General features: G+C 36.6%; 4 protein-coding genes and 2 long non-coding RNA genes across 6 annotated transcripts; 3 read left to right on the forward strand and 3 right to left on the reverse strand.

Annotated features, from left to right (window-relative positions):
* Positions 1 to 7,355: 7,355 nt before the first annotated feature.
* Positions 7,356 to 9,081, reverse strand: LOC109147525 (binding partner of ACD11 1-like). Its single transcript, XM_019295129.1, has 5 exons — positions 8,888 to 9,081; positions 8,457 to 8,595; positions 8,256 to 8,331; positions 7,947 to 8,057; positions 7,356 to 7,729 (listed from the first exon to the last, which is right to left on the reverse strand). The coding sequence occupies exons 2-5, from the start codon at positions 8,579 to 8,581 to the stop codon at positions 7,484 to 7,486; spliced, it is 558 nt and encodes a 185-aa protein (XP_019150674.1). The 5' UTR covers positions 8,582 to 8,595; positions 8,888 to 9,081; the 3' UTR covers positions 7,356 to 7,483.
* A 6,323-nt stretch (positions 9,082 to 15,404) lies between these two features.
* Positions 15,405 to 20,690, forward strand: LOC109147611 (GTP-binding protein ERG). The gene is made up of 8 exons (XM_019295224.1): positions 15,405 to 16,063; positions 17,077 to 17,166; positions 17,623 to 17,768; positions 18,679 to 18,837; positions 18,913 to 18,979; positions 19,380 to 19,487; positions 19,642 to 19,781; positions 20,121 to 20,690. The coding sequence occupies exons 1-8, from the start codon at positions 15,524 to 15,526 to the stop codon at positions 20,206 to 20,208; spliced, it is 1,338 nt and encodes a 445-aa protein (XP_019150769.1). The 5' UTR covers positions 15,405 to 15,523; the 3' UTR covers positions 20,209 to 20,690.
* Positions 20,691 to 22,315: 1,625 nt separating this feature from the next.
* Positions 22,316 to 22,831, reverse strand: LOC109147542 (zinc finger BED domain-containing protein RICESLEEPER 3-like). The gene is made up of 2 exons (XM_019295142.1): positions 22,486 to 22,831; positions 22,316 to 22,389 (listed from the first exon to the last, which is right to left on the reverse strand). Exons 1-2 carry the CDS (start codon positions 22,829 to 22,831, stop codon positions 22,316 to 22,318), a joined length of 420 nt encoding a protein of 139 aa, XP_019150687.1.
* A 2,198-nt stretch (positions 22,832 to 25,029) lies between these two features.
* Positions 25,030 to 26,508, forward strand: LOC109147612. The gene is made up of 3 exons (XR_002048694.1): positions 25,030 to 25,154; positions 26,205 to 26,269; positions 26,426 to 26,508. It is a non-coding gene; the product is annotated as an uncharacterized LOC109147612 (long non-coding RNA).
* Positions 26,509 to 31,842: 5,334 nt separating this feature from the next.
* LOC109147562 (transcription factor PRE6-like) lies at positions 31,843 to 33,415 on the reverse strand. The gene is made up of 2 exons (XM_019295158.1): positions 32,813 to 33,415; positions 31,843 to 32,144 (listed from the first exon to the last, which is right to left on the reverse strand). The coding sequence occupies exons 1-2, from the start codon at positions 32,948 to 32,950 to the stop codon at positions 31,992 to 31,994; spliced, it is 291 nt and encodes a 96-aa protein (XP_019150703.1). The 5' UTR covers positions 32,951 to 33,415; the 3' UTR covers positions 31,843 to 31,991.
* LOC109147563 lies at positions 32,026 to 51,405 on the forward strand. The gene is made up of 3 exons (XR_002048674.1): positions 32,026 to 32,036; positions 36,653 to 36,658; positions 51,332 to 51,405. It is a non-coding gene; the product is annotated as an uncharacterized LOC109147563 (long non-coding RNA).
* The last annotated feature ends 20,684 nt before the right edge of the window (positions 51,406 to 72,089 follow it).

Below are 72,089 nucleotides of genomic sequence, written 5' to 3' on the forward strand. Positions count from 1 at the left end.
GCACAAGAAGTAGAGAATGATCAGAATTTACCATAGGAAGGTGCTCAACAGAAGTCTTAGGAAATCTAAGTTTCCATTCAAGATTGCCAAGGGCACGGTCGAGGCGCGCTCATTTGAATGAAAATGTACCGAGACCTCTCATCCAAGTAAATGTAGCTCCTGTATAACCCATGTCCAACAAGCCTTCCATAAAAATCCACTGATTGAATTCTGTGCATCTAGACCAAGAGAAATGATCAGCATTGCTCACTTCCTGTTGGCATGTGACCGAGTTGAAATCTCCAGTGATCATCCATGGGATCTAATCATTGTAGTGAGAAATCTCTGCATAAAGCTGTCTGCGGAGATAATGGTTAGGACTATCATACACTATCATAAGCAACCAAGGCTCCGAGTAATTATTATTAACCTGCAAAGAAATAAACTAAGGATGATTACGGATTATATCTATAGACAAAGAAACCTTCCAGAACACCCAAATACCACCCGAGAAGCCCACTGCTTCCACTCTAATCCACTCATCAAATCTGAATTTGTGGCAAATAGAGTTGGCATGGGTGCTAGAGACTTTTGTCTCCAACAGACAAACAATACAAGGTTTATAAAGATTGCAAAATTGGTTAAGAGTGCGCCAAAATTATTTGGAGGTCGCACCCTGGCAATTCCAAATTAAGAAATCCATAAAAATAGAGAAATAAGAGAAAAATCGTTAAGAACGCAAGTGGCTAAACACCGGAGGCCCAATTGGGGCCGCGGGACGTTCATCATCGATCATGGCCTCATCCTGCTGAACAACTCCATCAACCATACTTGGTCCAGGGTCCGGGGGATTTTCCTTGAAGCCAAACATAACATCCGCCGTAGTTGGTGAGCTAGAATGGGTATATGCATGGTGTACAGTAGAAACAATAATGCCCCTCCCACGATTGGGGCCACGGACAACTGTGTGTTCATCCTCAGCTGCTGCACGATTAGGAGTGCCACCCCTCGCTCCCGACCTCTAGCTCTTCCTCTAAGGCCCCCTCGAGGTGCTGCCAAAGCTTGATTCTGTGGGATAGATTGCTCCATCACTCTCTCGACAGGACCGTTAATGATCTGCTCCGGTTGCCTCTGGGGATTGCGATAGTTTGTTCTGATTCTAGGTAGGGCCATCTCTGGTTGTTGAAATTCCAACCCTATGTCCTGAGGGTTCTGTTTTTGCGTGTTTTTGTCCAAACCATCTAGGGTGGCGAAACGCAACTGGTTCCCCAAACCTTCGATAGCCAAGGCGTTGTTAATTACTGCTTGGCCTCTATCTCCCAACTCGCGACCATTTGGTTGATTGTTATTCTTGGTTCGACCTCTTCTTTCCTTTCGAGTAACAAGCATCCAAGCCCCAAACTTCTCATGTGGTTTTGGCTTCTCCACCGGTGGAACTGTCGCCGCAGCGGTTCCCCCATTCTGTCCAGAATTAGTCGTTCCTTCACCTCCTTCCTTGCCGCATTGCTCTAGATGGTGTCCATAGATGCCACATTTGAAGCAAATTAGATGTATCCCCTCATACTCAATGGGCCAATCAAAGGCGTGTAAAACAAATTTAGACAGTAGCGGTTTTGTGATGTCGATCTCAACGCAGACTCTCGCGAACTTCCCGATTGATGCCAAGTTGGTCGTAGAGTCGATTTTGACCGGCCGACCTATTGTTTTCCCTATCTTCTTGAGAAAATCCTCGTCGAAATACTCAATAGGTAGCTACGGAAACCGAACCCATACGAGCAATTTCTTGGTCGTATTCTTATATGGGATGAAGTTAGGCTCCCATTCTTGAACCACAAGATAGTAACCCAGAATCATCCAGGATCCCCCAAACTTTGCTATTTCGTAGTCTGATAACAATTCGAACTTTGCTATGTAGTAATCCTGGGCGAGAGCTATTAAACTGAAAGTAGATTCTGGCTTCCACATGCGTTGAAGCCTCTGTAGAAGATACGAGAAGCCGACTGTCCTTCCAAGCACCTTAATAATGAGGGATCGACTCCATGGACGTCTAAGCCTTTCTTTCTCCTCTTTAGTAACCTGTATCACCGGAAACATCGATCTTGACCCGTCTTCCTCCATTAGGTCGTCATCAGAAACCACTTCTTTGTCCGGTAGGTTTCCGGCTTCTCTCCGCGTCCAAGCTTGATTAGGGGTCGCGTCTGGAGTTCTCCATTGAGTCGAATTAGGGGTAGAAGTTCCTACTACAACTGGCGTCTCTTGAATATTCTCCCCTGAAGGCAGAGGCAGGGGTGGTTCAATTTCTTCAAGGCCTCGTTTAGTTTTCTTAGTGCTTCTTTCCAACAAGTCCTGGTCCTCCGATGACCGATGGGTCGCTGACGGTGAGGACATAGCCGAGAGCGATTCCGCTTCCATTAATCCAGATACATTGGTGGACTTTTTTGAAAAATTGATAGAGTGGACGGATGCGGGACATTGGTGCCTAAGTTGCGGACGGATGTGGGACGTTGGTGCTTAAGTTGCGGACGGATGCGGCACGTTGGTGCCTAAGTTGCAGACGGATGCGGCACGATGGTGCCTAAGTTGCGGACGGATGCGGCACGATGGTGCCTAAGTTGCGGACGGATGCGGCACGATGGTGCCTAAGTTGCGGACGGATGCGGGACATTGATGCCTAAGTTTCGGACGGATGCGGCACGTTTGTGCCTAAGTTGCAGACGAATGCGGCACGGTGGTGCCTAAGTTGCGGACGGATGCGGCACGATGGTGCCTAAGTTGCGGACGGATGCGGGACATTGGTGCCTAAGTTGCGAACGGATGCGGGACATTGGTGCCTAAGTTCCGGACGGATGCGGCACGTTGGTGCCTAAGTTCCAGACGGATGCGGCACGATGGTGCCTATGTTGCGGACGGATGTGGCACGATGATGCCTAAGTTGCGGACGGATGCGGCACGTTGGTGCCTAAGTTCCAGACAGATGCGGCACGATGGTGCCTATGTTGCGGATGGATGCAGCATGATGATACCTAAGTTGCGAACGAATGCGGCACGTATGTGCCTAAGTTCCAGACGGATGCAGCACGATGGTGCCTATGTTGCGGATGGATGCGGCACGATGATGCCTAAGTTGCGGACGGATGCGGCACGTTGGTGTAAGTTGGACTAAAAATAGAAAAAGTCATGAGAAGGACTAAAAGTGTCCAAAAAATAATAATCTAGGGATGTTAAATGAAGAAAATGATAGTCTGAAACTAAATTTGAAATCGCCACTAAAGACAACGGACCTCAGGTGGAATTAACTCTAATTTTATCTTTAAAAATCTGGTAGGTCTAGATTAGATTTGTCAAAACAAGCCCAACTCGTCGAGTTGGGCTAATTTGCCCGCTTTTAAGTGGGTTGGGCTGGTAACTTTCTAGTTTAGCTAGCCTATATTAGGCCCAGCTCGTATAACCCGCCGATAACTTATTTAGCTTGAATTAATACTCATGCGCATATTGTATGATTATATATTTATATAAATCACTTTCAAACTTTATATGATTTTATAATTACATATGTTTTGTTTCATATATTTTTATGATTCATAATCATGTATGTAAGTGATTTATTTGTGGACACTTAATGAACTAACATTATATATATATATATATATATATATATATATATATATATATATATATATATATATATTATATCGAAATGGTCCATTGACTATAGTAAAATTATCAATTTGATCTTTGATTATTTGTTGTGACTAATTAAGTTTCTCAATTTTAAAAATCTTAATTAATTTGATCCTTTGTTTGGTTTGTCGTTAGACATCCGTTAATTCTGAACTAAATTGATAATTTCGATATAGTCAAAGAACCATTTTGATAAATAATTTTTCAGAGGAAATGATGCATGTGATGACCGAAATATCACACTATTCAGTTGGTAAATTATGAAAAAAAATAACACATTATTGAGTTATGTCAATAATAATATCTGAGTTACACTAAAAGGATTTCATTTAGTAAGAAATTCCCAAAGTCAGGGGAATGCAAATTTCTGCTTTGTTATTCCCATCATTCGGTAATTACGGGATGATCCACCGTGGAAGAGTTTAAAATGAGTAATGTTGACCATCAAATCGCACCATCTCTGTAATAGGTAAATGCCTCTTTTTCTCCTAAAGTTGTCTAAATTATTCATAATAAGCTAAAGATTCTAAAAAAAGTTGTGCGGAGAACTAGTAAGAATTGTGCCTACCATCCAATTCGTGCGAGTGGGACTGGCTGGATCAACTTGTGATCCATACTGAAACAGAAAAATAGAGTTTTCTCTTCATTTCGGGTTGAGCATTTTGTACCGATGAGGATGCCTGAGAATTGATAAAGGGAATAGAGATGATGATAGAGATTGATGTGAGTGGTTCAAATTGGTTGAATCTGTTTCAATCATCGCGGCCGAAACAAGCGGATGTGTTTGATAGTTAACTATGTTGATATAGCTTAGATAGGGAGGATTCTCTATAAACACTAGGCATTTATCATTTTACCTAAGAGCATCCTTATCAGTAGGAATATTAGAAGGGAGAATGTAAGAGTGATTAGGAAAGAGAACGTGGGAGGGGAGAGAAAAAAAAAAAGTAAAAACTGATTTTAAAATAATATATATGTATATATATATATATATATAGAGAGAGAGAGAGAGAGTTACACTCGAGTGCGAACGGCTCGCCCAGGCGCGAAATAGGAATGGATTCTGTTCGTCCACGTGTCCAGATCTAATGGATGAGAAACATTGATTTTTTTAAAAAACGCGATGGCATTTTCGTAAATAATTGAACATCGAAGTGCAAGTAAAATGTATTACAAGTGCATGTAAAATGTATTATAGGTGCAAGTAAAAATTTACACTGAGCATCAATACTTAGTTGCACTTATAGTTCTAAGTAGTTGCACCTATAGTTCTAAGTAGTTGCACCTATAGTTCTAAGTAGTTGCATCTAGGTGTATGAATATTTGCGAGTGGTTTTCAGGAGTATTACTACCCGCTGAACTCAGATCAATGAATGTTAACAAGGCAAAATTACATGCACTTATAGGTGAAAGTAGTTGCACCTATAGTTATAAGTAGTTGCACCTATAGTTATAAATAATTGCACATATAGTTATAAGCACACCCAGGTGCATGAATGGTTGCGGAAAGTGAATGCTAACAAGGCAAAATTACATGCACTTATAGGTGAAAATAGGTGCACTTATTTTACTTGCACTTCGATGTTCAATTATTTACGAAAATGCCACCGCATTTTTTTTTAAGTTATTAGATCTGGACACGTGTCACGCGCTGATTCGTTCGCATTTCCTTCCTGGGCACTTATTCGCACCTGAGTGCGTCCCTATATATATATATATATATATATATATATATATATATAATTAAAGTAAGTCATGATGGGTTGTTTATCCTACTGTCCTACAATGTTCTCATTCTCCCCATTCTTATTTATGCTTTCCAAATTTCTCTCTTCATTCTTTATCATTCATGTCAACATTAAATATATTAAGGGGGCGTTTGGTTCACGGAATCTTGGATTACCCCAAGTAATAGGATTACCTTCAGGAAGGTAATATGAGATTATCAGAATGTAAGATTACCATTATGTGTTTGGTTTAGATTGTAGAATATAATATTACCTTGTTTGGTTAAGGGTTATATTTTAGGCTATATGGATCAATTTACAATAATATCCTCAATATTTTTCAATAATATCCTCAATAATATATATATATATATATATATATATATATATATATATATATATATATATATATATATATATATATATATATATATATATATATATATATATATATATAATTAAGTTCTGGTGCACTCCACTCTTAAAGTGTGAACTGTGTGCACTTCTCATAGCCGTTCATCTTAGAAGATCAACGGCCGGGGTGAGGGTACGTGGGGCTAGTGTGCATCGCAGTGTTGGGTAGTGCATCTTCACTGTGCACAATTGTAGGGCCCCTTTTAGAACAAGTCTAATTCTAATTCGGTAGTGGAGACACAAGGGCTTCAGAATTCAAATTGGGAGTTATATATATTATGTGTGTGTATTTATTTTATTTATTTATATGTATGAATGTATATCAACGTTGAAATATTAGAAAACTAAAGATATAAATATACACATGTATATTTTATCGTAGGGAAAATTTTAATTTATGCCCTTCCATAATATGTCAATTATCAATATCACTCTTGAATTATTAGTGGTGTAAATGTTGCTCCTCAATTTTCAAAACGGTATATATAATGTCATCCCATAGTGTAAATGTTGCACCTCATTTTTCAAAACAATACATATATTGCCACTACCGTAGGGTACGAGAGGGGCAATATATGTACCGTTTTAAAAATTGATGGACAACATTTACACCATTAATAATTCAGGGGTGACATTAATAATTGACATATTATGGATCGGAGGGACATAAATTACAATTTTCCCTTTATTGTATAAAGATATTATTATTAGTATTATTATTATTATTATTATTATTATTATTATTATAATAATAATAATAATAATAATAATAATAATAATAATAATTAGTTAACAAGGATAAAGTTGAAATAATTCAGGGGGCGTTTGGTTCAGGTTATATAACATAACTCAGGGAATGTGACATTCCAAAGCTCACATTCCGGTGTTTGGTTCATATTATGATAGGGAATCTAACATTCCCAAGGAATGTCACATTCCCTCCACATAGGATTTTGAAGGGAATGTGATTCCCTTCAAAATCTTAGGTAATGTAAGATAACCTTGGTTATGTTAGTTTATTATATATATATATATATATATATATATATATATATATATATATATATATAATTATTTTTGTAATTATATATATTTTTTATTTTTATTATGTTATGCTAGCATATAAAATAATTTTGTTTCTCAAGTTCAAGATTTTAGTTAATATTTTAAAATCATGTAATTATATATGATACCGTTATCTTATTTATTTATTTTAATTTTTAAATATATTAAAATATATGAAAATATGTTAAGGATATTATAGTGTGTATAAAAGATAACCCTAAACCAAACAGGATTATATTACATACCCCAATTTTAACCAAACACAGGAATCTAACATTCCCAGCAATCTAACATTCCCTAAGGTAATCTGACATTCCGTGAACCAAACGACCCCTCAAGGTAATCTGAGATTACTTAAGAAATGGGTAATCACATTATCTTCAAATATTACTGCCACATCAGCTTTCAGATAATATAACATTATCAGGTAATCTTATAACTTGAACCAAACAAGGTAATATAACATTACCAGACTCATTACCTAAATAATCAAAGATGATCTGAACCAAACGTGCCTTAAAAGTAATCCATTTTCCCCACTTGCTTCTCTAGTGTGGATGCTCTAAGAGACCAATGAATCACCGCAATTTATAGCACGCAAGACAATTTAATTATTACTACGTATTTGTTATGCCTTGACTGCCGAAATCAACCGCAGCTTCTGCCGCTTCACTCAAAGCGTCGGACACCCACACAGCACCCTTTAAGATACTGGCCGATAATTGATGCGATTGGTCGAAAGCTGTAGCTCTTTCCAAAGCATCTTTTCCTAGTACATATCCTTTCGACAACATTGTTTTAACCACGTCTTGAGCCACGCTAATTACTTCCTCAGCAGAGGGAACATATCCATATCCATGTTGCTCACAAACTTCTGACGAGTCTTCCTAAGATCAGATATACAACGTTAGATACATATATATAGATCGATGCAGCAATATAATTTAACTAGCCAATAGCAGGAAATTAATTAAACTCGATCATCGTAGGTAATTCATTTAAGCTAGCAAGTAAAGCATACATACATATATACATTATTGTAGGAGGAAATTAAAGAATGAAACATACATACATACATACAATTGATGAAGAATGATCTTCAGGCTTCCAGGAAAAGTGGTTCCAGTTATCATCGTCTTTGTAGTGTTCCCAACGGGCTATGCATACAGGTTGATCCACAATTATGGCGCCCTGCCCGCCCCGCACCGCAGTATCAATATAATATAATGTTCAGATTTAGTCCATAAAACGTATCTCACCAAACAAAAAGCTAGCTAGGCATGAGAACTAGCAATTAAGGGAACTGGAATTGAAATATATATATATATATATATATATATATATATATATATATATATATATATATATATATATATATATAGCACTTACATTAAGCAATACAGCGATTTCCAATGCATGTGAAGATTTAAAGGTCACATAGGCTGTACTTGCAACTTCACTAGCTCTGTGTGTATTTTTTTTTTACAAAATTAAAACAAAAATTATTTGAACATTAATTAACACCTGACTATCCTACAAGGAATTGAATTGGAAGGAATTAATTTAATTAATAGAAGAAGTAGTACTTACCTGAGAATGTGGATATGATGAATGTTCCCACAGAGAGCAAAAAAATGATGAAGATCCTTCTCAGTAGCAATAGGGGAGAGATTTGTAACTTCAGCAGTAGTAGTGTCACCACCTGGATTATTCATGCTATGTTTATTGCCTGCATGCCACGTACACATCAATAGATAACAAAAGATAATTCCTAGCTAGCCAGCTATGAGAATATAATTATATTATTGATGACTACGTTAAAAAAAATTCACAAATTAAATATTTCTAAAACATTAATTCAGGCTATGAATTGCAAAAGCTAGGTAGCTAGCTATATAGAGAGAGAGAGAGAGAGATCTATGGAGGAGAGTCATGGATTTCATTCCGAAATTGAAGTGTTACTATACGAATGGAACGTTAATTAGTTGTTGGTTATATAGGAAGGAATGGAAGTTGGTTACCTGGATATGATGACTTGACTTGGGTACAACGTAAGTGGTACAAGAATTTAGAAGGGTGTAGGTGTACTTGAAGTAGAAATTTGTAGGAAGAGAGTGGAACTTTTTGTTAGTTGATACGATCGAGATCGAGGAGGTTTGGGGAAGGCCCAGTAGCTTCTGCTACTCATTACTCAAACACAGAATTGGCGGTGGCGGCCAATGTTTAAGAATAGGCAAAACATTTTGTGTGTGACTGTCTTATGAATTCACCAATCTTTTATTGTATGGGTCAATACGTGCATATCATGTGCATCTTTTATGTTTCTCTCTTTTTATGTTTCTCATCTTTAATTTCATATCTCATTCGACGCTGCTGTTTTTTTTTTTCTTTTTTTGTGTAAATCACGAGGTGGTCCGGGTCTTCCTCTGTCTGTTTAACGATTCAAGTCCACCTGACTAATTTTCGTTCGCTCCCGGAAGCACGGGAGCTGGCCCAAAGAGAACATCACTTGTGGAAATCGAACCTGAATTATCCCAAAATTCTTCCCCACAAAAAAAATTCATTGCTCATTTGCCACTTGATCTACCCTATTGAGTTTCGACGCTGCTCTCTGCATCTCGCCACTCACCAACTTTGTCTCCGCGGCCTCCCATCTCATCCGCTCTAGCTCTCCACCTCCTCCCATCTCCTCCGCCTCCATTCGAGTTTGTGTCCACTTAGTGATACTCTTGTTCTTCACCTGAATGTTAACATCACCTTGAAACATATCTCCTTTCTTTATTCCCAATGAGGTAATAGCCTGTTTAAACAAAAATGATGAAAGAGAGAACCCGCAAATACATTAGCAAATATAAATGACTGCAGGCAATCTAAAATAGCAATCCCAACTTCAAATATTTAGGAGCAATCACTGACAATCTCAGCAATTGATTTTGCAGTTGAAGAACAATAATGCCACGCATATGACAGTAGGGCTTTATCTACCTATGAATCACTGATCAATCACATTTCAGCCTTGAGAAGATGTACATATTTGATCAAAACAAGCAGAATCACTAAACCACTATAATCACCATCCACCTCATAAGACTACAAGAGTGCTCTTCAAGCATGTCAATATACTTTAATGAAGCAAATGGTCTCATGCTGCATGGAGTAGAGAATGATTCACAATTAAACTCTCAATAATTTGAGTCAGACAAATAAACTTCATAAACTCAGTAGTTAATATTATCTATTCAACTAGACAAAAAACAACAACCATTCCTATGTACTTAAAAACTAACATTAATATTTACTGCACATATTCAACTAAAATGAAAAACTCACAACTTCAGTGGGAGAATACGTAGTAAATCAATACTTTATAGCCAAAAATTAGTACTTTATAACACAAATGAATACTCAACACTTTAACCATTAAATATAATACTTTATAGTGAAAATATTCTACTTCATATCACAAATGAATAATCATGACTTTAATCATCAAACACAATACTTTATAATGCAAATATACTACTTCATATCACAAATGAATAATCAACACTTTAACCATCAAATACAATATTTAATAGCACAAATATACTACTTCATATCACAAATATATAATCAGCACTTTAACAATTAAATCTAATACTTTATAGTGCAAATATACTACTTCATATCACAAACAATTAAATCTAATACTTTATAGTGCAAATATACTACTTCATATCACAAATGAATATTCAACACTTTAACCATCAAACACAATACTTAATAGCACAAGTATACTACTTCATAGCACAAATATATAACCAACACTTTAACCATTAATTCTAATACTTTAAAATCAACACTTTAACCAAATCTAATACTACTCAGTCTGCAGGTTGATATACCTGTGTACAACCGTATGTGATTTAACAAAAATTGCAGAGTTATCGGCGGCGATTAATGAAGAGTATTAGGCAGAGTTCCTGCAAACACAAAACTCCTTGTTATAATGGCGAACATCACAAGAAATTAAACGAAAGAAGCGAAGACTTACTACAAACGCAAAACTCCTTGTTATAATGGCGATTGTCGCGAGAAACGGAAGAATCAGAGAGTAATAGCGAAACCCGATCATATTTTACACATTAAAAGTATCAGAAACTAAAAATCACCTGAGAATTGAATGAGAAGAAAATGCACTTTTGTGAAGAGAAAATTTGAAAATTAGATGAAAAATTGAGGGGAACTGCGCTGCTCGAACCGTTTCTCCGTGAAGAACTCAGGAAAAGCGAAAAAATGGAGCGAACAAACGATAAAAATGAATTAATACAGACCTTATGCCATGGAACCGTGTTCACCATTCGTGGTGAACACGGTTCCAACGGTGTTAGTGCACCGTTATCTTTTTTTTTTTTTTTTTTTTTTTTTTTTAATTAATTACGTGAGTACCTACACATTCACTTTGGAACCATGCCTACACATTCACTTTGGAACCATGAGATTATGAATTTTCTGTTATGAGATTATGAATTTTCAGTTATGAGATTATGAATTTTCTGTTATGCGATTATAAATTTTCTGTTATGAGATTATGAATTTTCATTACATTCATAATTTCGGAGTTTCGGACATTCATAAATTATGAATTCATGCATGCACATTCACTTTGGAACCATGCCTACATATTCCCATCCGAAATCACGGACATTCATAAATTATGAATCTATGCCTGCACATTCACTTTGGAACCATGCCTAAAAATTCACTTTGGAACCATGAGATTATGAATTTTCTGTTATAAGATTATGAATTTTCTGTTATGAGATTATGAATTTTCTGTTGTGAGATTATGAATTTTCTGTTATGCGATTATGAATTTTCTGTTATGCGATTATGAATTTTCTGTTATGCGATTATGAATTTTCATAAAATTCATAATCTCATAACAGAAAATTCATAATTTGATCAGTAACGCGCCGTTAACTCCACATCCGCGATTTTTTTTTTTTGGCCTAAAAATGACGTCGTTTTGACTTGTGTTCACCATTCTCGGTGAACACGATTCCACAGCATAATTTGCGGAATTAATAAAGCTGGGCTAAATAAAGCCCATATCTCATTGTTGAAAAAAAAAAAAAAGGCCCAAACAGGCCAACTCCAATAGTTATCGCAAATTATGCAGTGGACATTGTGGACACGAGTCTAAAACGACGTCGTTTTCAGGGAAAACGCGTCATTTCAGTTTTAAAAAAAAAATGATTTTGTCTCACATCGTTTGTGCCATTATGAATGTACAGTTATGAGATTATGAATGTACAGTTATGAAATTATGAATGTAAGTTATAAAATTATGAACACAGAGCTCTGACATTATGAACTTACAATTATGAACATATAGTGATAAAATTATGAACATAGAGCTCTAAAATTGTGAACATCGAGCTTTGAAAATTATGATTTTACAGTTATTGCATTATGAATGTACAATTACGGAATTATGAATGTACAGTTATACAATTATGAATGTACAGTTATGCAATTATGAATGTACATTTATGAAATTATGAACACAGAGCTCTGACATTATGAACTTACAATATGAACATATAGTGATAAAATTATGAACATAGAGCTCTAAAATTGCGAACATAGAGCTTTCGAAAATTATGAAGTTACAGTTATTGAATTATGAATGTACAGTTACGGAATTATGAATGTACAGTTATGGAAGTATGAATATACATTTAAGGAATTATGAACATAGAACTCTGAAATTACGAACTTACAATTATGAACATATAGTAATAAAATTATGAACATATACTCCTATAACGAAGCGGTCTGAATTTAAAATAAAAAAAATTAAAAAAAAAAAGAAGAAGAAGAAGAAGACAACAGTGCCTAACGGCACTGTTACCCGTGTCCAGCATGCATGCTGGACACGGGTCTATAGCATAACGATTGAATAGTTATGCTATGCAACCGTGTGCACCACGCATGGTGCACACGGTTGCAAAACGACGTCGTTTTGACTAAAAGCGCGCGTCTCATTTAAAAAAAAAAATCAATTTCGATTCCCCTCAACAACATTATTGTGGATATATAGTTATGAATTTGTGGATATATAGTTATGAATTTATGGATATTTAGTTCATTCATTGTGGATTTTGTGTTATTCATTCACTGTGGATATATAGTTATGAATTTGTGGATATATAATTCAAATTATACAAAAAAAAAAAAATGCTATTGCTTGAAATCGAACCTGATTTTTTTTAAGTAGGACGCGCATTTTTAGTCAAAACGACGTTGTTTTTGCAACTGTATGGTACACACAGTTGCACATCATAATTTGCGGGCCAACTCACAGTTGTTATACTGTGCACCCCGGTGCGTCAAAACAGCGCCATTTCTTTAAGTAAAGAAAAGACGCGCTGTTATTGTTAACGGAGCGCGCATGCATTTTTTGGTGTGTTAATTACCAACTGAAACTACAGTGTATCTAACCTGACACTACAGTGTATCGAAACCGACACTGTCTCACGTATTATTTTATATATTATCAAATGAAATTACAGTTATATCAAAATGGTACTATAGTTGTGGTGAAATGAAACTGCAGTGTATATAGAATGAAATTGAATAACATTTCACATATTTGAGTGTATATTGTGCAATGAAGTTGTAGTTATATCGAAATGATCATGTAACTGTGTTTTAATAAAACTATAGTGTATATAAAATAAAATTAAATAACATTTTCACATATTTGAGTGTATAAATATCGAATGAAACCGTAGTTATATCGAATTGAAACTGTAGTTGTGTTGAACTGAAACTGTTGTGTATACAAAATGAAACTGAATAACAGAGATACTTTTTGTGGAATGGTGCGAAACGGGTGCCATTTCTTTTCATTAAACAAAACGACGTCGTTTTGAAGCTCGGTGCATAATTGATTATGCACCTCGGTGCACGATATAATTTGCCGGCTAACTCATAATACTATATGTGCCGTTTATTTTCATTAAACAAAACAACGTCGTTTTGAAGCTCGGTGCATAATCAATTATGCACCGCGATGCACGATATAATTTGCCGACTAACTCATAATACTATAGGTGCCGTTTCTTTTCATTATACAAAACGACATCATTTTGAAGCTCGGTGCACGATATAATTTGCCGACTAACTAATAATACTATAGGTGTGTGCCGTTTCTTTTCATTAAACAAAACGACATCATTTTGAAGCTCGGTGCACTATATAATTTGCCGGCCAACTCATATCAGCAATCATTATTGCATGGACCATAAATAAAAAGTACATTTTTAATATACTAAGGGTACATTATTTATGTACGTAAGATACATTTTTGGAAGTACATTTTTAATATACTAAGGGTACATTATTTTATATAATGTACCTTCAGTGCAAAAGTAATGTACCATCAATACAAAAATAATGTACTTTTAATATATTAAAATGTACCTAATATTCATGGTCCACACAATAATTTGCCTAATATTAGGGGAGCGTTATGCTGTGGAATCGTGCTCACCTTGCAAGGTGGGCACGGGGTAGATTCATAATTTCTATACTGTAGATTCATAATTTTTAAACTGTAGATTCATAATTTCTATACCGTAGATTCATAATTTCTATACCGTAGATTCATAATATAGTTATGTGATTTGTGAATACAGAGTTCAACAATTAGGAATATGAACATAAAAAATTATGAACATATAGCTCTATAATTATGAACATATATTTATAAAATTTTGAACATATAGCTTTATCACATGTTCACAAACCTAATACCGTAGATTCATAATTTATATACTATAGATTCATAATTTCTATACTATAGATTCATAATTTCTGTACTGTTGATTCATAGTATCTGTATTGCGAAGACGAAATAATGTGATTGCGAAGAGAGAAACGCCATTAACAAGTGAAAAACAATTAAAAAAAAAATTAAAACGGCATCGTTTTCGTTGAAAACGATGCCGTTGTGGAATTGTGTCAACCTTGCAAGGTGGGCACGATTCCACAGCGTAATTTGCCTAATACTAGGCAACCCATAAATTAAATATGACCCAAATTGTGTTAACCCGACCTGTTTCACGAATTGAGATCCGTGTGACGGTCTCACATAAGTGTGTCTCTGAGGTAACACTTGTGTGAGACTATCTCATAGGTCTCAATCTGTGAGAAGATGGGTTGGATATTTGATTACTGAATTGAAATTTTTAACCTTAGTAATCAAATATTTGACTCGTGATTAAGACTCATAAAACGGTCTCACACAAATTTTATTTTATTTTAATTGTGCAAGATGAATTAACTCAGCGAATTAAACCTATTTTGACAACTCTAAGCCTCTGGAATGCAACCATAAATCCATAATACGGAGTACAATTTTCGGTTTGTCGTACCAAACGGCAGTTTATTCCCCTAAATCTCTTCCCGTTGATTGATTGCATAGTGCCAACGTGGCAGAATCTTAAAGGTTTCCAGGAAAACGTATACACACGATATTACACTGCCCCCTCCCCCCTAAACCCTGAAAACCCCTTTTCTGTTCTTCTCCTTTCAAGTCTGCAGTGTGCAGTGCAAACTAACCCTCGCCTTCTCGCTTACATGTTTGCAGATTCAGATTGAGTTTTGCAATGAGAGCCTTCAAAGCCCTGAGAGTATTGAGCGTATCAGCATCAACCCAACCCCACGTACCCCGTTTCAATTTATCCGTTTTCTATCGATTTTACTCTGCCCAACCTCAACAAGCCGACCACTCCTCAGCCTCCGCGCTCCCTTCTTCATCGTCTTCCAAAGAAGAAGATTTTTCATCTCCAGATGTTTTCGACAGCTCGGAATACGCATTAGCTTCGGATCTAACAGGTAATTCAGAGACCAATACCAGCGGTCTGCCCACTTGGGATGACAAGTACAGGGATGAAGTTAGGAGGAGGGTGTTTGGGGAAGATATTCCCCAGGCCAGTAGCTCGAGAGTTTTCGTGAAGGAAGAGGAGAAAAGGAGGAGAGCTGCTGCCCTCGCCAAGAGCCTTCTTGAGGTTGCTATTGGGAGGAGTGAGAATGAAGGTCTGGTGCAGAAGGATGGGAAGTTGGTGAAGGAGGAGGATCAGAAATCTCTGTCTATTGGGATTATCGGAGCTCCGAATGCTGGAAAATCTTCTCTCACCAATTCCATGGTGAGCCTTCCCCTTCTAATTCAGACTAGCTTTCTTTTCTTGCAGGAATACCAACTTCTTAATGAATTATATTTCACAAAGTAGGTGCTTTTTCTTTGATCAACCTAACAAATTATATGGGCTATATATGTATTACTGGAGCAGGGCTAAAAAAACAATTTTTTTTTTTCACATATATGTTGAAGATTGCAATAAAACCAGTTATTAATTGCTTAGAATTGTCATTGTTCATTTCCCTGACTATGATTGGAATCACGTGTTCACTTTCTTTTTTGCTCTGGTTTGGGTGTGAAGGTGTTGCAATAGTGCTACTGAGTGTGAATGTATGATTCTATATTATGAAGACACTTTCTTCCCTCATCTATGTTATTTATCAAAATGGTAGGATGGTTTTTTAAGGACACCTCTAAGTATTGCCTGTGACTTTGTGAGATATGGTGGGCATAGTATAGAACCATGGAATGTCTCATTTAGAATTTAGAAACAGACACAAGAGTAAAGTAGTGGCTTCCTAAAATTCTGTTCTTTGAACATTAAATCTGCATGATTTGCAGTAAATAGATTATTGTACTTCCAGTCTACAAAGATAAAAATCTTGTTAGTAGATTGAGGTTTTAGCCAACCATTTATGATATTTTTTTGTCATTCTAAATCTCCTTGGGGATGGAGAAAGTCATCTCTTTTGGTGGCCTTGTGGGTACTTTGTCTTGATTCTGATGCCACAATCAGCACACCGCCAATTTATTAACGAGCTATGATATGACTTAGAAGACTTCTGCTAGGTCATTTTGCAATTATTTTATTTTTATTTTATTCTGGAAGATGCCTAAGATACAATCATCAATCTGCTTACATGATTTTCATGTATGTTTTTCTTCAGGCATTGTTGTGTGCCCTGTACATTATAACTGTTTTCAGGATTTATGTTTTATTAACCATGATAGTAAACAATTGGTCCTTTTGTTTAACTATATATTCTTCTGAGTTGGTTGTCCTCACTATTCTCTGTGTAGGTTGGGACCAAAGTTGCTGCTGTCTCACGCAAGATGAATACTACGACAGATGAAGTGTTAGGAGTGCTGACTAAAGGAAACACACAAATTGTAAGTCTGTTCTTTGATCTCTACTCTAATGCATTGCAACCTTATAGATGCATCAGCTAACAAAACTGAACTGGTGATAGTCCTTAACACATTACTCACCTTATCAACTCCCCCACTCAGAAGAAAAGGCAAGGAAAAAAATTGTGGCATGTTTGATAAGTGAGTAATGAGAGAATGTTTTTTTTTTTTTTTTTTGTTTTTTGTTTTTTTTGGTGCTCGTGTCTGTGAGGCAAACAAGTGCAAAGGTACAGGTAAAGGATAGTCACCATTAAGAACGAAGAGAAAGCTTCATATGGTCTATTTCTGTAATTCTGTTTAGAATTTGCTTTTATATGTTATTTATTCAAATGTAAAAACTGAAAGCAATGAAATAGAATATTTTCTAGCTATATTTGCATACATGAATATTCAGATTGTTCTCATTTTGAGTCAAACTTTGACTAATTGATTATGCAGTGTTTCTTTGATACTCCAGGATTGATGTTAAAGAAAAACGGCTTCCCCTATAGAGACATGAAAGTGCGTGTTCAGAGTGCATGGAGTTCTGTTAGTCTTTATGATGTACTCCTTGTCATATTTGATGTTCATAGACACCTTACCAAGTTAGTTTTCTCTTGACTTGACCTTGAAAATGCTTCATCTATATTTTCTTTACTTTTCATTTAATTGATAAACATGAGACTTAGCCTACTCACAGTATGCAAGCCTCAGCAAATATTTTATTTTGGTTATTTTTGACAATTTATGGGCTACTAATTGTATTTTGGCATGATATTTTTACTACTTAAGTTATTGGTAATAGACTCATAGTGGTTATTAGGCTGTATCCTTGAAGGACCAACTGACCAACCATTTCAATATGACATTGCACTCTTATTTTATTTTATTTTTTAAATTGCCAAGTGGCTTGCAAGGTTGCATGTGTGACTTTCATTCTGCTAAATGTGGGAGTGGGCCCAAACAAATTTTTTAAAAATAAAGTAATTATTATTATATTTTATTTTAGGAATGAGTTGGAATTGTAGAGATGTAGAGAAAATAGTGAGTGAATTGCAAATATGATGATATGGTAGTAGAGTCTATTTTTGAAAGTGAGAGAGTATTGCATGGATAAACAAAGCCTTAGTTTCCATATTCCCAAGGAACTGACTTTGTTGGCGAGGCATGTGCTTAATTGCTATTTGGTTAGAAATATAGAATGTTTATTCCTTCCATTTCTTCTTTTAGGGCGTTTCTTTGTTTCTTGGTATTGGGTAAGGGTGACCATGAAGCAAACATTTGTGGCTTCCAAGTTTCAGTTTATCTCTTGCTTCTTCACATCCTTCTGTAATTGAGTTAAAAAAAAAAAAAAACCCATAGGAATGCAAATCTAGAAAAAATAAAGGTTTATAATATCTAAAATAAAACAAGTTTCAATACAGTGAATACACTATTGGATGTCTAATGTGGAAACCTTTCTATCCCTGGAGAACAATTAGCTGATCTTTGAATTTCCATTAATAATTTATACAGCCCTGATTCAAGAGTAGTGAAATTGATTGAACGGATGGGTTCTGAAGTTGACAAAAACCAGAAACGTGTCTTGTGTATGAATAAAGTTGACTTGGTTAAGAAAAAAAAAGATTTATTGAAGGTTACCGAGGAATTCAAACATCTTCATGGATATGACAGGTAAGTTTCACCTTTTGTACTTTTGATTGAAAATGCTTATAATTATGTCTAATCTTTTAAAAATTCCTTTGATAGGCATTTTATGATATCCGGGCTAAAGGGAGCAGGGGTGAAAGATTTAACACAATACTTGATGGAACAGGCATGTGCCCTCTAACTTCTTCTAATTTTGTTGTGATTTATCCATATGAAGGCTTATTTCAATTGTTGTCTTTTTATTCTTTGATTTATCAGGGATACACCATCTAATTTGTTCTGATTTTAGTACGATTATTCTTCTGAAGGGTTACCCAATGATGTCCATTTTTTGTTAATTTATTTATTAGACATCAACTCTCCAAGGAACTTTAGCTGCTTAGTTGATAAGTCATTCTACTTTGATTGTCGAAAGGAACTACTATCTTCAAGTATATTTTTCCTTAAAGAAGTGTTTGATGGTTTTTTTTGAACACACCCCTAGATGAGGGTGCTTCCTCTCTTAATTTATCACGATCTTAATAATCTATTTCTGCTCCTTGTTATATTATTATTAATATGCTTAGGCAGTTGAAAGGCCCTGGGATGAAATACCATTTGTCTTTAGTGAAGAAACTATGAAGAACATATCAATGGAAATTGTCAGGGAAAAGTTGCTAGATAATGTGCATCAGGTACTACTTTTTTTTTTTTTTTCTTTTTAAATAATATTTGTTATGAATATGAGAGAGACAGAGAGAGAGGGAATAAAAGTAGTCAAGGAATTCATTGGTTGTATTGCAACTCTGATTTATGTATTTAACCTAAGGCTTTTGATTTTTAATTCAGGAAGTTCCATATGGCATTGAACATCGCTTAATTGATTGGAAAGAATTACGAGATGGTTCTCTCAGAATTGAGCAGCATTTAATCACACCCAAGATAAGCCAACGCAAGATTCTTGTGGGAAAGAAGGGTTCTAAAATTGGGTAATTAATGTTTCCGTGAATGAATTACTTTTAATGTACTCTGAAGAAATCTGGGACACTTTTTTCTATGTAGTTCATTTGCAGTAGGGTTCTGATAAAAATCCAAAGGCCTACCAAGAATGTTTAACTTCATTTTGGACCTGAATGCATTTATGATCAAATGTTCTGACTTGGCTGGACTAACTTCTTCATTTTATTAATTTCCTGGTGACTGGCGTAATTTGACTAAATCAATTATTTATGTATTTATTATTTTGCGTGATGCAATTTTTTCTTCTCTGACAACTATGGAATTATTCACCAAATATTAATGAATGGATGCCATTTATATTTATGCAGGAAGATCGGCATTGATGCAAATGAGGAGTTGAGATCAATATTCAAGAGGAACGTCCATCTAATCCTCATGGTGAGAGTTAAACAATGAGATTGGCTTATTATGCAGCGGCTCAAAGGTAAACATGTTGCAACTCACCAATGTGGTTGTGCATACAACAGAAGCTGCTTCTAGCACATTACATCAAAAACAGGGTTTTGGAGCGGAAAGAAGTAAAATATATTGACACATTACACATTCATACCTTTGGGGGTTACTATAAGTTGATCAGCTTAGCAGCTAAGCTTGTACTCATAGCATGTAGCTCTTTAGTGTTTTCAGTTAATTTAAAAATGCCTCTTTTTTTTCTGCTTCTATTTTGGGGGTGGGGATGTAAAGGGAAATTTGGGGATATGAGGAATTAATAGAAGGGTTGGCATCAAGATGGATGATAATGGAACTATGCTGCTTTCACGGGTTTAGCTCACTGATTCAGTAGCAGTATTTGGGAGAAGATAGTGGAACTATGCTTCATCCCTTCCATTGTAAAAGTTGATTTTCCTATTTAGTGCAATAGTCTTATTGGTGGTCAATATCAACTCTCTTATGTTTTACTTGGGCAGTCTGGCTTACTTTGCATGTATGCTTTATAACTGGATTTTCTGAGGGTGACTATCAAGATGTATGGGGCACTAAATCTGTCAAAATCCTATTTATTACCATCAATATATATGTACTCGAATAATTTTACATGTATTTTCATTTATTATTTTCTATGATGTGGTATGTTTTGATTGCTTAAAATAAGAGGGTCGTGATGAGTAGATTTTTGGAGTCACAGACACCAAAAGATTTGCAACACCAAAACTATTTAACATAAAGATAGGCATAACGCTAGATTTGGAATGTACCTGACACCTCATCACCGGCCTCTGAGTTCTACTCATCACATAGATTCGACCCTGTTGGGTGCTACCACCTCCAGTTTGGCTCCTGTTGGCGCTTCCATTCCCATTGTTGTTGCTTCCCCTATCGCCATTGCCATTCCTACTCTTAGGCCTGTCTCCCACTATAGTTCCCTTTTATTGACTCTCATTTCCCTTGGGTCCTTGAACAGATACACTCCCTTGTTGATGTAGCACTCAAAAGCTCGTGTCTTGTCCTATTGCAGTTGAAGCACTTAACCAAATTCCCTCGGCAGTCAGTCCTCGGGTGATTCTTTCCACATCTTCTACAGTTAGGGCTGTGCATCAGATGGGTTTGGGCGGATCGATTTTTGGAACCGTCCACCCGTCCGGATTTCGGATTGGAAAAATCTTCCCCAATCCGTTCGAATTTATAACATAATCCTTTCGGATTTCCCCTGTTCAGATGGGGTCGTGTATGAGTCGGATTTCGGTTTCAATTCGGATTATACAACATTTTAAAAAAAAAACTGTAGAAAGTTGAAACTTAATAGTATTAAGTACTTTAATTGTTACATCTAAGTAATAACTTAAAACTAAATTACCAAAGCTATTTAGCTACATATTGCAATTTGCAAATTGCAATCACAATTCACAAAAGTTCAAAGTTCAAAGTGTCCAAGTCCAAATGTGAAGTGTTCAAAAAGCAAAATTGAAGTTCACAAAATCAACAATTCTCAAATCAGCAATAAGCAAATCACACTATTACATGTTTACACTTTACAGCACTCAACTACTCAAGTACTCAGCAATCAGCAATCAGCATTCAGCATTCATTCATTCCTCCTCTTCCTGCTGAATTATAAAACCATTAAAGCCAATAAAGACAAAGAGAACTACATGTCTACATATCAACTCAAGATAATAAATAAATAAATAAAAGGCTCAGATTGCTTTTTTTCATATCATGTTAGAGTTGGGGGCAAATTGCTTCATGAGTTGTCTCAGAGCAATATACCAAACACCCAAAGTCCTTTTAATTCAGACAAATGGTGGAAGCATCATCATAGCCATAAGAAACACAAACTAAATGAGACTATGAGAGGAAGGGAAGTGATATACCAGAATTCCAGAGAAGGCATAATTGATAATACCAGAGATCTAACTGAGTAAGGGCAGCAACATTTATAAAAAAAAAAGTTACTAAGCCACATAGCAATTAGCAGTTCTGGAATCTTACCTGAGTTGCCTCAAAGAGTCCACACATTTAGCAATCAAACTAAACAGAAAGGAGTGTTATATCAACTAATAAATTATAAAAGTATTACAACAATTGTTGGGAGTGTTCCAACCGTACTTAGTGAAGAACCAGCTCCAGTGGACAATTCTGCACAAAAAGAAAAAACAAAAAAGAGTTTAGAAACTGTAACAATTAACAATTTATAAAGTTGAAACCTAGAAAGTTAGAAAATAGAAAGAGTACCATTCTCTAATCTTTCAACATCATCCAAGTTTTCCTCAACAAAGATTGGATGATTGGGTGCCCTCAACCAATCCTGTGCACAGACTAGGGCTTCAACAATTTTAGGAGTTAAGGAACTCCTAATGGCATCTAATACCCTATCACTAGTACTGAATGCACTCTCAGAGGCAACAGTTGAAATGGGAACAGCCAGCACATCCCTTGCCATTTTAGAGAGTATAGGAAATCTATCACTGTTAACCTTCAACCATCTTAGCACATCAAAGTCCACATTTTCTTCATCTTCCACTAATTTTTCACTTAGATTTTGGAGTTCAGTTTCTTTACTGCTTCCACCAGTCTCCATTCTCTGTTTTTTTAGCTAGCTTTTCATTCTAGCCTGAGGTTTTCCAACTGAAGTTTGAGAATAGACAGGTTCAGATTGCATAGATTGCACAGTAGGGGATGCAAACTGCACATGGTAGGTGGCTGTATAATCATTAAATAGCACAACCATAGAAGATTGAACCTTTTCAAAGCATGATTTTCCTTTATCATCACCATATAACTGGGCAAATTGGGCAGGCATGTACTCAATATATTGGCATAGAATATCATGAAGTTCATTTTCTCAGGATCTCCCCAATATTTTTCAAATTTTTGTTTCATATGGGACCTCATTTCCTAAAAAAAACAGACATAACACAGAAAAAATAAAATCAAAGTCAAACACAATTCACAGTTTCACACAAACACATTCACAAAATGTTTACAATTTACCTTTTCAGAGGTTGAAACAGAGTTAACCATGTCATCCAGCATGCAACCTAAGTCAGAAATCTCAGAAAAGAAGTATTTGAAGTGACATAGAGAGAACTAGATATTCTCACAGTCATCTCATAGAAGCCTTTCAGAAAATGGACTAAGCTTTGCACAGAAAGCCAATCCATAAAATTTGGAATAGAATAAGATAAGTCAGCAATCATTGAGGAATCATTCTCATAAGCTTCAAAGGCCCTCTGGTATTGAAGGGCAGTGTTGAGCATGATGTATGTGTTGTTCCATCTTGTTGGAACATCAAGCAGTAATGCAGATTTGGCTTCCACCCCATTAAGCTCAGCAAGCTCTCTAAACTTCTTGAGTCTTGCAGGAGAACTCCTCACCCATCTCACAACATCTCTAACTTTCTTAACAGAAGGACCTGCATATCTCAACCCATCTTGGACCACTAAGTTCAACACATGGGCTATGCACCTCATGTGCATATATTGAACCCTAACAGAAGACCCACCGTACCCCAGGACAGAAGTTTGTTCTTGAAAAACCCCAAAGCTGTGTCATTTGAAGAGGCATTATCAACAGTAACAGTGAAGACATTTTTTATCCCTCACTCAAGAAGACAACTCTCAAGGGCTTTGGCTATGTACTCTCCCTTATGAGAAAAATTGGGACAAAAGAAATGATCTTTTTGTTAAGCTTCCACTGATCATCAATGAAATGTGCAGTAATGCACATGTAATTTATCCTTTGGACAGAGGTCCATGTATCAGTGGTCAAGCTGACCCTTTGGGTGCTTACCCTAAACAACTTTTTTAGGCTTAGTCTCTCATCTAAGTAAATCTGGTAAATGTCTCTAGAAATGGTCCACCTAGAAGGAATTTGAAACATAGGACAAGCAACTAAAATGAATTTCCTAAAGCCATTTCCCTCAACAATCCTAAAGGGAACACTACAAAAAACCGGTCATTTAGCAACATAATATTAGAGGCGGTTTGTTGTAACCGCCGCTAAATAAGTATTTAGCGACGGTTATATAAACCGCCACTAAAAATAAGGGGCAACTTTTAAAATTCTCCCTGTCTGATGTATATATCCTCCCTCCTATGTTAAATCACTACAAATTTAGTAATCAAAAATTTCTAACCCTAGTTCATAGTCGATCCTCTCTGCCTCTGCAATTTTCACTGCCCCTCCGTCGTCTTCGACTCTCCCGTCTCCGCTTCTCATTTTTGACTTTCGGCTTCTCCACTCATCTCTCGCCTCGCATAGTCACCGCCTTACACCCTCCGCCCGGTTATATATGGTTGGAAGGAGCACTAGTACTGGAACAGGTTTATGACGGGGGTTGATTTTTCGGTAATTTCTCCCTTTTCTTTTTCTTTTCCACTTTCAGCTTTTCCTTTTTCTCTGCGAATCAAATCTGCTATCTAAGTTCATCATGGCTTGCTATTTCTCTTCCTCCTTGGACCGTCGCTTCCTAGTTGAACGCCAAAATGTGTGTTTTTTAAAGGTTCTTCTCATTTTCAATTTGGATCTTTGCCCTACTTTTAGGTACTCCTTGCTTGAATTTTGTTAATTAATTTGAAATTTTAGTTTTCTTTTCATTTACCGCTGATAATTCTGTAATTCCGTAATGTTCTACTACATTCAGCATTTTGCTCTGCTTATCAGTATCAGATCTTTCCTCTATAGATGACACTGATTTTGAAAATGCAAAATCCATTGATTGTAGAGTATAAGGACTCCTGGGTGGAGAAGGTTAGTTCTAAGGCTAATGAAAAATATGTTATTCTTACCTGTTTTGTCTGTCCTTTCATATTCTTATGCAGAGTTTGTGACACTACTTATCTTTGTTGTTTATTCAGCCAAATAGGATTACCTTTAACTTGACACCAGAGATCATTCTTCAGGTATATTGTTTCCTTTTTACTTTTCTAAACATGACACTGTACAACACATTTAATTATTAAAAAAAGAAGAAGCTTAAAATAAGAATTATCAGGTATTGTCATAAATTTGGTGCAACACGATTTTTTTTAGCATTTTTGTTATGATTTGATATGCAATTGTTAATTCATTCATGTGGTAGGGCTGCAGCAAGATTCTTAGATATGACTTTCCCAAATGCTGCCAATGCTATTCCACTTTAATTTCCTATAGAACATTCTATACTTCTATTTGATGGTACATCACAATCTCAGTAGTTTGGATATTTGTTAGTATTAAATAAAATTTATGGTGTACGAGGTTGAACATATTCCGGATATTTATTATGGAGATCTAATAGTACTAAAAAACCTAGACTATACTATACTTTTAAAGGTACATTTGAAACTCCTGTGAGTTGCTATCTTCTATAGAAAGGCCTCAAATACAATTTCTCTCAACCTTGAATTTTTTTTTCTTTTTTTCTATTTGATATGCTTCTGTTTCAGTGTTTCCCTTGATCTCAAGGGAGGGATGAAGAAGAGACTGAGAAGTGGAGTGGTTTGTTACTCCATTGGCTCTGCAATGTCTCCTCTGTGTAAGTAAATATCTTTCACTATTTTCGTTGTTATTATTTTTACTGTGCATCCTTCCTTATTTGTAAATGTTTGGCACTAAAAGTATAGCACAGTCTCTGGTCTTCCCTTCTTTTCCTCCCTTTTACTCTGAATTTTCACATGATTGCTATGACATTGGTGCTAATTTTTAGGTCAATGATGTTTAGTATGCGTGTCAAGACTTGCATGTTTTATTCTCACAATTCTTCGATTCTCTTCCTTAGGGTTTTGATGCTTGCCAAGAGAACTTCTATTCAAAAATCTTTTCTTGTTCCTTTGTTTTCTTTGCAAACCCCTTTAACTCTCGTCTCATGAATCAAGTAAGCATCTCTCCTTAATTTTTGTGGTTTATGGTCATGGTGAGTGTATGCTATTAAATTCCAAGCTTCAATAAACAAATTGAACATTGATTTGCAGGGGTGAGTATGGCTTTTGGACAGCATTCTTGGCACTGCTTATTCACCTTTTCATCTTCTTTCCTGGTAAATTTTATGCCAGTTTCTGTGCTTTGTTATATTGGCATAACTCTTTAAGTATACCCAATCGGCATTATTTGAAACATGGAATTGCCTGTTTTGACAATCTTAGAAATGTAAGATAGAAATAATTCCAGGTTTTTTCCTGCTTGTTAAGTTAAGACGATGAAATGAACACGAGGGACGTCACCCATACTGAGCCTAATATTGAATCTCTTGTTTTCTGCTTTGGAATTTTATTTCATTTCTTGGCAAATGAGGCTTTGGACAAGTCTATGTTGGTCGCTGAATTTCTGGTGGTAATGCAATTGAAAGAACACGAGGGACGTCACCCTTACTAATAAATTGGATTTCTCTCGTGTGTGTTCAATGCAAACATCTTATGTTTTGGTGTTCTAGTGCTGCACAGGTAGCTTTGAAATTTGAGCATCGAAATAGTAAAGGATGCAACTATGGACCACCATATGAATGACAGGTTTACAAGTTAAATAATTGTCTATGACAAGTAATAAAACAACTTAAAATTGAAATCCAGATTGTGTTTTGCAGTGGGTGTATATGAGCAATTACTGTAAATTCTGATCTTTTCTTCATACTTTCATGCTACAGGTCTTAACATCATTTGCAGGGGCTCTCCTGGAGAAGCAAGTTGTAGTAGTTTGTTTGCTTTCAGAGGAAAGAAAAATACTACAAGGAAAAGTCAAGACTATTAATTCTCATCGAGGGTGAGAAATGATATTCATAGTCTAGTGATGATGTAAAATGTCAATTTCCTTTTGCACGAAACCTTCATATTGAATAAACTACTATATTGTCTTCTGTTATCAGTTGCAGGATTATGCAAACAAATAGAGGGACTGACTAATAATGTTGAAATATCAAATGAAATGGTAATTCCCCCTCTTCAATTATGTATTATTTCTGTTTTTATGTAGAACTATAGAAGCACTGGCATAGGGGAACTTTTCATGCCTAACATAGTAATGCCTCCTGCTTATACTTGAGGCAATTTTTTTTTAATATTTTATTTTTTTACTGTGATGTGATCAGTGGTCCACCTTGCAATGTGGACCATGATTCAAGTATAATTTGCCCATTTTTTGCAATGACTTTAGCTTAGTAGTCACTTGGTGAGTTTATGAGACTGTTATTCAGAGCAGTGACATCATAAACTAATCATTTCTCTTACAATCAACAAATTAGTGAAAGAACTTGAGTCATGCCATTATCTTGCTTGACTTGAAACACTGGAGATTTGTCTTCTAATTCATTTTCCCTGATATTTCAAGAATGTGGCTGAGTTCTAAATCATTACTACATAACAAATTTACAAATTTGTTTAAATATGGTTGCAGGTGTTTATGTTGCAAGAGAAGCTGGAAGAGAAGGATATGGAAATTAGAAGGGTAAAGAAAGAGCGGGAGCAAAGAGGTCTCAAGGAAGAGTCACATGAGAAACCATCACTACAGAGGAGATGAATGAGCTCTCTTCTGATGATAAAATTGCCACCAATGAGCTTGGATGTAGAATTGATTTTCTTTTAATATGTAAACTTTCTTGAATATTGTTAAACATTAGTATTTGGCAATACAAGTTACATTTGATTTTCTTCTAAATTAAATGTTTTTTTTGTGTGTGTGTGTGTGTGTGTGTGTGTGTGTGTGTGTGTTTGCAATGCACATATGAAAGTAGATGTTTACAACAAAAAGTAATTTAATGACAATTATTATAAATTTAGTAGCAATACCTATTATATTAGAAAATACAAAAAAAATAATTATATATATATATATATATATGAGAAAATACAAAAAAAAAAATTAAATAAACATTAGCGGCGGTTTTGAAACCGCCGCTAACATTTACCAAAAAAATATATATTAAATAAACATTAGCGGCGGTTTACACATTTAAAATAAATATTAAAAAAATATTAGCGGCGGTTCCCAAACCGCCGCTAAATGCACATTAAAAACTGTAAATATTAAATAAATATTAGTGGCGGTTATAAACCGCCGCTAAATGCACCCAAAACCGCCGCTAAATGAGTTTTCCATTAATTCCCGCGGTTGTTGAAAACCGCCGCTAAATGCTTCGCGACACACTATTTAGACACGGTTTAATAACCGCCGCTAAACACACTAGTGGCGGTTTGAAACCGCCGCTAAACGCAAAAAAAACCGCCGCTAAATGCCTGATTTGGTGTAGTGGAAGTTCATCAACAATGATCATCTCACACAATGCCCTCCTAATAGCCTCTTGGTTGAAAACCCAAGTCCCCAAAACCCCCTCAGAAACTTCTATTCCAGAGGTATAAACAGCATTAAAGGTGAGAAGAGACTGCCTTGTATCCTTAGAATGAGGATTTTTTAGGCAGGCCTCCATATGGTTTCTCAATGAGGAAGTGCCATGCTTTTTACTTTCACATTTATAAATTTTTGCACAATAAAGGCATTTGCGTTAACTATTGGTCCCTCAGGATCACGGATCTTTTCAAAATAATCTCATACTTTGGATCTAGACTCCACCTCTTTCCTCTTCTTTGTAGGAACAACACGAGGAGAAGGCATAGGATTTGTCTGAGGATTTCTCTCAGCACCTGGAGCTTCTACTCCATACTCCTCTTCAGTTGAGGTTGGAGGGTGTCCAGATGCACTGATGCTTTCCATCTATAAAGATGGGCATCAGTAAACAAATATATCCAAATAAAGTAGACAACCAAACAAATTTGAGATTACAAATCATAAACAAGTAACAGATTACAACATATTTTAGATTAAAGCTTCCACCATACATAGAAGTATAGAACATAGTCAAGCAGATTAGCAGATTACATATTACACTTCCACCATAAAATCATAAATCAGATTTGCATTTTTCGAATCATCATCTAAATGGAATTGCCCAAACCTTATTGCCTTAGGACTTGGGAGGTTTAGGGCTTTGTGCTCATACAATCAACACAAATACACAATGCAATTCAATCTCATCATAATTCATAAAATCCATAATCACATTAATCAAATTTAGGCTTCCACCACTACAATATGTAACATAATTACATATATACAGTCTGTACAAAGTTAAGGGTCCTATTACCATAAACATGAAACAATATATCAGGAATTTGACAAATTCATCATTTATATGGAAAACCCAAAAAATTAGGGCTTAGTGAGCCAGACTCACTGACTCACGTACAAATTAGGGCTCACAAAGTCACAATTTCATCACAAATCGCAGAATAATGAAAATAATCAGAATATACAGAAACCTCACAAACTATCTAAGTATCAATCATAAATAACACAACTTACACAAGAACCCTAAAAAAATAGTATTAAAAACATGTTTTCGATTACTTGTTTTCTCCAATATTTTCCCGGAGAACTAGGTCTTCAACTTCATTCTTCAAGCAATCAACACAGGGACACTGGACACAGGGGCTTCCACCAAGGCTTCGCTGGCTTGAGAGTTGAGGCTTCCGCCATGGCTCTAGAGTCAAGAGTAGGGCTGTGCAGAACGACAGAACCCTCGAAGCCTCTGAGACTAGTCGAGAAACTTAGAGAAGACAAGAGAGTGAAGAGACTAACCCTAGTCTGAGTCTCTGAGGCTCTGAGAGTGAGAGAGTGAGAGAGAAGTAGAGAAGACTGAAGAGAATTGCGCAGCTGATGAGCTGAATAATGAAGCAATTGCAAACCCTAGCGCATATAATGCATATATATATATAATTCCCACACGACGTCGTATTATATATATATATATATATATATATATATATATATATATATATATATATATATATATAACTGCCTGTCTCGAGTCTGAGTCCTTCTCACTGAATTTTGTCCTTGAGTCTAACGGTCTCTTCATTACCACTGGCACTACCCCTCTGAAAGCTCTTGACTGGCTCAGGATTGTCAAACTTAATTCTCTTTTTAGACCTTGTTTAGTCTTTTCCTCGTTAAGTAGTATTTTTGGTGTGTACTCTAAGGCCAAATAGTTTATAAATATTACTTTGTATCTCAATTTCTTTGTCCAATATACACTAACTACAATTTTTAAAGTCAAAAAGGATAATCAATAATAAGTTGACAAGTAGAGCATGCATAACATAGTGTAAGAATAAGTAAGATGACTAAGATCTGCATTTACACCAGTCTCCAGACATAAAATAATACACCCAAGCCACTTGGTAATAATTTGTTGACAATTTAATTTGAAGTTTTTATAGGAATCTTTTTGATGATTAATTACGAAGATCAATCTAGTCAAGATATACTACTTACTAGTATAGTAGTATAGGTACATTACTCAGTAAACAATATAATTGAAGAGTCGTCTAAATCTGGGATGTTCTTCAGATCACTCAGCTCCTTGGATCGGATCACAAGATTTTCCCTCATTTTCATGGCAGGAAACAGTAGTTGAAATATACATACATATATGATTAGAAGGTATTAGCATATATATATATATATTCTCCATTTAATTTCCTGGGCGGCCGGCAACTTGCCCAGCGACGACTATGACTCCCATTCCATGAATCTACATTTCATTTGGAAATTAAACTAAATTTGATTGATTTGAACACTTCATATATATGTTTTGTTTGGTTTTTGGATTGTGTAATATAATCAAGCTAGCATTGACACTGCACAAATAGAATTGGAGACACTTTTTGCAGACATCACTTTCAGGAGGACAGCAAGATAGAGGAGGTTTGTACTTTGTAGTAGGGTCAACTCACATGTTACGTTCCTTACTCTAATTAATGGTGGTTGACCTTTCTGGCCCTAAAACTTTAATTTCAATTCTACCTAATCTATACTCCTTCACTTTTACTCCCTGATATGATGTAGTATGAGATCAGATGATAAGCTATCTTTATTTTATGTGTCCTAAAAAAAATGTTAACATCAAAATTGTGAGTGAAAGTAAAAATAAGGAGTAGAACTTGATAATATGATAATAATTAAGTAGTATTTTCTTAAAAGTTTTTCACCTTTTCTCCTTTCAAAATAACATTCATTTTATTTGTATTATTATTAAACCATCACAAGTAATATACATATATAATTCAATCTTATTTGTTCTTACCATTTTTGTCTATTCTAATATAATATTATGTGTTCCGCACAGTACAATGTGATTTCATTTTTTTTTTCAAATTTTTTTAATGGGCTTTTATTTGCAAACTGGTCAATTTTATTACAGATTGAATTAATTAAATAAAACGAACCATGCAAATTTGGTTGTGTATTGCATTATTCTACCGGGCATTATATTATTATATATAAGAGAAGTGAGAATCCAAGTTAGAAAGTAGGATATGATGATCGATATATTATCCATAATCTGATAATGGTTAATTGATATAAGAATGAGAGCTAGCTCTCTAGCTAAAAATTAAAACCATGCATGCAGATTGACCCAGTCCAAGCTAAGAAAGCACTTATATATATATATATATATATATATATATATATATATATATATATATATATATATAGTTTATGCAATAATAAGGTAGGTAGGTAGGTGTTGACTATATATATATATATATATATATAGTGGGCAATTAATAATATATTAAAGTGGAAATAAAAATGGACATAAATAAAAATGATTACAAAGTACAATAAGTAGATGGAGAGGAGAGGTAGCTAGCGTATGTAGTTAAATATATAAGAGTACAATATAATAATTAATTAATAAATAAAAATGATCACATGAGTAAGCTTCTGATAATAGCAGCTTGAGCACTATCGCTGTCCGTTGATTCCAAAAGCTCCGATAATCTTTCGCTCAAGTCATCCACTTCCCTATGCAGCCTTCTTATATAGTTGCATGTCTCTTGTAAAACCTTTGATGCCGACGCCTATATATATTTTCATTCGATATTTTTTTAATTACCATATAATATACAAATTGCAATGTACAGCACATTATTTGTATGAGTCAAAATTTCAAGTTTTGGGCATACGTGACCGAACAGCAAATTAAAGGATCATAAGAGGATAAACCAACCAGCTTAGCTAGGTCTTCCATAGCTGACGGACTCAAATCAAGGAGTTAAGGTTAGGATTCGAAATTGTGACCTTAGTTTGTGATTACAAATTTGTATATTTAGTCAACTTGGCTGGGTTATCTTCATTGTATTATTATATGATTTGGAGGGGGTATTTGAATTTGAATAATATTGAGGAAAATAGAGTGAGTTTATATTATTATTATATATATAGATCCAAATGGATGCATATATGTGTGTCACCACACGACATTAAATGGGGGGATGTGTGGCCTGGCCTGCTGGGAATGTGACCCTCGCTCTAGCTTAGCTTATCTTCAAAGCTAGCTAAGGGATCGAAATGAAGGCCACACGTAGAAATCTGGAATAGTATAATGAATATGGGCGGGATCGGAAGAGATACAGTATACTATAATGTAGTTAGTGTATTCATGTACACATACACATATACATACAGATGATAGTATGTGCGTATAGCTAGGGCGGGAATTGAAAGAACAATAATAATGTATATATACCTTGTCGGAACGTCTGTTTCGGATCTCAGGGATAAGTCGTTGGAGCTTGGAGACGAGGTCGGCGATCTGATCCTCGCTTATTCTGGACACTCCATCCGACGACTGTCTGGAACGCGATGATGATCTACGGCTAGACATTATTATTAATTTAATATGATCACCTACCTTAGCTTAGCTTAGCTTGTCTCAGGTATATATAGTAGCCGGAACAACCAACGTAACTAACAAACCTAAGTACTATATATACTAACCTACCTAGCTAAGCTACCTACGATACGATGATATGATAATTGGAAGAAAAAAAAAAAGGGGAAGTTTTGTTGTTGTCAGAGATGTATGTATGGAGGTTGAAGAGTGAATGTGATCGATATATGAAGTGAGTTGGGGGATTATATATTTAAAAGCTAGGCTGGGTTGGTAGAAGAGAAGAGAAGAGAAGAGAAGAGAAGAGAAGAGAAGAGAGAGGCAAGGAGGGGTAACTGTAACTCTAACTGTGTAGCCACAAATGATTATAGACACGGAGATGAATTGAAGGAAGAGAGAGAGAGAGAGAGAGAATTGGATGGGAGAAACATACATAAACACTAAACAAGTATTGTTGGAGGTGATGAAGACAAGTGCATGGGAGAAAGTAGTGGGCTATTCTTGTTTTTATATACATACAACAATTACACACATATATGTATGTATGTATGTATATGCATGATGTAGACACGCCTAAAATGAGGAAAATAATTTCATTATTAAGTTAAGCTTCTATAGATGGTGTTGTACTTTTTTAAAAATTTATGGTTACTTTGTGAATAATAATATGAGGTAATAAAGAGAGAAATATATAGTCCAAAAATGATGTCAACAATGACTGAGATAAGATTTAAGCCCTATTTGGTAAATGGTTGATAGCGGTTAACTGTTAGCTATTATCTGATTGGATTAATTAGAATGTATAACTAATTGATAACATTAACTAATTGTAGAAAGGTTTTTGATAAATTAGTTGTTTGATATAATTTCCTTTCTCAAAAAGCTAATTGAAAAAGCTCCTCAAAACAACTTTTTGAATTTTAACACTTTGGAGTTGACTTTTTAACCAAGTTAAACAATTAACAGTGATCAAATAAGCCAAAATTGGTTGATAGGCTAATATTTTACCAAATAGGGCCTTAGAGTGTATTTGGTTGGAGACTTTTGCACTCTATTATGAGTTTTGATGTCATACTACCGTCTTTCATCATGACATCAAGTCAAGCAATGAACCACTACGCTAAGTCCCGGAGACATATTTTGTTGCCCATTAAAAAAAATAATAATAAAAAAATTCTCTCAACCTCAAGGCCGGGTCCCCACAATCTTACATGAGAAGATAGTGGCAAGATAATTAAGATGATTATAATATTATATATAAAAATATTTTTTTATTTACCTGGCATTTATTACAATTAAATTATATATAGCAATTATAAGCAACAAGAAATATATATATATATATATATATATATATATATATATATATATATATATATAAACCCTAAATAAAAAGTAAGACCAGAAGCAGGTGGATGAAATTGAAAATCCAAAATCCAAAATCCAAAATAGTAGAGTGAGATGAGAGAAAAGAAAGGGCCGGGGTGGCCTGCTGGTGGAATGGGGACAAATTATTGTGTGGACCACGATTTAAAATAATATTATTGAATTTTATGATAAGTTAGAATAATGTATATTAGAAATTAGAATAATGTACTTTATGTCTTTAGAATAATACTTTATGAGTTTTTTTTTTTTTTTTTGAAAGTTACTGGTCCTATTACATTGTAGAACAACATATATTATATGAGTTAGAACAACATATATTATATTTTAAAATAATGTACATTATAAATTATAAAAATATATATGGTAGTGAATTATATCGGATAAAAAAAATTACACAAAACACACTGTTGGAAATTATGGAATTTTCGACCATCTGAAAATGATCTTAAATCAAGTCGAAAGTAAAAAAGTGATCATAAATAGCAACACAGATTTATTCGGATACCAAAATAGTCGAAACAAGATTTTTGACTTGATTTAAGATCACTTTCAAGTGATCGAAAATTTCATAATTTCTAACAATAATAACGTCATTATTAGACTATGATCCACACAACTGTGTGAAACATGGTGCACGCATTATGCATTAAACATTGTGGAGTAGGGGTGCAGAAGAGATCAGAGATACGCCACACTGGAAGAGAAACTTGCTGCCCCTATTCCTATTTGTGTCAGTCGCAGCACGCAAGCCCACGTTATCCTTCTATCTTCTTCCTTCTATCCCATCCTTATATATATATATATATATATATATATATATATATATATTATTTATTCACCACATGCATCCGCCATGCATGCCCAACAATTTACATTTTTATTCTAACATTTTTTTTATATTATTATTTATTTACTCAAGATATACATGACCACAAGATATCCACCAATTTAAATTATCCATGGCTTACTACTTCAAATTAAAAAAGAATTAAACTTTGAACATTATGATTATTAAGTTACTATTCCATCAATTTGACTGGGATTACCCACAATATATATGATCTCATCTCATCTTTCTCATTATAGCTAAATCATGAGTTTAATTGGAGGATGAGCTGAGAAATTTTATTGCTCCACTGTTGATAAATTTTAGTAAGTATATATATGATCTAGTATGAACTCAATCGTTATGTTGTGCACACAGTTGCAAAAACGACGTTGTTTTGACTAAAAACGCGCGTCTCACATAAAAAAAAAAATCAGTTTCGATTCCCGTCAACAGCATTATGTTGTGCTCATTCATTCTGGATATTTAGTTTATTCATTATGGATATTTAGTTCATTCATTCTGGATATTTAGTTCATTCATTCTGGATATTTAGACGGGAATTGAAACTAATTTCTTTTTTCATTCATGCTGGATATTTAGTTCATTCATTCTGGATATTTAGTTCATGCATTCTGGATATTTAGTTCAAATTATGCACAATATAATGCTGTTGCCGGAAATCGAAATTGAATTATTATTTTTAAGTGGAATGCACATTTTTAGTCTTAATGACGTCGTTTTAACAATCGTGTGCACCATACATGATACACGGATGCACAACATAATTTGCCGTATGAACTAGCTAGCTACTAATTTTTTTATTTTTTTTTTTAATGTGAACAATACACGGCGGCCATGCATGCATTTCCCATATGTAACGGCAAGGTTGTTTGAAGCCATGCTAGCTAGGATAAGTCACTTTAATTTGTCAATGGGACTTTTGAATGTGAGGATGCATGGAATACACCGTACCATTCCTTAGGGGAATGAATTGAATAGCGTTAATTATGGATAGTTGGGGCCTCCCAATGTATAGTAGGGAAATTTGTAGCACTACATTGTTGACCACATGCAAACAAACATTAGAGCATCCTCAATAGTTACAGTTTTTGAAGACCAAGTTTTTATAAGTGTGACTAGAAAAGAGAAGATGAGATGAAAAATGAAAAGGAAAAAATAAAACGAAGTTGAAAAAAAATAATGAAAAAAAGTGACATTAACCACACCAAGAAGCACCGATGAGAATGCCTTTATAAACCTATTTTTCTAATTCTCTCCCCCTTTTAAAATATATTTTACTATTATATAATAATATTTACAATTCAATGATATTTTCTCTATATTTATAAAATTTCAATTCGATCATATTTAAAATATAATAATATTAATAAAAGCATTTAAAATTATTAATGTAAAAAAGTTTAAACAATTTCTATACCAAAAACTACAAAATTTCTGATGTACAAGTCTTTCAAGAGTGATTTGTATTAAGTGGAATTCTTTTGAAATTAAAATAATCTAGCGTGACAATAGCCATGTCAGATTGCATTGCAATTTCCATATTTTCAGGGATGGTGAGTCTTACTACAAGTTATTGCCATATTGTTAATATTTGCAAGAAAAATCATTTTAATTTTTTTTTTTTAATTTAAAAACGGTCAGTCGTTTCTAAACATTTCAGATGGGAATCTTTCGTTTGTGTATTAAAAAGTAGTTTTGATTATTATAGAATATTATAACAGTGAAGTGAGGTCTCATTTTAAAAATTTTGGTCACGATCCAACACGTGCAGTGGTGTCCAGTGATCTCTGCATTCTTAGCTTTGACCCGATTCCTCAGCTCCGCCAACTTATTTTATTCATCATATTTTTTTTTTTTTGAAAGTATTTTATTCATCATATATTTACATATATTCCATATAATAAGCCAAATGGATAGCTCAAGTGATAAAATGGGGGTTTTTTTTTTTTTGGACGATCCTAAGGGATAATCTAAGTCCAATTTTCACAAGTGATAATTCCCTTTAAGCCAGCTTCCATGCTTCTCGGAGTGAACATGTATTAAATATATATAAACAAATATTTTGAAAAACATTTTAAATATATACGATGTACTATGAATACTCGATACATACTCAAAATCCTCCATTGCTCACTTTGAAATAGTATTGAATATAAAAGTCACCGCTATCGATCTATCACTTTAAAATTTTTAATATAATATAATATAATATAATAGGTTTTGTTAAATAAATAATGACCAAATCAGAGCTTGTTACTAAGCTGCTACTATTATTATTATTATTATTACTATTATTATAAACTAATAAACTATTAAGAAATCCGAGCTGACGTACGTGATTTCTGAAACACACCCCTTAAAACTAGCTTAGTTGTTTTTCTATGTCTACAACATCATGATAATGTTAAAAAAAAAAAAAAAAAAATCTTGGAGAGTGTTGATCTGAAACATCGATTTTATTTTTGAAGAAAAAATATATTTTTTCCTTTATATATATATATATATATATATATATATATTATATTATATTATATTATATTATATTATATTTGCCCTTGCAATAGAAAATATTTTTAAAATCCAGAAATATTTTTGAATCCTACTATCATATTATTATATTTGTAATTTATTAATATTTTCCAGTAGTCTTACATCTCTAATTCACTCTTAAAAATATGATATAATGATAATATAATATTAAAAGTAATACACAGTATTTAATTTTATTTAAAAATTGGCCCCACAAGATTGATAGAGACATGAAGTGTAATTAAAATGATACTTCAGCATTACTATTGATAGATATATTACGAATGGAGCCGAACTGACCTGACATGACGAAGCACGGAGGATCCAAGCAGACCCGGGGCCCCGGGTTCGAGCCCTGCGCTCAACTCAGGCCACCTCGCCACGAGGCCTCGGCAGCGGGCCCCGGCACGAGGTCTCAGCCACGTTGCCCGGTCTTCAGATCGGGCGCGGTCAAAGAGGGATGGCAGCTGCTCCCCCGGTTTAGGTGGACAGTTAGGGGGGGGGGGGGGGGGTCCGTAGCATGTATAAATGGCTCCTCCTTTGTCCAATTAAGACATGTTCTACCTTTTGTCCTAAACTATTACTTGTACTAGCTAGCATTACGTTCTCCTTGTAATAGTTTGATCAGTACGATCTTAATACGATACAGTCTCCGTGACCTTACGACGTTGTTTTGCCTATTTATCTATTTCCTATATACGTTCTTATCAGGTTTAGTGATTCGGGTCCACCCCGAATAATTAAATTCATCAACTATAATGAAATTAGTGTGTGCAAAATAAAACTAAAAAACAGAGCTTATATAACAATAACAAACTAGGAAAATGGTAACGATTTTTTAAAATATAATATTAAAATTAACGACTTCGTTTTACTTCATGATCGTACTACGCTACTACATGGACCATGATTTACGGTAAAATTTTGCCAAAAAGTATAATTCATATAATATGGTACAACAATGCAAGTGGTAACAAAATATAAAAATTAATAGAAACTAAATTTGCTAAACAATTAATTAATTATAATATGGAGGGCGTTTAATGTTAATTTCTATTTTCTAGGTATATGGTACAACTTTTCCCGGTGCAATAATTCTGGGTGTCGTATTTTGGACAAAGTTACAGCTTGGAAATCGGGTTTGTTCCATAGTTAACTACAATGAAGAGATTTTTTATGGTCAATTATGGCTGAAAATACGATGAATGTGTGGAATCTACCCGCACTTAAACATACAATTAACTTATGTAACATACATATTTTCAAACATCTTTACAAAGTGTTTGTCTTTTGTCCCCATTCGTGTTGGGGAAATTTAAGAATGGCAAAACACCTGTTCATAAAATTTTGTTTGTGATATTTTAATATATGATTCTCAGTTCCTTAAGGCAATCCTAATATAATTGAAATGCTCTTATTGGATTGAAAAGAGAGTTAATTAAATATGTTGATTTACTTAGCTTCTTACAAAAGTGTACGTACTTGGTCTAAGTGTATATCTCAACTAAAATAAAATGAAATATACAAAAGTGGGTGCCGGTTGGATGTACAAGCTATAGCTTAAATAGTAGACTAGAAATAAGAAATTGAACCCTGGTATATAGGTTGAAGGTTAAGACTACTTACAAGCTATAAAGTTATGTGTTGTAATGGTACAATTATAGAGGTGATGTAAGGAAGACATCAAACTCTTTATATAGTGTTGAAGACTTTTAATTTCGGATGTTTGACAAATGTACGGTTCTGATTTATCTTTATTCTCGACCACACGTGTATCTCTGGATGTCAACAATCTTTACATGGGTAAATAGATATAATAATAATAATAATAATAATAATAATAATAATAATAATAATAATAATAATAATAATAATAATAATAATAATATTATTATTATTATTATTATTATTATTATTATTATTATTATTATTATGTTAAACCAAGTAAGAAGAGTTAGTTTGTTAGAAAGTAAATGGGAGTATTATATTACATGGGATGGATGCAGCATTATGTGGAAATAATGGGAGCAGTACATGGCTTCATGTTCCTTAATTTTAGCATTTGAGTTATCTTTCATTTAGTATAAATAGCCTTTGTATTTAAGCATTTTAAATCATCAAGTAAAACATTTTATTCATTCCTCTCTCTCTCTCTCTTCTCAATATATATAAATATAATATATAGATATATTATATTTAATATATATTATAGATATATTATATTATATTTAATATATATTATATTAAATATATTATATTTAATATATCTTACATTTGGTATCAGAGCCAGTCAACCTTTCAACCCCGAGATATTTTCCGTAGTGAAATATGGCTGCAAATTTCAATATTGTATGGTCGGGTCCCAAATTGGACGAGAAACTCGATTATAATTATTGGCAAATTATGATGTCTACATATTTGAAAGCTCAAAATCTTTGGAGCTTTGTTGATCCCGGTCTACCCGAAGGAGGTGATGTAGCCCAAATACGGCGAGATCAGTTGGCTTTGGGTCAGATTCACCAAGGTGTTCATTATTCCATTTTTGGGCAATTAACTCGTGCTCAAACAGCAAAACAAGCTTGAGACATCTTAAAGGTGTCGAACAAAGGTGTCGATCGGGCACAGAAGTCTAAGTTGCAGTCGTTGAGAAGGTTTTACGATAATTGTGAGATGACCTCTACAGAAACAGTAGATGCGTATTTCACTCGTCTTATTGATATGGTGAATAAGATGAGGTTATACGGAGATACGATTGAAGATGGTGCAGTGGTTGAAAAATTTCTTCGAACTATGCCGATGAAGTATGACCATGTGGTGGCTTCGATCACAGAGTCACACAAAACTGAGCTCTTATCAATTGCAGAGCTGAAAGGTATGGTAGAAAGTCATATTGACAGAATTGCGTCAAAATCGGAACCACTAGCAGAAGAAGCTTTGAAGAGTCAAGTCGCCCTTAATGTGACTGACACTAATCAAAGAGGTGGAGGGTCTGGTAGAGGTCGTGGAAGAGAAAAAGGAGGTTCTGGTGGAAGAGGTCGTGGTAACTTCAACCAAGGAGGAAGACGTGGTAACTCCAACCAAGGAAGAGGTGAGGTAATACCAAACAAGGTAAATTTCCATTTTATTGCTACAATTGTGGCAAGTATGGGCACAAGATTGCAGATTGTTGGTATAATGAGGACAACAATCGTGGAAATCAAGCAAACATTGCTGAAAATACTGCTGAAAAGTCTGGTGAGAATTCTGAAACCTTACTTTTGGCCAGTGATAGTTTTTCTGCAGATAAGAACATATGGTTCTTGGATACTGGGTGTAGTAACCATATGTGTGGGAAGAAAGAATTGTTTTCTGAACTGGATGAATCAGTCCGGTCTAAAGTGACATTTGGCAATAAGTCAAAAGTGCCAATTTTGGGAAAAGGTAAAATCTCTATTCAGTTGAAGGATGGTACTCACAATTTTATATCCGATGTGTTCTATGTTCCTGAACTACACCAAAATTTGTTGAGTATGGGACAGTTGTCAGAAAAAGGATATAAGATAGATATTGCTCAGGGGTGTTGCACCATTGCAGATGCTAAAGGAGTTTTGATTGCAAAGGTAGATATGTCTCAAAATCGACTATTTCCTTTGAAAATTAAGCATACTCTCCTTGCTTGCTTTAATTCTGAAGTTTGTGATAATAATTGGTTATGGCATATGCGATTTGGGCATTTCCATTTCTCTGGATTACACTATCTTGTGAGAAAGGAACTTGTTTCTGACTTACCTGTTGTGAATGTCCCTGATCGTATATGTGAGATTTGTGTGATTGGGAAGAAGCATAGAGATCCCTTTCCCGTGGGCAAGTCAAGGAGAGCCACAAAACAGTTGGTGATTATTCACTCAGACCTGTGTTCGTTGGAGGTTCCCTCACATGGAGGTTGTAAGTACTTTATTACTTTCATTGATGATTTCAGTAGGAAAACATGGGTTTACTTTCTGAAGCAAAAGTCTGAAGCATGTGATGTTTTCAAACAATTTAAGGCTTTTGTTGAAAAGCAAAGTGGTTATGAAATTAAAATCTTGAGAACTGATAGAGGTACATAATATATTGCCTGTGATGATTTTCTGAAGAAGAAGGGTATTCAACACCAAATGACAGCTAGATACACTCCACAACAAAACGGAGTGGCTGAGATGAAGAATAGGTCTATCATGGATATGGTGAGATACATGTTGAAATCTAAGAATCTGCCTAAACCTTTTTGGGCAAAAGCTGTTGCTTGTGCTGTCTATGTGTTGAATAGGTGTCCAACTAAGAGTGTCCGTGATAAGACACCTGAGGAAGCTTGGAGTGGGAAGAAACCCTCTATAAGAAATCTTAAGGTTTTTGGATGTTTGGCATATGCACACGTGCCGGATCCATTGAGAAAGAAGTTGGATGATAAAGGTGAGAAGTGCATATTCATTGGTTATAGTGACGCTTCAAAGGCTTATAAACTATACAATCCTGAAACTAAAAAGGTTGTTATAAGTCGTGATGTCACTTTTGATGAATATGGTGCTTGGGATTGGTTAGCTAAAGATGAAAGTTCAGTTGTTATTCCTGTTGTTGAAAATATTGTTGAAGAGCAACCGATTCCGGATAATGTCCAGTCTCCTACACAGCAGCCAGAGCCGTCAGTTCGACGATCTCAGCGCGAGCGCCACTTACCAGCTTGCTTGCAGGATTATGTTTTGGATCATGATAATGACTTGTCGGATGAAGAGATTATTCAATTTTCTCTTTTTGCAGATTGTGACCCTTTATCCGTTGAGGAGGCTGCTACAGAAATTCATTGGCTTAAGGCAATGGATGAGGAGATTCGTGCCATTGAAAAGAGTCGTACTTGGGAGTTAACAGATTTACCTCCTGGGAAGAAGCCAATTGGAGTAAAGTGGGTTTACAGAACGAAATACAAGTCAGTATATCCAACTTGAAAGACGGAGACATTTCTTAAATTGAAGAAGGAGATATTGGAATGACCAATATATCCAACTTGGTTTAAAGGAGGCAATATTATTATAATAATAATATTATTATTATTATGTTAAACCAAGTAAGAAGAGTTAGTTTGTTAGAAAGTAAATGGGAGCATTACATGGGATGGATGCAGCATTATGTGAAAATAATGGGAGCAGTACATGGCTTCATGATCCTTAATTTTAGCATTTGAGTTATCTTTCATTTAGTATAAATAGCCTTTGTATTCAAGCATTTTAAATCATCAAGTAAAACATTTTATTCATTCCTCTCTCTCTCTCTCTCTTCTCAATATATATAAATATAATATATAGATATATTATATTTAATATATATTATAGATATATTATATTATACTTAATATATATTATATTAAATATATTATATTTAATATATCTTACAATAGAACATCATACAAAAAATTTGAATAGTTTAAGTGGTTGGTGCTTGTGTTGTTATTCCATAAGGCGCAAGTTTAAATCTTGTTGGCTACACCTCCTTAGCTTAGGAGGTTCTACTACATAGACTCCCAAAATTCTACTCCCTCATTTATACTCCCTGAGGTAGCAAATTAAGATTGGTTATTTTTTATCATGTGGGTCCACAGAAAAATGTCTAATCAAGAGCATGTGAGAGGGAGTACAAGTTGGGAGTTTAAAATGGGAGTACACCAAGTATTTTCCTTATCTTAGCATTTTATTCCTTTCTTTTGACCATCATGCTTCCTTCCTTTTCAACAATAAAAAAAAATGAATCCTCCTTAGACTAAGAAGTAAGATCTATTCAATAAAATAGGTCCCGCAATCCCATGATTCCATCATATATATACAACTAGGTTTTTTACGCGCTTTGTGCGAATGAGATAATGCCCAATGATTATTTTTAAATAAGTATTTCATAGTATATCAATGCAATATTATATAAGAGATGTTTATGTATAGGTAAATAAATGTTGAATTTGTTTATTTAAATTGGTAATTTAAAGTATATAAATTCAAGATAATATATGTGTCGTAGGTTATCATGTGAAAGTATTGAACAAAATATTAATATTTATTATCTTTGTTTAAAATACTTGGTAAATAAATATATATAATATGTTTTGTATTATAACTTTGATATTTAATTACAAGATAATGTAAAAAAGAAGACAATGGACACTGTATTGAATATAATAAATTAATAAATTTGAAGGTAAGGAATCTTTGAATTGTAAAAAAATAAAGATGATATAACTAATGAAATTATATTTTTTTTAAATTTTTTTATAATAATGAATATTTTTTTTTTAAAAAAAATAAAGCATTATAGACATCTAATTCTAAATTAATTAAATGCATATCAGCATATGTATTTTTTTTGTTGTTGTAGCTACTAATTTATTTAATTTAATAAGAGTAATAAAGTGGCGTACATACTTTTCATCAACAATAATGAAATCAATGATTTTTTTAAAAATTTTCATTCCTTGTTGAGACAAATTGTTTTGAGAGTTTGTCAATGATAATTGCTACAATTACTGTCAATAGAAGATGATAATAAATAATTCAAATATATAGTTACAATAGATATTGTTATAATGATATAGTAAAAATTAACTTACAAATTTCTTTAGAAGTTTTCATGCATTGATAAAATTTTGATGTGTAAACTTGTTCAATTGGAGCTAGTAAAATGTTAACATTGTCAATTATTTGGAAAATGGTCCTACCGTTTAAGAGTCCATGTGTAATTGTATTTATGATCAACAACTTTGTAGTTAGGCTGTGCAGGTCTAACAATGATGTAAGAACAATTTTGTCCGATAAAAAAATAATAGTATAATATTTATAAAGTAATGTACAATTGTACCATTATAAAAAAAAATACAAAAAATATTAATACAATAATGACATAAATCATTCCAATGATGCAAAAGCATAATTGAAATATTAAGTTTTGTTCTAAATAATCAAAAGAAGATTAATTAAACGTATAAAAAAACTTAATCTAATTTTTTTTTTTAAATTCAAGAAAATCAAATGATTTTTAAAGTTCTTGATTTATAATCTTTGATGTTCAACTTTGAATGCTATGTATTTAGTCGAGCTAATTATTTGACCAAAGTTTATGTTAAATTATATATATATATATATATATATATATATATATATATATATATATATATATATATATATATATATATATATGTTAGGAACATTGTATTAGGATTTTGATGATACCAATGTAATGTAGAAAAGTAGACCCCTAACTATTAGCTTTTTCAATTGCTGCTTTCCTCCTAGACGAGAGTTGCCATAACTCCTCTGTAATTCGTGTTAAGCTAGACAAACACACGAAAATGAGTTATGACTAGATGTTAGGGTCTACAAGGTGAAAGAAGACACGAGACATGAAGAACTGCAACGAGAGTCAAGCAGGAGTTGTCAACAAGCACGAAAGGACAGTTTTGTTAAAAGACAATCTTTATCAAACATTACTTCTTTTTGACAACGAGAAGAATGTTCTACCTGTCTGATTTGACAACATCCTAGGACAATAAGGACTACATCTTATGGGACACACTTTTCAAGGAGCATTAAATGAAGATGTACCATCTCCTGAAGCTAAAGGACAAAACCTAATGCTTTCCATACCTTCAACGGCTACATGGTACAACCTCATTAATGGAGCATTTAATGCATGAAGCTCCCCGGTCCTTGTCCAATGGTTAAAAGGTTCGAAAATTTCATCTCCCTCCAACGGATGAATTTTCATCACCTATATAAACCCACCTTCATCAACTAAGAAGGTGCTGGTTCATTATCACTCGACTCACTTACTTGCAAAAGCTCTTGAACGCTCTCAATTTACTAAAAGCTTTTGTGAACCAGTATTGAGGTGCTAAGTTACTTGAAGAAGGTTATTGATCTCTTTCTTACACCTCAAAAGAAGTCTTGCCATTTGTTCGAAGCAATCATATCTCAGAGTCAAGACTTCATCGTTGGAGAATTCAAGAATTTATTTTCTACCAACCTCAACTCAGGAGAAGAAGTTGATAGAGGCGGAGTAAACTCGAGGAGTTGAAAAACCTACGAAGGCTGTCTGGCTTAGTGATCAAGGAAGTCTTTGTGTAATTGTACTAAGAGTGATAGTGCAATCCTTCCATCAGTTGTGGAAGAAGAGTGGAGTAGGCAACGTTAGCCGAACCACTATAAAATCTCGTGTCCCTTCTATCTCTTTACTTACGCTTTTCTTTTCTGCATTCGTATCATTCCATTTATCACCGTTACCGAAAGTTTTCCTAATTACGCAAACTCGTGCAAAGTATTTAAAACGAATCTATCTTATCCGCTGCGCCAAAACACCGAAAGGTGACGATTAGGGCATTTCACGAAAAGAGTCTATTCACCCCCCCCCCTCCCCCCCTCTAGACCCTCATTACATTCTATCGGGACCAACAAGTGGTATCAGAGCCGATACCTTGATCGGTAAAGGCTTTGCATTTACTGCCTGGTAGATCCCTTTTCAAAAATCTCTTGAAAATCTTGCATATTTTCTTTGCTCGCTTTTACTCAAAAATGGAAAAGGAACATGCACATCGCTCTAAGCAACTTGCATTTAGTCTTGCTAAATTTGATGACTGGAAATTAAGAATGCAGGCTCTCCTATGCTCCATTCATGATGAAATGTGGGACGTCATAACAACCGGACCAATCATTGTCATGATGGCGAATGCACAAGCAGCCGCACAAGGAGCAGGAGCTGCACAGGTGATACCAAAGCCGAAAGACCAATATTCCACGGACGAGAGAACAAGAGCAAATCTGGACAATATAGCAAGAAATATTCTCTACAACTCTCTGGATGATTCCTTGTTTCCTAGAGTCCGAAAGTGTAAAAATGCCATGGAAGTATGGAATGTCCTAATGAGTTTGGGAGAGGGAGATGAGCAAGAAAAGGACAACAAGCTGACAATGGCTATGAAAAAATTTGAAGATTTCAAAATGCTGCCAAATGAATCAATCATGGATATGGAACTCAGATTCACCAGACTGATGGACGATTTATCAGACCTTGGAAAAGAGCTAACTGAGAAGGAGATGAATCTGAAGATCCTTCGTGGACTACCAAAATCATGGGAAGTGAAGGTTATCGCAATGAGGGATAGTCGAGATATGAAAACAACAAGCACGACCAAAATTTTCAGTGATCTCAAAGCCTATGAGTTCGAACATGAACCGAAAGATGCCGAAGATTCAGAAACAAGAAACATTGCTCTCATGGCAAATCAATCAGCATCAACATCCAACAGGTCAAAATCTAACTCTTGTGATTTTTTATCTGATGAACAATATGCACTATTTGTCAGGAAAATGAAAAGGTTCATGAGAAAGAACAACTTTCAAGACCCACAACGATCGGGCCACCGAAAGAAGCACGAGAGCTTCCCTCAAACCTCAAAAACCGAAACCATGGACTCGTAGCTATTGTGTTATAATTGTCGAAAGCCAGGACACTTCAAGGCGAATTGTCCTCATCCTATAGTGAGCAAGCATCAAGATAACAATACTACCACAAGTCCCTCAAAAGAGACTGGAGAAAGATATAAAAGGAGCGACAAGCCTGAATCATCAAACTCCAGAAATGAAGGAAGAAGGAAGGCAATGGTAGTAAACGAAACTTCTGACACAGTTGCAACCGAAAGTAGTTCCTCAAGCTCTAGCTCAGAAGACGAAAACACTGATGAGGAGAAAGGACTGTTGTGCTTATTCAGTCAGGAGTCAGACGAACTGTGCCTCATGGCAGATGAAGACGAGGTAAACTCTCATTCATCCTCTTGTTATTTAGCTGAGTCAAGTTCTGTGGGAAGTCTTACCTCCAATGAATCTGTCACCGAAATGATGAGGAGGTTCAAAGTAATAAATAGCACTTACTCCAAACTCAAGGAGGAGAACTCTCGGCTCATGCTTAGCTACAATGAACTAAAGCAAGTTCGTATTGAGAACAATGTGCTGGTCATTGCTAAGGAGCAGCTTGAGAAAGATGTTCTCGCTTTAAAGGAGCAATGCATAGCAAAAGAGAGGAGAGAGCAAGAACTGCTTGAAGTCTTGGATAAATTCAATAATTCATCCAACCTAATGGATAGAATGATGAATGAATCCAGACTGCCCGGGGAAAGAGCTGGAATTGGTTTTAACCCCAGCTCCTCTTCACAAGTCGAATTGAACAAATCCACGAATGCATATTCACACGAAAGCTTCGAGGCGGCATTTGTTCAAGGACCCACCCAGGTGTCTGAGCCTATGATGGTAGTTAACAATGTCGAAACACCACAATCAACAAGCCAACCGAAAGGTACGGCTGTACAACGAATTGTGGAATCTGGAAAGAAGAAATCCGGTAATGGCAATCCTAGACAAATCTATGTCAAAAGGAATGGACCAAATGGCAATAGACAGAATCTACACCATAAAAGAGGTCAGCCTAACTGGAACACTCAATCCAATAAAAAGACGAATGTTAACCAGAGGCAATATCGTCCGAAATTCACACGAAAGAATCCTGCTCAAGGAATCTCAAGAAACGGACAAATCAGACAACCCGAAAGATTCTTCAAAAGATCTGGGTATGGCAATGGATGGACTGGGCCATCAGAAGAAGATTGGTTTGATTACCCAGAACCTCTCCCTAGAGCAGTATTTGAAAAGGTTCATCTGCGTAAACAAACCAATCATCTCAAGCATTATGAAAATCTTCCTCAGGAAGATCAACGTAAGAAATATAATGCTAAAGTCTTTGCTAGCATTCACTATGATTATCGTACATCTAATGGATATAGAGGACCGAGGATGAGCCGTGGATACTCTAGGTTGATGTGGGTTCCAAAGTTGACTGTTAACCCCCAAGGACCCGAAACTAAATGGGTACCTAAAAATACATAATCTTTGATGCAGGAAAAATAGGTCATATGGTATATTGATAGTGGATGCTCAAGACATATGACTGGTGATAAAACAATGTTGAGCAACTTTAAGGAAGTAGATGGACCCAAAGTTATCTTTGGAGGAGAAAACAACGGCAAAACTCGTGGAAAAGGGGACATCATCAAAAAGGGGATAACGATACAAGATGTCTCTTATGTTGAAGGACTGAAGTTCAATCTCCTAAGCACAAGTCAATTTTGTGACAAAGGATACAAAGTAGAATTCTTCAAAGACGAATGCAAAATCGTGAACACGAAGGATAACAAGACAGCTTTAACGGGTCAACGAAAGAAGAATATGTATGTATTATCTTTAAATTCTTCTAATGCTAACATTTGTCTTGTAGCTAAAAGTAATGCAGATCTCAATCAAGAATGGCACAACAAACTAAGTCATCTGAACTTGAAGACGATAAACAAACTTGCCAAAAGAAATCTCGTAAGAGGGCTACCCGAAGTATCTTACACGAAAGATAAAATATGTGAGGCATGTCAAAAGGGGAAGCAATTCAAGTCATCTTTTAAGTCAAAAGATATAGATGCAAATTCTCGATCTCTAAGCCTTCTACATATGGATCTCTTCGGACCAGTAGATCCAGCAAGTTTGAGTGGAAGAAAGTATACTCTTGTTATAGTAGACTACACAAGATATACATGGGTGCTTTTCTTGAAGAAGAAGAATGAAACAGAAACAGCTCTTCCAAATCTTTTGAGATAACTTCAAACAGAAAAGGAGGTCAAAATAATTTGAATAAGATCAGATCAGGGAACAGAATTTGTCAACAAAGTCATAAAGGAATTCTGTGCGCAAAATGGAATTTTTCATCAACTCTCGGCAGCACGAACTCCTCAGCAAAACGGAGTGGCCGAAAGGAGAAACAAAACCTTGAAAGAAGCTGCACGAACGATGATCTCGCACTCAGGACTACCTAAGAGATTTTGGGCCGAAGCCATAAACACGGCATGCTATACACAAAATAGATCCTTGATCAACAAATCTCACAACAAGACACCGTATGAGCTATGGAAAGGTAAAACTCCTAGTATCGGTTATTTTCATGTCTTTGGTTGCAGGTGCTTCATACATAACAACGAAAAGAATCATCTAAGAGCTTTTGACGAAAGAGCTGATGAAGGGCTATTCATGGGATACTCCTCAGTAAGCATAGCATTCAGAGTTCTAAACAAACGAACAATGGTAATTGAGGAATCCATTCATGTCAAGTTTGATGAACAATCTGAGAAGAATCCATCTGGATGTAAAACATCAATCAAGTCAAGTCAAAATCCTCAGCAACCTGTTGACGAAGATATCTCAGACGAAGAAGACATACTTTCGTCCTACACGAAATATCAGCTAAAGGTTTCAGAACCCAAACCTGTGTCTCAAGAAAAGGTTGGAATTCAACAGAATGATCCTACAAGTACCACAACATCTGAACCAATGATATACATTGATCTACCATATATTCCTGAAATGGATGCTCAAAATCAACAAGATGCTTTTGAACCAGACCTTCGATGGTTAAGAGATCATCCATCAGATCAGGTTATTGGAAATGTTCAAGAAGGTGTAAGAACAAGAGCCTCTCTACACGAAAGTATGATGGCATGCTTCTTGTAAAAAATGGAACCAAAAACCATAGAAGAAGCCCTAAAAGACCCTGACTGGGTAATAGCCATGCAAGAAGAGCTTCATCAATTTGAACGAAATAAGGTATGGGAACTTGTTCCGAGACCATCTCATCAGAATGTCTTTGGAACTAAATGGGTGTTTAGAAACAAAATGAGTGAAGATGGGCTCATTGTTAGGAAAAAAGCTCGTCTTGTTGCTAAGGGATATTGCCAAGAAGAAGGCATTGATTTTGATGAAACACTAGTACAAAATTTAGAATGGACGCCCACTTTCCATGACACCTACACCATGAAGGTGTTGTAGAAAAAAATCGTATACCTTTCCGCGTCTCCAATGGATTAAAGGTGCCTCAAAAATAATATTATTAAAATAATAATTGAGAAATCCGCGACACCAACTGAAAAAGGGTGTCACGAATATTAAATTATTAAAATAATAATATGGGTATCCCCGCGGCACCTTCTATAGAAGGTGCCTCGGATATTTTATTATTAAAATAATAATAAGGATATCCGCGGCACCCTTTAAGGAAGGTGCCGCTAATATTATATTATTAAAATTAAAATATAATAATAAGAACAGATCTGCCCCTTTCTCTCTCTCTCTCGCGAAGCTTCAGCTTAGCTTTCACGCTCTCTCTCTCCCTCTCCCTCTCCCTCTCCGCGCCATTTTTCCATTGCATCTCTGCTCGCTGCCCTCTCTTGCCCTCTCATTTCCGACGACGACAACCGACAGCCGATCTTCCTCTCGCCCTCTCATTTCCGAAGACGTCTGAGACCAGAACAGATCGTCATTTCCGCCGCCGCTCTTCCTTCGCCGACGACGACAGCCGACAGCCACCGCCGAAGCCTCAGCCACACTTGCCACCGCCACTGCTTTCAAATTTGTTACTGGTGCTTTACTCTTACCGATTTTCATAATTCAAAACCCTAATTTTTAGATTTATATTTTCCGAGGCTATTTGTTAACTATGGAAACGAACAAATGGAGTTTCGTTTTGAGTTACAGGCTGTTTTGTTCGGGAATATGGAGCGAGGGGAGTTGACAGAGTAGGAGACTGCCATCTACGATGCTCAAAGACGGTATGTTTCGTACTTACACGCTCACTTAGGTTGCCATTGGAACTCTTAAAGGATTTATTTTAGACTACCATTAGGAGTTATATTTGCTTGAATAAGAAACTGCAGAGTATTTCCTTTATCTATATTATATGAACCCTTCTGTTTTTCTGCGTCGAGTTCAACTTCTTGCTGTCTAGTTTATAGACAAAAGAAGGGACTTTAGTTTGTATATAATACGAGAGATACACACGTTGTAATCACTAAATCAGTGGAACGATTGTTGTCTGAGTTTTCTGAATGATTTGTCTAATGAAGTATTATGTTACCTCGGTTTTCATGTCTTTGTCTCTTGTCAACTCTGATACTTCTGTATTCTCCTCTATCAACTCTTGAGTCTTATTAACAAATGATTTCATGAATCTGAACCAAATTATGCAGGGCACATAAAACTTGATCTTGGGTTGTTGGAACTGATCTTGTATTGCCCAGTTTGATGCCATCTGTGTGCTGCTTCTTTTGTCCTTTTCATATATAAAGGTTCGTTCTTGCTGTGAATTTGTCATGGCTGATTGATATATTACAATACTATTTTGATGTCAGGTGATGGGGACCTCTTAACAAGTGGAGACCTCTATGCAGTATGTGAATTGCAGCCCAGATTCGCTTTTAGAAGTTCAAGAACTGTTTGTTTTAGTACACTTCAAATAAATCTTTGCACTAATAGATTTCTTTTTTTTCAGAACGTCATTGAGAATAGTCTAATGCAACACCATGTGACACTTCCTCCGGATGCCATGTGAAAGATAACTTACATTGCACCAGCAAGCCACTACTCTTTGAAGGTTTTCCTTTTAAAAATATCATCCTTCTAAGTCACATAAAGGATGTGATTTATTGTCATTATCCATGCATTAGCCATTTTATGATGTGATTCCATGCACTCATCACATTGTTTTTGCAGGACACTGTTCTTGAACTTGAGTTTCATGGTGTCAAAAAGCAGTATACCATGATTCAGGTAACGAGCTGAACTTGATTTTAAATCTTCTTTATATACTATCTTTCCAGTTGGTCTTTTGTAACTCATTTGTCCTGCGAGAACCAGTAGTCTAGAACTTAGCAAACTGAAGCAAATAAAATAACAGAGAAACTCAATTATTTTATTTGGAGGAAGTAGAATTTCTGATTTTCACTTAAATTTGATGAAATTGGAAGAACATTTTGTTAACCATGCTTTTCCTTTCATACTTAAAAGTATTGATTATATTAATGGATTGAAAGTCTGTAATTGAACTTTTTGTACAACAGAAAATATTAAAAGCATCGGTTTCTCATTTCACCTGATTCTTGGAACTGACCTTTGTTTTGTGGAATTGATTGATTCAGAAATAGTAGAAGTGAACACTGATTTGGGGGATGAGAGTATTGTTTCAAGTGACACCCCAGAAATTTCGTACCAAGAACAGACTCTTCCTATTTTTCAGAAAATTGAAGACCTGTCCACTAAAGTACATGTAAGCATTTTGACTTCATGGTTGAATTCTTATGTTGAGAGAAATGAAACTTGGCATAGTTTCCTTGAGTTTCTCCTTTTAATATTCTGCTCTTATTTTCCTCGCAGGAATTGAGAGAAGAACATGCAGCTTTAAGTGATGAAGTGAAGGGTATCACTGGAGATTCTTTTCCTTGTCCTGAAGTTTTCTGTGCTCTTAAGGATCTTATTATGTCTCTTTTCTGATAGACTGATCTCTTGGCTTTTTCTGGTCTGCATTACTCTCCTTGGTTTAATTTTCTAGTCTGCATTACTCTCCTTGGTTATTCTTTTTGTTTTTCTTTGGTTTAATTATGGTAGTTGCTTTGGGTTGTTCTTAAGTGTGCAACATGAACTTCTTAAGAGGAAATATGACGAAGAGTGTGCCCTTTTGAAGAAAAGATATCCTGATGAGTGCTCAGGGAGGAAGCGGCTATACAATGAAGTGATTGAGTTGAAATGCAACATTCAGGTTTTCTGTTGTTTGGATGATTATGTTGGCAAGTTCAGGAAGTTGTAAAGATGATGGAGGTGGAGCTTGGTGAAGGGTGGATATATAATCAGCAATGCAAGGTTCCAACAACTACTAATATTATGCTGCTTAGCATTTAAACTCCATATCATAGGATCAATTTCTTGTATGCATAGTTGTTTTCCACATCGTACTTCTTTAATTTGCAACTTGTATCTACTTGTTTCACATGGAAGCAAGATATATTTTTCTCTTCTGCTAGTTATTGATATATAAATAAAGATCTTCAACGTTGTATAATTTTGTTAAACATTTCTTTTGTTAAACTTTTCCTTTCTTTGACTGTAATTTGTTCATTGGTTGATTAAATTAGCTATATATATATATATATATATATATATATATATATATATATATATATATATATATATATATATATATATATATATATATATATATATATATATATATATATATATATATATAATATTTTTTTTTAAATGGTGACTTTCCGAGACACCCTCAGTGCTGAGGGTGCCTCGGAAAGAAATTATTAAAAAAAAAACCAAAAATAGTTTCCGTGACACCCACCTGTGTGTGGGTGTCACGGATGTGGATTAATAAAAAATAAATAAAATACTTTCCGAGGCACCTGCAGCAGAGCAGGTGCCTCGGAAAGTCTGTATAAAAAAATATTAAAAATCCTTGGTTAGCTTTCCGCGACACCTTATGCGGGTGCCTCGGAAAGTTAACCACTTTCAGAGGCTCAAGAATCAGAGGCACCTGTAAAGGTGACTCGGAAAGTGCTATATAGGTGACTCAGAAAGTTTTTTTTTGTACTAGTGAAACCTTCACCCCTGTAGCTAGATTGGAAGCTATTCGCATATTCCTAGCTTTTGAAGCCTATAAGAATTTCAAAGTCTATCAAATGGATGTCAAGAGTGCTTTCTTAAATGGACTTCTTGAAGAAGAAGTTTATGTTGAACAACCACCTGGCTTTGCAATCAATAATGAGCTTGAAAAGGTCTATCATCTCAAAAAGGCTCTCTATGGCTTAAAGCAAGCTCCACGAGCCTGGTATGATACTCTTTCATACTTTCTTATCAACTGTGGCTTCACGAAAGGAGTGGTTGATAAAACACTCTTTCGTATAAAAGATAATGACCATATTCTTTTAGTTCAAATCTACGTTGATGACATTATCTTCGGAAGCACGAATCCAATCTTGTGTGAAAAGTTCTCCAATCTTATGAAAGGCAAATTTGAGATGAGTATGATGGGTGAACTAAACTATTTTCTGGGTTTGCAAGTCAAACAATGCCCAGATGGAATATTCATAAATCAAGCCAAATATACCAAGGATTTAATCCGAAAATTTGTCATTGATGGAAAAAGTTCGGTCAAAATTCCAATGAGCACATCCCTCAGAATGGATGTTGATAATGAAGGAAAAGATGTTGATCAAACAAACTTTCGAGGCATTATTGGTTCTCTTTTATACCTAACAGCAAGCAGACCTGACATTTCGTTTGCTGTTGGTGTATGTGCACGATTTCAAGCCAAACCGAAAGAAAGTCACCTTGGTGCAACTAAAAAGATACTGAGATATCTTAAGGGAACGCAAAGTGTCGGTCTCTGGTATCCGAAAGAAGGATCATTTGATCTAGTTGGGTACTCAGATGCTGATTTCGCAGGGTGTCGAATTGATCGAAAAAGTACCTCAGGAACCTGCCAGTTCCTAGGAGGAAGAATTGTTTCGTGGTTTAGCAAGAAGCAACACTCTATTGCTGCAAGTACGGCTGAAGCCGAATACATAGCAGCTGGAAGCTGATGTGCTCAAATTTTGTGGATGAGACATCAATTGAATGATTATAGTATAAATGCACGAGAAGTGAGCATTAAGTGCGATAACACAAGTGCAATTGCCATTACACATAATCCTGTCTTACACTCTCGGACTAAGCATATTGACATCAAATATCACTTCATTCGTGATCATGTCGAGAAGAAAGACATATCTCTTGAGTATGTTAACACTGATGACCAACTTGCAGATATACTCACAAAACCCTTGAGTGAAGCAAGATTTTCCTCTCTAAGGCATGAACTCGGAATGATTGAAATGACATAAAGCCAAGAGAATCAAATCTGCAAAGATTCTTGCTCCCGATAATCAAAAGATTTGATCCATCCTCACACGCAAGGATCTTTATAAATAAGGTACACTACGAGGTTAAGAATTCATATCTAACAAAAATTCTAGTGTTTGTTTTTGCATATGCAGGTATGAGTACGGGAAGTGAAAGAACCATTACGGAGGCACAAGAGGGAAAAAGCGAAATTTTCAATAAGCCACTAGTAACCGAGCAAGAGTTCAATCAATTTCTTGAACGTTCACAGCACATACAAAGTCTTCTCCGTGACACAACCGAAAATGAGTCAAGAGAATCATTTCACTCTGTTAGCAACCCCATTGGATATGTCAAGGAAGACAGTGTGCTGGAACTAAGTGATAGTTTTGACTACTCACCCTCAAGCACTCCTACTAAGATAGCATCCCCTCTCAAGTCCACCGCAAGCAGCAAGAAAAAGAAAGCCTAAATAACTTTGTTAGGCCACGGTGACAAGTTGTGATGTTATCATGTTTATGATCTTTTAATTTATGACTCTATCTTTCGTTATCTTTTCAAAATGATGTCAGTATCTAAAAGATTTTGTTAAGATTCGCACGATATCTTTTGTCTATAAATTACTTTCCTACTTCATGAGCTTTACTCATTCACAAGTCCTTAAAAAAGGAAAAAGATTGCAGGAATGGACAAAGGGAAAGGAAAGATCGATGAAGTTGAGAAAAAGGGCTAAACGTCTAAAACATCATATGCAAGAAGCTAGCAAGCTACCAAATGCCACCATCATTAGGATGGAAGAAGATGGGGAAAGGGTCATCGTAACTTACTCCATGCCTAACACAGCACTAAAAGAGAAGGAAACTCTTGACAAATTGGTCAATGAGTCCAGGGCTAAGAAGGCATACTGCATGGAACAAGTCACACGGCTTGCTAAAGAGAGAGTTCTGATGATGAAAAGTTCTCACTGGTATCCTATTCCTGAAGTTCCTAAACCTAGTGTACAATCTCAAGAAGATTTTGCTATGGTTCACTCTCGGTCCTCAACTCAGTCACCCGAATCCACTCTCTCACTTAAGGAGTTGGATGAATATGCAAAGAAGGCAAATCTGACTGATGTGACCGAAGAGATGACTCGTCTGGAACTTCACGTGCCTTATCGTTTTCTCTAAGTTGTTGTATGCTGTACTCTCGTGACTTGGAACTCTCTGTCTCTCATCCTTATGATCCAATAAAAATGTTATCTTTTCGTACTAAGAATGAATGCAATTCATGACTGTGTTTAACTTTGTCTGTTTCTGTCAAAAGTCACAGGAAATCTCATCGCTCATACGTAATCTGGTCAAAAAGGGCCACAAATTATTATGCGTTACATGACTTTTAAGTTCATTGAAGTTGGAGTTTCATAAAGAAACAAGTTAACAGTCAAAGTCTTGCCTGAAATTGATAATTCCTTGAATACAGTTATGAGCATTTATTGCTACGTTGAAAAATATGTGTAACAGACACATGAACAGTATGGACCTCTTGCTATAAAAGGAGAAGAATTCTTCACATTATCTCCATAATCTCTTTTCTTCACCATGGCTCCAAAGAAACCTTTCACTAGAGGTGACTCTCACAAACTGAGAGAAGGTGCTAGACGTCTCAGGGAGGAACAGGGTGACCTTTACCCTGGTAACAGTCCACAAGCACCAGTGGAAATTCTTTCTGATTCCGACTCATCTCTTCTGTATGATGATATGGCGGGTTTTATTGTTGAAAGTGAAGAGAAGCTTTCGAAAGATCCTACCAAGGTTCAAGTTCGAGACTATATGGCTTTTCTGAAACAAGAGGACTTAATGGAGAAATATGATCAGGAGGAAGAACCTGAATCCTCATCTGGCTCAAACTACCCACGAACCGGAAAGTGGTTTAAGCAGATGCTGGGAAATCTGAAGAAGGCAAAAGATGAACCGTCTTGCAGAGTCAAGAAAAACGAGAGAAAGAAAAATTGATCCTTTGGTTTTTGTATTATGTATCTCTCTTCTCTCGGTTCTATGAATAATAAAACTGTGTTGGCTCTGGTTTCCTTTTGAACGAGACTTTATGTGTCTTATTTATCATCTGTCTAAAATCTTGAATCAAGGACAACTTTCTTGGAAAAGAATATATTCCCTAAGGCGTGCCTTGGTCAAGTCACTCGGACACATCTTTTGAGAGACTCAACTCTCTATTTAATGGACCCTCTCAATCTTCTATGGACTCACTTATCACTTTCTTCAAACTCATGGATAAAGGGAAAGAAATGGCCCTCACATCCGAGAGCTTATCTGAGCCCGAAAAAATGTCTCAACATGATCTTGGAAACTCAGTTGAGAAAGGTTCACCATCTGGGAAGGAACCAAAAATCTCAGAGTTCTACTCTCTTGTTCAACTCACACCTCTGCTAAAACATGAAGAGAAGTATCGTGCAATGTATGCTTATGCTAAAGCCAAAGTTTTGGCTGAGCTAGATGACATGGAGAGACGAGGTCTCTCTAGAGAAACACTGGGAGCTGATCATAAAACTCTCATCGCTGAAGTTTTTGCTCATGAGATCCGAAAGAAGGAGTACTTTGAGTATGCACGAAAGAAGAAGGGCAACATTGAGTAAAAACTTGCCTGCCTGCTAATGCACGAGAGATTGTAATCGTTTCTGTTACGTATGTTCAGTGTAATAAATCTCTCGGGTGATGTACTCTTGTTGTTGTAAAAAGGATCCGTTTGACTTTATTTGTCTTACAGATCTTATGTTATGATAAGCTTATCTATCTTCGGTTTGGAATCGTGTCTAAGACGCTTCTTTCTTATCTTTTAATCCAAACCGTTTAGATGAATCATAATGAGGATCATGTGGCCGAGAAAAATGGTCCACTATCCCACTCTGTCTGACATAGATTGAGACGTGCATTTAATGCACCCATAAGCACTCAAGTGCTTTTCTCTCTCTTCATTAAATGATGGAATGATCATTTTTGATCTGCACACGATCTTATCACACTCCCATGTTGATCAGTTACCATATTGGAGAAGAGGAACCGGTAGTTCTTTTGAAATTCAAGTGATCCATTTTTTTTTTGGCTATCCGTAACCGGTTACCCGGTGCTTGATAAAACCCTACTTAAACATTCCTCTCTTCAAACATTACCTTTTACACAATCCTTCTCTCATTCCTCATAATCCTCTGTCTCTCTCAAATCCTCAACAATGGCGGAACATCCACAAGCATCACCAACTGATAAAGAACCCGAAACACCTTCCAACCTGGAAATCCCAAGCTTTCCAACTGAAGACTTGAGGTTCATTGAATCCAGAGTACCTTTCATCGTCGGCGGTAGTATGTGGGACGCGCATGGATTCCTTGAGTATATCTTGGACAGAAGATTTGGTGAAAACATCATACATCTCCTCACAGAAACATGATTATATGGCTTCATCACACATCTTTATACAATATGGCACCCAGTTGACGTAACTCAATTCTATATGAATGCCTCAATATCCTCTGATTTTCTGACCATTACTTCCAGAGTCAATAATCATCATGTGGTCCTTACCTCGGAGGACGTTTGATCAACATACGAGTTTCCACAAAGAGATGAGTCTTACAAGTCTGATATTATCTATTATCATCTCGACCCAGAGGACTTCTATGAATCTATCAAGAACAATCACGCCCCCTCCAAGGCAGAAATCACTTGGCCGTTAAAGAAGAAATGGTTCAGACTAGATTATGAGTTCACTGTTGATATTTTCAATAAAATTGTTGATCACAAGACCTCGGGCACTGATGATGTGATGAAGGAGAAGTTGAAAATGCTGCATGCCTTCTTAAATGAATTTAAAGTCGACTGGTCAAAGATCATCTTCAATAATATTGCCCACACCATCACCTTTCACAGGAAGAGTCCAGGAGACATTGCAAAGAAGTTAGGGTATGGTTTTGTGATAAGCCATCTTCTTGCAACGAAAGGAGTCATTCTGCGCCCAGGAATTCGGCCTGGACAGAAAGCATGTCACATGAAACAAAAACCATCAGGGTATGACAAGCAGAAGGCATTAGAGTTGGGAATTCCTATTGAGCAGGTGAAAACCAAGAGGAAGTCAAGAACTCCTAAGGTTTCGGAGGATGATCAACCCAAGCCTAAACGACAAAAGCGAGAAAAACACTCCTCTCGGAGTAAGGCAAAGAAGAAAGAAGTTACTCCATCTGTTCCAGTTCTTCCAAAATCTCCGCAAGAGAAGAAAGATCCTATTCCACCTTCTCCTCTACCAGAAACAATCATTGTCAAAGATTCATCCGAAGACGAAGACAATCTGATTCTCACAAGACTCGGCAAAAAGAGTCACTTTCGGTCTCCTGTCAAAACAAAGTCTTCCCAGGCGAAAAGTCTTACACCGAAAGAAGTTGACACGAGAGAAGCATCTCCACAGGGGGAAGAAGTCACGAAAGAAGCACTCTCTCAGGGGGGAAGCCCAGCCGAAAGTTGCCTTTCCTGAAAGAATTTCTGATGCTCAAGACCCTGAAACTGATCTCAGTTCTCCTCAAGACCACCATCCACAAGAACCTACTTTGGCAGATCAACTTCTTCGTGAGTTGACACAAGAACCTGCTGATGTAGACATGGAGGCCAGTCGCTTAAGTCTTCCACAAGAACCTGGGTCACCAGAAAAGACGATAGAGGCGACTGATGCTTTGATCGATTTGCTTTGTCTGCCACAAGAACCCACCAATACAGAGCAGGTAATTCTGACACAAGAACCTGTGTTGGTAGACGAGACGGCCGTTGTGCAGGTAACAACTCCGGGTATCCCGAAACCTTTAGCTCCAGTTCCTGAAGTAAAAGTTCCTCAACCTTCACCAGATCAATTGCTCAGAGAATCCATTGAAAGGGATTACAAACGAGTCCTGCAGTGGCAAAAGTGGTGCACTGCTCCCCTAAGGACTTTTCTTGAAACATTTGAAGCAATGCAGGGCGAAGAAGACTTTGCACTTGAATGGATTGGCACTGATGATGTTTCCAAAGCTCTTCGAATTGAAGAAATCAATCGAGTCTTCTCATACAAGATGACAAATCGCACTCTCAGGAGAGATAAAGCTCCAATCTGCATCGAACTTAACAAGCCACCCTTGGATCCAGTCTTTGAAAAAGAAATGAAGCAACTTCGATATGCCATGCTGCTATCAAAGATCAAGACTACATTAGAGAAGGAACACCAAAATGATCCAAATTGCAATGTTAGTGGCACGAAGGATGAGCTTGGACGAGAGATTGAAGAAGACGAGAGTGATGTGAATGTGAATGAAGATGAAGATGATAATGATGATGATGATGATGTTGACGATGCTGATGATGAGAATGATGAAACTGATGATAATGATGATTAGTTGGGTAATGGAGGTGCTCAAGAAGCCGACCTCGAAGACAGTCATACAATTCTAATCGGCCCAGACTATGACACCTATCCTCAAAGATCTCCCTTAAGAAAACTACCCTCTGACAGTAGTGACTCGGAAGAAGTTTCAACTACTCATCCCGAAGATCTGTCTCGTGCCATCGTTCCACATATCCAACCCATGGACGAGACTCCAATCAAGCAAAAGAAAGAAAATGTGCGTGAGGGCAAACTGGAAGCCTCACCAATTCTTCTTAGCTCAACAAGTGGTGGAAAAAGGGAAGCACCACCTCAAGTTGAACATATGGACACGACGCCAACAAACATTGAAGAAGAATCTACTGCAGAGTCCCCACGGACCATTATGAACCTTATGAGGGAAACTGTTCATTCAGCCGAAACCATCCACATGCAATATCTAGCCCTACGAGAAAAGGACACGAAAGTTTTGGATGATTTGTGCAAGAAGGTTGATTCTTTGATAGCTGCACAATCTCTACCTCAGCCTCCACCTCCAGCACAGCCTCAACCACAGCAACAAAGCCAAACAGATCACAAGATCCTTGAGAGAATGGCAAAGAAGCTCCATGATCTTGAAACTGCCCTGAACAAAGTAGCGCGGCAACAACACGAGATCAAACATTCTCATTTTGGTCTCAAAGAGAGTATTGATTTGGCCTGTACAAAGATTGACACATATCAAGATAATTCGTACCAACTGGGAGAATATGCCCTTCAAATTCTCGGGTATGCTCAGGATATCTTGAATGCCATAAATAAGGTCTCCTCTATTCCTCCTACCACTTGTGCTGATGATGCCAAAAAGGGGGAAAAGAAAAATGACGACAAGGATAAGGATGATGATCAGCCGAGAGATAACACGAAAGATCAAACTCCAGAAGCAAGACACTCTCCTTCTCGGACACCAAGAGACTCCGGCCGAAGGAACATGAATCCATCTCATCCACCATCCAGGTCTCGTGGTTACCATTCCTCGAAGCAAAGATACCATGGTCGATACCAATCCAAACCAATTAAGCCTCGCCAATCCTTCGGTTCCGAAGCTAAGTATATCTTCACGGGTTTACCCAAGAGAGAGCAAACGAAACTAAGGCAGAGACTTATGAGAGACGACAAAGTAACTATGGATGGCATAGGAAAATTTGTGGACTTTGTTCCATATGAAGAAGAAAGTGGCAAACGTTTTGAGGGTTGCAATGTCCCCACCTGGCTTAAAACTAGGGACAATCATACAAGGCAAGATCACATCAGCACCCAAAACGAGAGGATCAAAAGAGAAAATAGAGAACTATGGAAGAAACATGATGAAGAAAGAAAAAGAAGAGAAGATGAAGCAATGGAAAGAGAAAGGATCAGGAATCTCATTGCAGACCTTTCTAGTGTAACCAAAGACTCCCCACAGAATGTCATTCACAATGCAGCTTTCAAAGTGCATAAAGAGTCAGGAAAAAGCTATCAAGAAGGCATGAATTCGTTTGAACTGATTTCGTGGTGGAAGTCTGGAATTGTTGAAGGAAGCAACATTCGGGAAGCCTATAACAATTACACAGGCCTGAATATCAAAGGAGAACATGAAGAGCTTGTCAGGTCTAATCCAATTAAAGTCTTCTGAGCAAAAATCAATGAGAAAATAGACTTCAACAGGATGCTAAAGCAACAAAAGGAAAGGGATGACCAAGAATTCAAAGAAGCTGAACAACAGAAATCAAAGCTCTTAGAAATGTAAGTTAACTTTCGTTCTATCTTTCTCATAAAGTTTTTGTAATGATCACATCTTTATATATGAAACTCTCATTGTCACACATCTCGTGTCACTTGTCTGAGTTATTTGTCCTTGTCTTTCTTATTAACGCTTTAATCTAGAAAAAGACTTGTAAACTCTCAACTATGGCTGTTTTTATAATAGAAAAATCCTTATGGAACTTTTTATCAGCCTTATAAGAAGAGTATAGGTTTTGGTATCATAAAAAATGGGGAAATTGTTAGGAACATTGTATTAGGATTTTGATGATACCAATGTAATGTAGAAAAGTAGACCCCTAACTATTAGCTTTTTCAATTGCTGCTTTCGTCCTAGACGAGAGTTGCCATAACTCCTCTGTAATTCGTGTTAAGCTAGACAAACACACGAAAATGAGTTATGACTAGATGTTAGGGTCTACAAGGTGAAAGAAGACACGAGACATGAAGAACTGCAACGAGAGTCAAGCAGGAGTTGTCAACAAGCACGAAAGGACAGTTTTGTTAAAAGACAATCTTTATCAAACATTACTTCTCTTCGACAACGAGAAGAATGTTCTACCTGTCTGATTTGACAACATCCTAGGACAATAAGGACTTCATCTTATGGGACACACTTTTCAAGGAGCATTAAATGAAGATGTACCATCTCCTGAAGCTAAAGGACAAAACCTAATGCTTTCCATACCTTCAACGGCTACATGGTACAACCTCATTAATGGAGCATTTAATGCATGAAGCTCCCCGGTCCTTGTCCAATGGTTAAAAGGTTCGAAAATTTCATCTCCCTCCAACGGATGAATTTTCATCACCTATATAAACCCACCTTCATCAACTAAGAAGGTGCTGGTTCATTATCACTAGACTCACTTACTTGCAAAAGCTCTTGAACGCTCTCAATTTACTAAAAGCTTTTGTGAACCAGTATTGAGGTGCTAAGTTACTTGAAGAAGGTTATTGATCTCTTTCTTACACCTCAAAAGAAGTCTTGCCATTTGTTCGAAGCAATCATATCTCAAAGTCAAGACTTCATCGTTGGAGAATTCAAGAATTTATTTTCTACCAACCTCAACTCAGGAGAAGAAGTTGATAGAGGCGGAGTAAACTCGAGGAGTTGAAAAACCTACGAAGGCTGTCCGGCTTAGTGATCAAGGAAGTCTTTGTGTAATTGTACTAAGAGTGATAGTGCAATCCTTCCATCAGTTGTGGAAGAAGAGTGGAGTAGGCAACGTTAGCCGAACCACTATAAAATCTCGTGTCCCTTCTATCTCTTTACTTACGCTTTTCTTTTCTGCATTCGTATCATTCCATTTATCACCGTTACCGAAAGTTTTCCTAATTACGCAAACTCGTGCAAAGTATTTAAAACGAATCTATCTTATCCGCTGCGCCAAAACACCGAAAGGTGACGATTAGGGCATTTCATGAAAAGAGTCTATTCACCCCCCCCCCCTCCCCCCCCACCCCCTCTAGACTCTCATTACATTCTATCGGGACCAACAATATATATATATATATATATATATATATATATATATATATATATATATATATATATATATATATATATATAATATAATATAATATATTTGGAAGAAACAACTTAATTCATTAAATCAATAGCAAGAATCTAAACAAGATATGGCGGTGGCACATCAAACCACTCGCCGCAACCTAACTCGGAAACGGCTGCTCGAGCTAATGCATTGGCCGCACGATTCACAGATCGCTTTACAAATCCAAAGCTAACCCCATTTATCAAAGAGGCCGCATATCTAACATCGTCTACTAAAAACCCATAAGCTGAAAAACATGAGTTGGAAAGGATAGCATGGTAACATAATTGGGAATCAGTCTCCACTTCCACCTCCCCCATACCAGTGGCGCGAAGCCAATTGAGCGCCTCCCTTATTGCAGATGCCTCCGCCTCAGCCACCGAGTGTCGTCCAGGCACCCGCACGGCACACGCCGCCAAGAACTGGCCTTGGTCACTACGGAGTATCCACCCAAGGCCTATTACATTACGGACCGTGTCGAAAGCTGCATCCATGTTCAGTTTCATCCTCCCCACCGGCGGCAACTTCCATTTACACTCTGCATGGGTCTTGGCCACAGTGGGAACTTGCGTTGTATTTGCATGTAGCCAGTTTTCCCAATACGAAATCGTTTTTTGCTGCATAATTGGCCTATTTAAGACCGCTCCTTTCCATACCGTTTCATTCCTGCTTTGCCAAATTCCCCAAGCGAGCATGGCAAACTTGCTTTGCTCCTCATCCTTTAGCATCTCCAACTTCTCAAAGAACCACCCATCACAGCTTCCATAATCCAGTGGTGACGGTGGCAATTGCGCAGCTGCCCAGATCGCTTGTGCTTGTACACAATCACGGAAAAGGTGAGTCGCAGTCTCCTCTTCTGCACCGCACATATGACAAGTAATATTACAAGCCACACGCTTAGTCAATAGCACGTCCCTTGTTGGAAAGATGGTCGACACAAGCTGCCAACAGAAAACACGCACCTTCGGAGGTACCTGCAATTTCCAAATCAAGTGCCATGGCTTATTAACCACCAGCTCCCCAACAAGCTTTCGATAACAGGATTTCACAGAATAATGCTCTTTTGACTCCCTGCTCCACACCCATTGATCACTAGGTAAACGACAACTTACTGGAATGTTGAGAATACATGTTGCATCTCTATCATCAAACACATCACGTATGCAACTCACATCCCAGCCGGGCCTAGCCACTTGCATCAACGCACTCACAGGTGCATTCATAATCTTTGGATCCAGAGCAGTTCTAACATAAGGGTCCTCAGCCGTAACAAGCCAAGGGTCTGACCCTATGATGGTATCTCGGCCATCCCCTATGCTCCGTCGTGCCCACCTGCGTATAACATTCTTTGCCTCCAATATTCCACGCCACACATACAATGGATTAGACCCAGGTTGTGCATCAAAAAAAGTTGTGTTAGCAGGCGCCAAGCCTATTTACCCAACAATGCCAGGTTCATCTCGCGCAACCGCCTAAATCCCAAACCCCCCTTAGCCTTCGGCAAACTCAGAGCCTGCCAAGATCTCCACCTTATGCCCCCCGCAGCTGTTACTGAGCCAGACCGCCAATACTGGTTTAGCAGCACCTCAATCTCCTTACACAAACTGATAGGCAACTCAAAGACCATCATTGAGTAACATGGTAAAGCCTATAACACATTTTTCAACAGCACCTCCCGGCCAGCCCTGGAAAGAAACTTGGGATATTCATAATATATGTTTAACAATTATGACAACTCTAATTGGGATGAGGTTCGAACCTAAGACCTTTCTTATATAAATTAATGCGTATGTTAAGAATAATAAATAGTTTACGGAATATTCCGTTACTAAAGTTTATACTAACGGAATTTAGGGTTATTTAAGGGAAGAAAACAATATAATAGAGGGAAAATAAGGAAAATCATTAAAAATAATACTAAAATCAAAATAATATGAACCATTCATTTTAATAAACAACTACTATCTACTTTTTTTTTTTGTTCCAGTTAAGGACCTAACATTATTGACTCTTATAAGATTTGTAGATTAAGGTTTCAATCTTAACAAATTTTATACAATTCGCGGTTCCAATTTGGCAATTTTAACAAAAAGATACTGTATAATAATAATTTTTTTATTATTTATAATTTTGTTTTTAAAGGGGTGCGGTGGAATGAAAAACAAAATGAAATCAATTCAATACAAAATAAAATAAAAAGTTATTAATGAGTTTTTTTAAAAAAATAATGAGTAGTTTATTTGATTGGCTATATTATTATTACTAGTTTTTCAAGCACATTGCGCAATTGATTCAATGCTCAATATTTGTATTTAAATAAGTAATTCAAAATATGTCAACGTAAGATTATATAGGAGAAGTTTATTTAATCTGGTTTCGAGGGAGGAGGCAGTAGGGATGCACGGTGATTTGAAGAGACGTCGGGAAGATGCGGAAACAGTGACTGTGGGGAATGGAGATGACGTGATGATGGTAGAGACTACAAAAAACTTGGATTCGGCGGGTCTGGTTGGCCAGGCTCGCCAAGCCAAATGAGTATCCTTAGCTGGAACTGCCGGGGTTTGGGTGGCACCCGGTCAGTTCGGGAATTATTGGGCTTAACGTCCAAATGGCGACCCGCTTTCGTCTTCCTTATGGAAACGAAAGCTTTAGCGAGTAAGGTAGAAGAAGTACGTGTGAAGTGGGGTTTTGAAAGTGTTTTATGTGTGGAACGTGTAGGCATGGGAGGGGGACTTGCTTTATTTTGGAGAGACGCAGATATGGCTACCTTATTAAGTTACTCAGACAACCACATCGACATGATGATCACAATGCCTGACAAGCCACCGTGGAGACTCACCGGTTTTTACGGTAATTTTGACAGGTCACAGCGGCACATTACGTGGGACCTCCTACGTCAACTCAGGGACCAATCGACCTTGCCATGGATCGTAGCTGGCGACTTCAACGACATAGCCTCTATGTCCGAGAAACGAGGTACCCACCCACACCCGGAATACCTCATTGAGGGATTTAACGATGCACTGAGCGATTGTCACCTTCTTGATATGGGAATGTCGGGAGGTAAATTTACTTGGGAGAAGAGTCATGGTACAGATGCCTGGGTGGAAGAACGCCTAGATCGCGCAGTGGCAACTACAGACTGGATTGAAATGTACGAGGAAGTCCTGGTACACCAGGTACACACTTTATCTTCGGATCACAGTGCCATCTTTATAGATGTGGAACCTAGAGTGGTGCGCGCAGCACGGCGGTCTTTCAAGTTTGAGTCGGCGTGGCTACTTGACGAAGGTTGCGCGAAAGTAGTCGAGGAAGCATGGAACCTTTCTGTGGGGCTGAGCTTCCAAGAGCGAATAGACATCTGTGGTCGCAGGCTTGGGAAATGGGGAGGTGAACACGTCCGGCGTTTTGGGAACCAAATTAATTTCCTGCGCAAGAGACTAGAGTTTTTAAAAGAGAATCGAACCCCACAAGCAGTATCACAGTGGTTTGTAGCAGAGAAAGAGCTGGAACATTTATTGAGGCAGGAAGAAATTTTTTGGAAGCAACGTTCAAAGCAACTTTGGCTTCAACATGGCGATTCCAATACGAAATATTTCCACAAATCCGCCTCTGCTAGACGTCGTCGTAATCTACTCTTGCGTGTGAAAAATCAAGATGGTCTTTGGTTGGACGGGGCGGCAATGCATACCGAGGTCCTAAGGTATTTTACTAATATCTTTTGTTCTGAAAATACACCCGCAAACATTTTTAGTCGGGTCAAAAAGGTGGTGACCGATGAAATGAACACCGCCTTTGCGCAACCGTTTACTGTGCCAGAAGTAAAGGCTGCCCTTTTCTCGATGGCCCCGGAGAAAGCTTCGGGACCGGATGGTATGTCACCAGCGTTTTACCAGCATCTCTGGCCTATTATAGGCCACGACCTATCAATGTTTGTTATTCAATGTGCTACTGATAGACATTTCCCGCAAGGAATTAATGATGCAAATATCATCCTTATTCCTAAGAAAAAAGTACTAGAAAAAGTGTCTGATCTGCGCCCTATAGCGCTTTGCAATGTAGCCTACAAAGTGCTAGCAAAAATGCTAGCGAACAGACTGAAGGGTTGTCTGGGGGCTATTGTGTCACAGTCTCAAAGTGCTTTCGTGCCTGAGAGACTTCTTACTGATAATATCATTGTTGCGGGGGAAGTCGGGCATTTCTTGAGACGAAAAACTTGTGGGGCTGTAGGATGGGCGGCGCTAAATCTAGATATGGCTAAAGCGTATGATAGAATGGAATGGGGTTTTCTGGAAGGCATGTTGTTAGCGTTGGGCTTCTCACGAGCCTGGATTGAGTTGTTGATGCTCTGTGTCTCGACTGTGCGCTATTCTGTTCAAGTGAACGGGGAGACTGTTGGTACAGTCTGTCCCACACGTGGTATTCGACAGGGGGACCCGTTGTCTCCCTATCTCTTTATTTTATGTGCCGAGGCGTTATCTGTGCTTTTACAACAGGCAGAAAATAGTGGAGCTATCCACGGAGTGCGAGTCGCACGGGGTGCCCCGTCCGTCTCCCACTTATTTTTTGCTGACGACAGCCTACTTTTTTTCAGGGCAAATCAGAACGAAGCTTTGGCCATCATAGAATGTTTGGATTTGTATAGTGCTGCTTCTGGGCAATTAATAAACTACGACAAATCTAGCGCCGTTTTCAGCTATAATACCACTACTGCAACTCGTGATTTGGTGGTCGAATGCATAGGGGTCCGAGAAGCAAACGACCTAGGCAAATATCTGGGCTTGCCATCGGCACTAGGAAGAAACAAGACCGCTACTTTTCGATTCATTGAACATAAAATCCGTGAACGCATAGGCTCTTGGCAACATAAGTTTCTATCCAAGGCGGGTAAGGAAATATTACTTAAAAGCATTGCGCAGGCTCTACCCATTTTTACTATGTCCACTTTTCTGTTGCCAGCCCGGGTATGTGACACACTTGAGAAATTATTCAACCGGTATTGGTGGAGCGGTGGTGGTACCGATCACAGGGGTATCCATTGGCTTAGTTGGAACCGTCTTTGTGTCCCCAAAAGTAAGGGTGGGCTGGGGTTCAGGAAACTCCATGAATTCAACGTGGCACTTCTCGCAAAACAAGGGTGGAGACTACTTATTTATTCGGACTCATTGGTGAGCCGTATTATGAAGGCCAAGTACCACCCCAGATGCGACTTTTTGGATGCAACAGTGGGAAGTAATCCAAGTTATCTATGGCGCAGCATCATGGCGGGGCAAGCAGTCTTGAAGATGGGAGTGGGTCGACGCATTGGAGACGGCCGCGACACACGTATTTGGGGCTGGGGTTGGCTCTCGGATCCAGTTCACCCCAATCTTAGTACTCCCCCGTGTGAGCATCTGAAGACGGCTACGGTCCACAGTCTCACTGACGGCCATGGTTGTTGGGATTTGGAAATTCTACGGGACCTCTTTATTGAAGACGATGTGCAGCGCATAATCCAAACACCCACAAGTATGCACTTCAAGGACACGTGGCGTTGGATTGATGACATAACAGGTAAATACTCGGTCAAGCATGGCTATCGCCTGTTGACGGAGGCTAGCAATCACCTACCTGAGGATCGTGACTTCAACTCTTGGAACATTTTATGGTCTTTGCCGATTCCCCCTAAGGTAAAATCGTTCCTTTGGCGATGCGCTCGTGGAGTCCTCCCGGTTCGAGAAAACTTGAGATCAAAACGAATCTGGATAGGCGGTGGTTGCCCCCTCTGCGGAGCTCCAACGGAAACAGTCGAACATCTTCTGTGTGACTGTGTTTATGCGCGAGGCATTTGGGACATGCAGCCGTCTTTACAGGGACGTAACATCCAACAGTTTATGGAGTCGACGCTGAAATCGCCAAACAAAGAGGAGGCCGTCACTCTTGCGGCGTCTTTCTGGGCAGTTTGGCTATCGAGAAATGACAAGGTGTGGCGGAATGTCTCCCCTACAGCGGATACTATAAGCGCTCAGGCCTTGCGGCTGCGTAACACGTGGATAGAAGCGTTCAAAGCTAAATCCCGCACGGGAGTCTCTAATGTTGTATCCGAACAATGGCAGCCTCCTCCCCAGACTTTTCTCAAATGCAATGTGGATGCTGCAACGTTCACGTCTTATGCCGGGTATGGAGCTGTTATACGGGATCATGAGGGTCGTTTTGTTGCTGCGAAGAGTGGACAGCTTGCGTGTAATCCCAATGCGTTATGGGTTGAGATTTTGGCTGCTAGAGAAACTTTATCTTGGCTAAAAGATTTGCGCCAGGACAATATCATTCTAGAGTCTGATTGTTTGGTTTTCTGTAACGCTTTTAATTCGCTTTCTTTAGATTATTCGTACATTGGCATGCTTGTGAAGCAATGTTGGTCAATTGCCTGTGACATAGGGACCATTAAGGTCCGCCATGTCAAGAGATCAGCAAACCGCGTGGCCCATGCCTTAGCTCGGGCAACCGGTTCGTCGTCTGTCTCGGGAGTGTGGACTGATGTCCCACCGGCTTGTATTTCGAATTTCCTCAGTTTTTAATGAATTCTCTGTTCTGTTTTTCAAAAAAAAAAAAAAACTCTATTATTTACATGTAATTTTATTTGAATGTGGGATGACTTGACTGGTATAACCGTATAAGGAGAAATTGAAAGATATTTTTTTTCTTTTAAAAGTATGTTAAAATAATACTCTTTTCGTTCCATTTGATGTGTCTGGTTCGATTAACGAGGCTGGACTGAAGTTAGTTTTAATATAATTTTTCATAATAATAAGTTTAGTATTAATATACAAAATTTATATATTTAGAAATTACACTAAAAGTACTATTAAACACAAAAAATCAAATTTAAAAATAAGTAAAAAATACTAAAAAAAAATAAATAAAGAACAAAGAGTTACTTTGACCAATAAATAATAAGTAGGAATCAAATATACATGGCATATGTATCTTACTTGTCAATCTCAATTAATATGTATTTAATTCATACGAGCCAGATAAATCTTTCAGATCGAGGATCCTTTTGTGCAGATCTTCGCACGTTTTTTAATCCTCTTTATGCCTCATGTGGGGTTATTTAATTTCTTATTTTATAAGATCCAATGATGTCCTAATTAATTAACTAGTTATAATGCACAATGCTAACAATACCTAATCCGATTCAATCGTTATATTGTGAACTCATAATTAGCATTGTAAATTTGGATTCACAATCATCCAAATTATATATATGCAGTTAGCTGTATTTTTAATTATTTACCTATAGTAGTTAATATATGATGAACCTTTAATATGTATATAATTTATTATTTACATATTATGTACATGTAGTTAACGTATTATATACCTTTAACAGGTATATAATCTCTTAATTACAAGTACATAATCTAGATCAAGGTTCACAATGTGCAATTGTGCATGGTGGACCATGATCCACAATATAATATGTGCATCTAATCTTACCCTAGTGTAACCCAAAGATGACATCTTCTCTCAAAAGTTGAATCTCCAACCCTAAGTCCCCCCTCCCCCCACCCAGACGCAACAGAGCATTTGAGAGGATGTAAATCACGGTGGTTCAATGGCTTAGGAGACAGGGTCAAATGTTGATGCGCACAAAGAATTTACCCATTTTGAGCATAATTTTCACACTGCTACCGCCGAGGTTTGAACCTTAGTCTTTTCTCCTAAATACTGTCTACTAAACCATTTTATTTCTCAACATAGTATATTTTTGAGACTGAGCTATTTTGCCTACAATAAATCAATAATATTAGTATTAATAATATTAATATGAAACAAGCATAAATTGATGCTTG

This window comes from Ipomoea nil, unplaced genomic scaffold, assembly GCF_001879475.1.
Source record: "Ipomoea nil cultivar Tokyo-kokei standard unplaced genomic scaffold, Asagao_1.1 scaffold2014, whole genome shotgun sequence".
In the NCBI taxonomy this organism is placed as follows: domain Eukaryota; kingdom Viridiplantae; phylum Streptophyta; class Magnoliopsida; order Solanales; family Convolvulaceae; genus Ipomoea; species Ipomoea nil.

What these genes read in the sequence shown, in the direction of transcription:
- LOC109147562 (XM_019295158.1), bottom strand. Translation starts at nt 32,950, where the DNA reads ATGTCTAGCCGTAGATCATCATCGCGTTCCAGACAGTCGTCGGATGGA. An exon ending in GAAACAGACGTTCCGACAAG is followed by an intron (nt 32,145 to 32,812) that starts GTATATATACAT and finishes AAATATATATAG; the next exon opens with GCGTCGGCATCAAAGGTTTT.
- LOC109147525 (XM_019295129.1), bottom strand. Translation starts at nt 8,581, where the DNA reads ATGAATAATCCAGGTGGTGACACTACTACTGCTGAAGTTACAAATCTC. An exon ending in CATCATATCCACATTCTCAG is followed by an intron (nt 8,332 to 8,456) that starts GTAAGTACTACT and finishes AAATACACACAG; the next exon opens with AGCTAGTGAAGTTGCAAGTA. An exon ending in AAGATCATTCTTCATCAATT is followed by an intron (nt 7,730 to 7,946) that starts GTATGTATGTAT and finishes GAAGTTTGTGAG; the next exon opens with CAACATGGATATGGATATGT.
- LOC109147542 (XM_019295142.1), bottom strand. Translation starts at nt 22,831, where the DNA reads ATGGAGACTGGTGGAAGCAGTAAAGAAACTGAACTCCAAAATCTAAGT. An exon ending in TGTTGAAAGATTAGAGAATG is followed by an intron (nt 22,390 to 22,485) that starts GTACTCTTTCTA and finishes CTTTTTGTGCAG; the next exon opens with AATTGTCCACTGGAGCTGGT.
- LOC109147611 (XM_019295224.1), top strand. Translation starts at nt 15,524, where the DNA reads ATGAGAGCCTTCAAAGCCCTGAGAGTATTGAGCGTATCAGCATCAACC. An exon ending in CTTCTCTCACCAATTCCATG is followed by an intron (nt 16,064 to 17,076) that starts GTGAGCCTTCCC and finishes TTCTCTGTGTAG; the next exon opens with GTTGGGACCAAAGTTGCTGC. An exon ending in AAGAAGGGTTCTAAAATTGG is followed by an intron (nt 19,782 to 20,120) that starts GTAATTAATGTT and finishes ATATTTATGCAG; the next exon opens with GAAGATCGGCATTGATGCAA.